This window comes from Tiliqua scincoides, chromosome 2 (assembly GCF_035046505.1).
Source record: "Tiliqua scincoides isolate rTilSci1 chromosome 2, rTilSci1.hap2, whole genome shotgun sequence".
NCBI classification, from domain to species: domain Eukaryota; kingdom Metazoa; phylum Chordata; class Lepidosauria; order Squamata; family Scincidae; genus Tiliqua; species Tiliqua scincoides.
This window is the reverse complement of record NC_089822.1, coordinates 6,376,770-6,448,536: the sequence shown is the minus strand read 5'-3', so window position 1 is coordinate 6,448,536 and position 71,767 is coordinate 6,376,770. Positions and strand designations below refer to the sequence as shown.

At 48.1% G+C, this 71,767-nt stretch overlaps 1 protein-coding gene across 1 annotated transcript; it reads left to right on the top strand.

Annotated features, from left to right (window-relative positions):
• Window positions 1–28,530: 28,530 nt before the first annotated feature.
• SKOR2 (SKI family transcriptional corepressor 2) lies at window positions 28,531–61,033 on the top strand. Its single transcript, XM_066617864.1, has 7 exons — window positions 28,531–30,741; window positions 35,586–35,646; window positions 36,761–36,835; window positions 50,003–50,068; window positions 50,547–50,645; window positions 56,829–56,896; window positions 60,971–61,033. Exons 1-7 carry the CDS (start codon window positions 28,531–28,533, stop codon window positions 61,031–61,033), a joined length of 2,643 nt encoding a protein of 880 aa, XP_066473961.1.
• Window positions 61,034–71,767: the final 10,734 nt, after the last annotated feature.

Sequence of the window (71,767 nt, the reverse complement as noted above, 5' to 3'; positions counted from 1 at the left end):
GCCTGTCACAGCATGAGGAAGAAACAAGAAGTGCTGGTGGTTTTTAATACCCCTCATTTTTCCTCATATGCAGATTCAATCCACTAATTAAGAGCTCAGGGCAACAAAAATGGACCACCAGATCCCTTTCATGAAACTTCAGTCTTAATGAAGCGGGGAGGTTTCAACAAATCCATTGAATCCCAATTCCTTGTGGAAACATAACTTGGTAGCAGTGGCGTAGCTAAGGGGGGTTGCAAAGCACTAAGTTTTGCAGGTGCCTGAACACACTGTGCCAGAGGCCCCCTCCCCTTTGGAGCAATTCTGGGAGCATACGTCTCTATTTTGCTTCATATATATATAAAAATAGATACAATGCATGCATGCTTGGGTTCTCTCTCTCTCTCCTTCCTCCCAAGCATACATTCATATATCTATATATACCTCTCTATATATTTGGTTCCACCACGTACAATTAGCCAAATTGACCCTCAGCAGAGGGGTGCAGTCCATGCCTGTTTACTCAGAAGCAAGTCCTACTGCAGTGGGGTGAATGCGAAGCTATGGTGCAGAGAGTGTCGCCTGGATCTCTTCTGCACCCTTTCAGCTGACCCTGTGCTCCTTCGGAGAAGTGGACCTTGAAACTGGGGTAGTGATTGTAGGTTGTTGGGAGCCCCTCCGGCATGGTGTTATTGCGGGGGAGTACCCTGAACCCAATTTCTTGGACGTGCCTCCCAGTTCTTTCCATGAGATACTGAATGGTTTCTGCTGGAGGTGTAGAGGTCAAAGAGTAGGGACAGCACCGCCCTCTCTCACACTTGTGGCCTGTAAGCATCTCAGGGCTGAGCTCCATCCTATTCATTTGTTTACACAGTAAAGGTAGAAAGAAAAGCGTTTATGTTTTAATTGACTTCGGTAAGGCTTGGGAACCCTTAGGCTGCAATCCTATCCAGCCTTACTTGGGAGTCAGTCCCATTGGACTCAATGCCTCTGAGTAGACATGCATGGGCTTGTGTTCTGTCAGATTCCAAGGTCAAACACTACCTAGAGAATTATGCCCACTTGAAGCAAATTAGCTGCCCTTCTTTCCCCAACAAATGACCCTGGTTCTGCCCTGCAGTCCTGCTGGACCCCACCTCCAGGGTAGCTCCCCTGCTCAACCTGCAGAGGTCCTCTGTCCTACCACTACAGCAGACCCTTGGTCCTCAGCAGGTCTTGGGCACAGCAGCCACACACCAAACTCCAGTGTCTCCAGCAGTCCCTTAGTCACAAAGTCAGTCAGAGTACCCAGGGCAAAGCCCAAAATCAGTAAGCCAAGTCACAATCCAAGGTCAGACTCCTCTCCAACCTGCAGTCCTTCTACAACCCACACCACTTCCTGCCTCAGGTGCTCCTTATGTCCTGGGAGCTCTAGTGGCTGCAGCTGTGCAGCACACCCTCTGCAGAAAGGCCAGGTCTTAACAATTAAAGGGCCCACTGCAGACACCACATTCTACCTCCTCCCAGATCTTCCGGGAATCCACTACAGGTTGCTCTGTCAGAAAGGTGTGGTATAAATATCTTGATTTAGCCCTGTGTACATTGATAGTACTGTGAAGTCAGAAGAATACTACTGGTAGTACTGAAATGAAATACCTTTTAATTTTTCCTCATGGAATTGCTACCTGTTTGTTTACCTGGTTAGGTAGAGTTCTGTGATCTGGAACAGACTGTGCCTGTTGGCCATGAGACAGACAAGGTTCAGCTGCTGGTTCCCAGGGTTCTGTACCTTCTGGTGTGACCTGGAAACTTGTGCTGGAGGACACTAGATGTTCAAAGGCTGAAGACTTGAGAGGCCGTCCTTTGCTATCTTCCCACAGATATGAAGGACAGTCCAATCTTATTCATACTTTCTTGGGGGTAAGCCCCATTGATACTAATGGGACTTACATCTGAGTAGACATGTATAGGATTGGGCTGTGAGGCTGCAATTCTATTCACACTTTCCTGGGAGTAAGTTCCATTGACTATAATGGGACTTCTGAGTAGACATGCATAGGCGTGGGCTCTTCGTCTCTCTGGCAGTGGCGTAGCCAAAGGGGGTGCCAAGCACTAAGTTTTGCAGGCGTCTGAATGCACAGTGCCAGCTGAGCTGCCTCCCACTTCGGAGCCATTCTGGGCAGTGGGAGCAAAACGGAGGCGTATACCAGAATGGGAGAGGGGAGGGGCCGCTGGCCCTGCGCGTTCAGGCGCCTGTAAAATTTAGTGCTTGGCACCCCCTTTGGCTACGCCACTGCTCTCTGGTCACTCTGATGAGGCAAATGCCCATCAGAGCATGGGAAGAAGGTCTGCATCTTCAAGGCTGCAATGGGGTTAAGGCGCCAGACCTCTCCGCCCCCCCCCATACCCCTAGCCAGCCCCCACCGTTCAGAGTCTGGCTGCAATATTGTCTCTCTGTTGTCTCCCTTCCCTCTCCGAGTCATGTGCGACTCCAGTACCAATGGCCTGGAGAGGAAATTTCTCCCTGCTAATAGATCATGCGCGGGGGGGGGGGGGCGGCACACACGACTTTAACCAATGAAGCCATTTAAATCAATTAGCGGGAGGAGGAGATCTGGAGTGTGCGATTCATGTTCGCCCGGCTAGGAGCATTGATTAAAATGCCACCGATGCAGAGGCGGGCCGGGGAGGCTTTGCTCACAGGAGAACAGCGGCTCTGTGACGGGGGGGGATGGGATGGGAACGAGCTCTGGGGCTGGGAAGGAGGAGAGGCGAGAGGGGGAAGCGCTGGTACCTGCGGCAGTGGGGAAGCGGTTGCCTTTCAGAAGAGGGACCGGGAGAAGGCAGGCGCAGGGCGCTCCACAACCCGACCAGGATCAACCCAGTTTGCCCTTCCTTTCGCAGTCCCCCTTTCAGAGGAATTAATGGAGCAGACTCCCAAAGCAAGCTTTGACCGTGTTTACTCGGAAGTAAGACCTGTCGTTAGTCACGGGATTTCCCAGTGGCGTAGCTAGAGGTGGGTGCAAAGCGCTGAGTTTTGCAGGGAGCCTCACCGCAGAGTGCAAGCTTCCCCTCCGTAGCCATTCTGGGCGGTGGGAGCAAAACGGTGAGGCTGGGTTTTCCTTGTCAAGTAGCTACAGTTCAGGATCGCAGCCAGCCCCCCCTTCATCTGGTCTAATAGGACCAAATTCTTTAAGCCCAAACAAACAATGGAAGTTACTTCGGAGTAAATAGGGCTTGACACTGTAAATAGGAGTAAATAGGGCAGGCTCCTGATGGCGTTGATTGGAACATAAGTAAGGGGAGGTATTTCTGGAGACGTGTGCAGGGCAGGCACCCTCCGGATAATTTAATGCTGGTTAATAATCCCCGATCAAGCTCAATGCAAAGCATCGTGGAGTAAATCCGGCTACATTCAAAGGATTCAGGACTGCAGCCTCCGCGAGGTGATGCAGCGCCTGTGTTGGGGAGGGGGTTGGAAATCTCCCCCTTGAACGCCCAGCAATGCACCTGCAAGGATCTCAAGCTGAGTGAAAGGAGAAAGTAACTGCGGCAGTTACTCCAGAATAACTAACACGCAGGGCAAAGGGTGAGATTTTAGGAAGGCTGGGCGGATGCCAAGGTGGGGTCTCCAAAGCAGGCAGCCCCATTTCTTGGTTGCTCATCTAACAAGGTGACGACCGGATGCCATAACAAGATGTTGGAGTTGGTACAACTCCGTCTGCTTCCACAGGTGGCAGGATACTGTCCATTGAAAGGGTTAAGCCATAGCCCAGTGACCCTACCTGTCCCCGTTGGATGACCTATGTGGGGGCATGGCCCCAGACACTATTTAACCTTCCCTTCGCTCCCAGCACGCCCTCTTGCTCTCTTCTTCACTGACCACTGAGCAGACAAGATGGCACGCAGCAGGGCTCTGCTGGTGACGCCATCTTGACCACATGGCACGCAGGACGAGGCAGCCTCAGGGCCTTGTTATCTTTTAAGTTAGTGTACCTCTGATCTCAATAAGATGCTGTAACCTTACTTCCAATGAATCGTGAGTAAATGAATCTCCTTTGAAACTTCAACCAGTCAATGTTGTTTGTGTTTCTTGATTAGCAGTCAGCTGGGTGTGGGAGGCTCCCTGGGTTGATTCCCAGCAAGAGGGAGGGGGGGTCTGCTGCTGAAGCTACTCTGCTTCCCCCCTAAAGGAGGAAACCAGTTTTAAGAAATTCCTCCAACACAAGTCACAGCAAAATGTAAGACATTCAAGAAAAACGTAGGACCAAAAATTGTTACTCCTCCTTTCCATAAATGCTCAAGGTGGCTGGCAACATTCAAAGAGAATACAAATCAATGATGATGATTCCCACTGAAGGGCGTCCATCCTTCTATACCAGTGGCTCCCAGCCTTTGGTCCATGGACCATAGGTGGTCCGCAAAGCCCTGCAAAGCGGTCCGCAGAGATCTCAGAAAAAAAGAATACAGTCAGGTTTGATCACTTCCAATGTCTTGTCAGAGTGAGCACTCCCTGTGGACCACCAGAGGGCAGAGAATAGACTGCCCACAGCTGCTGCTGCTGCTGGCACTCCCAGCAATTTGCCAAGGGCTCCCCCGTGGACTACCAAGTTTAATTGTATTTTTTGTGCGCTGGGAGTGGGTTGCATGTGGTCCACGATTATTCCAGTTTTTGCCCCAATGGTCCGTGGGCTCCTGAAGGTTCTGACCCTTTTGCGCCTGCCAACGCATTCCGGGCAGCAAGACTCATTTCAAGAATCCGTACTGCGGAGGAGTCGCGATTCCCCCCTTTCTGGCCCAACCGCGGAGTTCCCGGCTCAGCATCCGCGGATATTGACGCACGCTGGTTTCCAAACTAGGACGGCTTCCTCCCCTCACAAAACAGACTTTAAAAAGAAAGATCTTCGCCTTTCCTGCGTTTCTCCTCTTCCACCCTGGGGGTGTTTACTGTGAGCCCTTGAAGTGGACGATAGGCAGCCACGTTGACAATTTTAAGCAGAAATTGTGCCTGATAGAGAGGGATACTAGTCACCCCCTCCCCCCGCCAGTCATGGTCAAATAAATACCAGGATACAGTAAGCACAACCCAACAGTGAGTTGAAATTACATTTTTTCCCAGTCCACAGTTGTACACATTTGGTCCCTGTTGCGTATATGCAACGTTGGACAGAAATGGCTTAAAGTGTTAAAGGCTTGCGCTCTTTCTTGGATACAAGCGGTTCCTAGAGCCCAATCCTATGCATGTCTACTCAGAAGTAAGTCCCATCAAAGTAAAGGGGGCTTACTCCCAAGTAAGTGTGGATAAAATTGCAGCCTTATAGCCCAATCCTATCCACACTTTCCTGGGAGTCAGCCCCATTGACTCTAATGGGACTTACTTCTGAGTAGACATGCATAGGAGTGGGCTGCTAGCCTAAAGTTCAAGATGCTTTGAACCTGTAGCTGTGGCAGGGCTGTGGGGTGCAGTGGATAAATTGTTCCTAGGTCCAGGGCTTGAAAGGGGTCCCAGGAAGCCAAAGGAGGGGGCCTGGAATTTTCCTGGGATTTTACATTTTCCAATTTCGCCAGGGCCCAGGGGAAAGGGGTGCAAGGGGTGCATCATACCTGGGTCCCGGGTCAAAAAGGGGCCTGGAAACCAATGGGGGGGGGGAAGATATGAATTTCCTGGGATCCCAGAAAATGCTTGCATATATTGTGGGAAGACGGGCATGCACATTTTGGGTAAGCCTGCATGGTTTCCTATACCGTAATTTGTAGGAATATCCAACGATCGCATAAAACTATAATCCAGTGGAGAAGGGAAGGGCCCCAAAGAAACTTTGTTCCCCCTGATAAAATTCCTCCCAGACAGAGGCCCTGGCAGCGCGACCCCCACCATCCCTGCGAAGCTAAAGAACTGCTGGGTTCATTTGAGCAAGCACCTCTGAAACAGGCTGCAAGCCTATGCACACTCCTAGGAAAGTGTGGATATGCACCCCTGGGAGTAAGTCTCATTTAACACCATGGGGCTTACTTCTGAGTAGACCTGCCTAGGCTTCTGCTGTCAGCCTCTTACGTGGGAGAAAAGACGCGTTGATCCCGGCGTGGCGCTGACTTCCATTGAACCTATGGCGTTCGGTTGAACATCAGTGCTCCTCCCGAGGAGGTTGGGGATCGGAGGGGAAACGACCGTATCCTTGAAATGCTGTGGCTTCATTCAGCAGCACTTTGAATGAATCTGATCAAGATGGAGTGTTGCCCTTGACTTCTGCAGGAAGGTAGCTGAGCATGGAGCGTGAGTCCCACTAGGCGCAATGCTGCACTCTTCCGAACCAAGGCCCAAAGACCTGTGTCTTCTCAGCTTACAGCCCAATCCTATCAGAAGTGAGTCCCATTAGAGTCAATGGGTCTTGCTCCCAGGAAACTGTGGGTAGGATTGGGCTGTCAGGCTGCAATCCTACACTGGACACACTTTCATGGGAGTAAGGGCACAATCCTATTCATGTCTACTCAGAAGTAAGTCCCATTGAGTTCTATAGGGCTTATGCCAGGAAAGTGTGTATAGGATCGCAGTCTTAGGGCCCAATCCTATCCAAATTTCCAGCACCGGTGCGGCTGCAATGCAGCCCAGAGGTAAGGGAACAAATGTTTCCTTACCTTGAGGCGGTCTCTGACTGCCTCCCCACCACAGGATTGGCATGGCTGAACTGGCACTGGAAAATTGGATAAGAATGGGCCCTAGGTCCCTCTGAACTCAATGGGGCTTATTTCTGAGTAGCCACACCTAGGATTGTGCTGTCCATTCCTATACTTGGAATGGAGTCCCATTTGTTTTAAGTGTCGCTTACTTCTGAGTAAGTGCTACAAGATGAGGTGCTTAGGATGGCAGTGACAGTCCAAAGGAAAAACTAAAGGGGGGGGGGGTTGAAGAAGGTGGAAAATGGACAGAACTTTTCCCAGATGAACTGGAACTTGGTCACATCTCTCTCATTCTGTTCCCAAGTGGACACCTGAAAATATTATTACAAACTATTCACAAACCACGAAGACTGTCGATTGGTATAAAAGATCATCCGCCTTTAAAAAAAAAAAAACCCTCTTGGTCACTTCCTTTCGAAATACTGGCTTCCACCGGAAAGCCCCTGGGTTTGTGATCTGACTCCATCAGAATGAATGGGAGCTCCGCTATCGACTTGAATGAGGCCGCAGCCAGCTTCCTTGAGGCCTCGAAAATGTTCGCCAGCTTCTCTAGTTTTTCTCCATTCTTCCTCTAAAGATTTATAATTATTGCCCCTCCTCATTTTGACACGTGTGCAGTGGGGTCACTAGGGTTTGCGTCATCCAGTGCGGGATGCCAGCACATCACCCCCCCATGCAGTGGGCGGGGCAATACCCCAGGTGGTGGGCGTGGTGATGTACCATCACTCCGCCCTCACTGGTTTTTTGGCTGTACCTTTTGAAGAACAAAGATAGGACACATTCTGCATGAAATTACACATTGATTGATATATAACATGATGGTATTACTCCTCCAAACTGTGATTTCAGTGATTTTGGTCACTAGTGGTGTCACACACACACACCCCAAGGGTGTCAACTTACTAACACTTTATTGCAGCAATTCTCAAACATTTAGCACTGGGACCCACTTTTTAGAATGACAATCTGCAAGACCCACCAGAAGTGATGTTATGGTGGAAGTGACATCATCAGGTAAATTAAAATAAATAAGTATAAATAATTAAAGTAAAACAAATAATTAAATAAGCAGAAGCCAGGCCTGGTCCACCAAGTGAATTTCCTCTATAGCCTGCCTGCAATAATACCCCCCCCCCCCAAATCAGTACCTACCCAGTGCCCAGTTCAATTCAAGAACTTCTGTTTAAACCAGATCACTGTCAGGATCCACCTGGCTTTGTAAGTCTCAAAAAAGTTCACCTTATCAGCTGAAGCCTCTGTTTTTATCCTTTTTAGTGGGGGGGGGGAGTCGGCCTTCTGGAGCACTTGTTTAGCTTCAGGTGCATAGGATCAGGACCATTCTGGTAGCCTTGCACTCTCCTTCACCTGATCTTCCACACCAGCCAAGGCATGTTTGCTTACTCATGAGTAAACACGACCGTGAGGTTTAGTTTCACTTTCCATAGGGCTCAATATATTCATCTGCTTGGAGGGAGGGGCATACTTCTCAGGTGTTTTGGGGGGCTGCATTCATTGGATCAGGACCATTCTGGTGTCGTTGGATTCCTCTCAGCCTGCCTTTCCGATGGACTAAGGCTAGTTCGCCTACTCGCTAGTAAACGCGCGATAAGGCTCACTTTCACTTTCCATAGGGATCCATGCATTTTTTGTTCTCCGGTTTTTGGGCCATAACGTTTGATAGAAAGGATATATTTCACTCTGGGTTTTTGCATTGCATTCCGTTCGAAATTCTGCATCCAACGGTATATAATATGATGGGCTTACTCCTAACCACCGTGATTTTAGCGCGTCACCCCCCCCCAGTGCGCGTCACCCGCCCTGCGCGTCACCCGGTGCGGCCCGCACCCCCCGCACCCCCGCCACTGCACGCGTGTTTTCTTTTTTGAGCGATGAATTGTGTGTGAATGTAGTTACGTTTGTAGAAGCGCGCGTACCTACCTGCATAAAATGTGATTCGTTTTGGAGATAAAGGTTTGGGGGGAGAGATAACACTGTCACGTTTGCCCCCAGTGGCGTAGCAAAGCACTAAGTTTGCAGGGAGCCTCACCACAGCGTGCAAAGGAGGGCTGCATATGAAAAGAGGCTTATAAAAGTATGCATGCTGGGGGGGGGGGAGCGACGTTTTTCTTCCCTTCTCACAGTACTTGAGGTGGGGAGGGTCGATCTATGCAACTGATGGGCGGGCGACTAGAAGAGTGGAGTTTGTTGCCGCAAAGTGTGGCCACCCCCAGCTTGGATGGTTTCAAGAGGGGACGAGAGACAGTCACGGGACAGGCCAGATCTAGGAAGGGCTATGCAGTCAGGCCAGGTGGCCTAGGGCGGCGAACCCCTGAAGACTAGTTGCAGGAGAGCAATGGAGAAAGAGATGTAGGGCGCGCCTCTCTCCCCTGCTTTGGGGCTCCCCAGAGGTGGGTCACTTTGGTGGAAAACAAGGTGCTGGCGGAGATGGGTCTCTGGTCTGGCCTTCTCCTTATTACGTTCTTACGAACTCCACTGCACCCTTTCGGTCCCAGTTCTGTGTCTCCGGAGACTGAAAGCTCGCACACACAATTATACACAGTGGACCCGGAGAGGCTAAGACCCTCTGCGGTAGTGGCGTAGCTTGGAGGGGTGCAAAGCGCTCAGCTTTGCAGGTGCCTCACCGCAGCGTGTAAGAAGAGCCTCCCCTTCGGAGTCATTGGAGCGGGGAGCACAACAGAGGCCCACGCTTGGTTACAAAGGCGAGGGGATCCCTTGTTCGCTGCGGTGAGGCTCCCTGCAAAGCTGAGCGCTTCCCCCCCTCTAGCTACGCCACTGGGTAGTGGCTCTTCTTGCACACGTCCAAAAATATACTGTATTAATACTGAGTAACGGATAAGAGGTAATTTTGCTGGTAGAAAAGGAATGGCAACATGGGAGGGGGGGAGAAGAGGGGTGTGTTCTCCTCCTAAACGTCATTCTCGCCTATCAGGACGAAATAGGAGGACAGTAGGAGAAGCGGGGCAGGGCTGGTGGGTAGATTTTAACAGAGCAGATGATTGTGTTGTGACATTCCAGTTACTTCCATCATTCATACATGGGGGGGGGCGGAGAATGTGCTGATCTGGCGAGGCTTGCGGAGTGAGGGGTGGGGGAGATGCCCCTCCCTTCCACTTCACCTGAACAAGGAGCACAGACGCACACCTGGGGTTGATGGCCCTGATGTGAAACCCCCCCCATTCTAACGAGACATCCAGTGCAATCCTCAGCAGGTCTACTCAGAAGTAGGTCCCATCTTGTTCAATGAGGCTTACTCCCAGGAAAGCGCGCCTAGGATTACACCCAAGCACCTGGGACTGAGAGTCCAATCCTATGCATGTCTATTGGCTTTACTCCCAGGTAAGCCTGAGGCTACAATCCTATCCACGCTTACCTGGGAGTAAGTCCATTAAACTCAGTGGGGCTTACTTCCGATTAGACAGGCATAGGATTGTGCTGGGAGCCCGCTTGGCTGAGAGCTTGAATCTCTGCCCCGGAACCAAGGATTCCGCTCGAGTTCGAGGGGCTACAGCGGGTGGCCGATCGCCGCTTAAGTCTCGATCCCGGCGGCAGCGGCAGCCACCTCCTCTCGCGGAGGTTTCCCCCCTTGGTGTGGAAGAGTGTGCAGCTGCCGGTGACGTCACTGGGTGTCGTCCTTGCGGTCCGCCCGAGAGTTCAGAGGCAGAGCGAGACAGACGCGCCAAAGCGAGAGGGAGGACGCTGGAGCAGGCTGGGGGTCTGCGAGGGCTCCCGTCCCCCAGCTGGAGAAGGGCGTGGAAGCCCTGGCGAGGCCGGTACTTGGAGCTGCCTGCGAGTGCTCCGCCTGGGTGGCAGGCGTCGCCCGGTGGAGTCTCCCTGGGATGCAGGCGTGAGGAGGAGCGGCTGGATTTCGGAGGTGAGCCGGAGGAAGGGAGAAGGGCCCCGGCTGGGTGTGAGTGAGCAACCCGCGGCCAACGGAAGGGGGGTCCTGCGTGCAACTTGCCATTAGCAAACAGAGCAGCCCCGACCCCCGATGGTTTTAACCAAGTATCCGATGACCAAATAGAGCCTCCAGGTGGCGAGGCAGTCTACCTTGGAGCAGAAGGTGCTTGGGATGAACCCTGGGGGGAGGGGAACCTCCACCTCTATGCCCTGTTTTAGGACTCCTCGGAGGTCTGACCTGGGGAAGCTGGCTGTTTCCGACTTCGGTTCTGCCCGTTCATCTGAATGGAGGAAAATCTATTTTTCTTTCCCTTTGATCCTTTCCAAGAATCCATGTTTACTTAAGGGATGGGGGGGTTGACGAGAGAGAGTAGGGAAGGGATCCTGTGACCCCTCCAGAGCGATCCTTTGTGCACTTACTCAGAAATAGACGGAGGGTAACCCATTTCTGCCCAACCCACACATTTTACCCCTGTTGCGTGTACGCAACGTTGGGCAGAAATTGGTGATTCAGGTTTCCTCCTGTGCGTCTGATGGTTTGCGGCCTTCGAAGGATTCCTGGAGAGGTAGGGCCTCACCAGTACTTCTGAGTACACTGACTCAGAAGTAACTCCCATCAATTTCAGCGGGACTTCTAGGGTTGCAGTCCTGCCCCCCTGGCCTCGGAAGGAAGCGTCTCCCAGTTCGTGGCCCGGGGTTCCTCCTTGCGCAACCGAGAGCTTGGGAATGGGCTTCGATGCATCAAGACCTAAAGACTGCGGTGGAAAGGAGCGTGGTGCGCCTTGAGAGAAGAGCTGGGCTGCGACACCCGAGCCTGGTCTGGTCCTCTCCTCCTTGTGTCCTCGGTGGATCAGGGTCTTGTTTGAGAGTCAAGATGGGGCAGGGAAAGGGGGAGCGGAGCGGGGGATCCCGGAGTGGTCTTAGGCTGCAACCCTATCCACACTTTCCTGGGAGAAAGCCCCATTGACTGTAGAGGGACTTACTTGTGAGTCGACATTCATAGGATTGGGCTCTCAGATGTGGAGGGGCGGCGAGAGGCGGCCAGGCTCAGTGGCAATCCGAAAGAAGCTCCTTCTGGGCGTTGGCGCGATGGGTGATGCTTACTCCGGAGTGACACCTTTCCTTGAAATCGGTCTGGGATTGAGTGCGGCAGGTGGATCACCGAGGGAGTGTCCTGTTCACCCCACTTCTGCGCCTGACCGTCACATTTTCCTGGGCAGGAGGATGCCAGCGGTGGAGAAGGCTGCTCCGGGGTACCGCAGCGCTCAACCAGCCATCCTCGTCGCGGTTTTGAAGGACCGCCGCCAGGCGCTCTGTCTGTAGCGTTAATCCGGCTGCATAGTAGAGGAACTTCCCTTTGGCCTCAATGGGACCCTTCTGGAGTAAACACATCTTGGCAGGTAGAAAGTGCGCATTAAAGACAAAAAGCGACAAACGGGCAATCCCCTAACAAAACTGTTAGGCCGGAGAGATTCTACAGCTAGTGGGACTAAGCCCAAATGCACCTCGAATAGCCTCCTCCAGTGGCGTAGCAAGAGGGGGGTGCGAAGCACTCAGTGTTGCAGGGAGCCTCACTGCTTGCACGCTGCGGTGAGGCTCCCTGCAAAAGAGTGCCTTGCACCCCCTCTAGCTACGCCACTGGCGAGCAGCGAAGGCTTCTGTAGTGTTTTGCTTCATGTTTCTCCCGCCTGTTCCACAAGAGGAATAAAAGTAGCGGGACCCAATGAAAGCAACGCATTGTGATGGGCTGGTGTGTCATCGTGGACGAAGCCATCGCAAACTTTCCCCTTTTGTCGGGCTGTTCTCCAAGGCGGAAGGTCCCAGAAACCGAGGGAGTTGAATTCTTATAAATCCAGGCAGGCACCAAAAATTATACCTGGAACAATTAAAACAATTAGACAGGCATTTCGAATGGAGATGCTCCTCTTCCAGAGGCATAAAACAGCTCTGCGGTGGAGCTTGTCTGTGGTGAACCTCTCCAATCTGTACGTCCTTTTCTGCTCCTGAGACAAAAGAAACACGGAAGTTCTCTTAAGTGTCCTTCAGCTTCAGGGGAATCAACTAGGGCTGCAGTCGTATCCTGGGAATAAGCCCCATTGACTATAATGGGAATTACTACTGAGTAGACGTGCTCTGGGCTCTAAGACAGTTCAGTCTAAGTGAGAAAACTTCTGTCTTTTGACACCTTCTGAACCTTGCTGAACCCGGTATTGTCCCTAACAATCTCCCAACTGTATCAATCAATATGCTGGCAGATCTGGGAATTCGAGGTTCGTTCACACGTGACAGTAAGCACGAGACTTCTTTCCTTGAATTTGCATCCGGAACGTCCGTGAACACAGCATCCGAAAGTGACATTGCCGATTGCACAACTCTCTTGTTTCACATGCCCTTAAAAGCCATTTCTGCCCAACGTTGCATATACGCAACAGGGATCAAATGTGTACACATTTGCTTGCGCATGTGGCTGGCTAGAAATGGGTTAAATGCAGCGTTGAACGGAAGAGATGGTTTAGCTGCCAGTCATCAAAGGGCTCAATAACGAAACGGAGAGAGAACAAGCGAGGTACGTGCGTGTGTGAACCAAGCCTTCCTGGCTCGCCACTGGATGTGTGGCCTTTGTTATTAATAGAAGGAAGATCGCTCTGAAGGCATGTGAAGTTATATGGAAGGTCCTTCCCGTGGAGGTAGATCGGTGATGGCCCACGACACAACTCGTCACTTGATAGTGCAGCGATGAAGTGGAGAACGTACAGTACACGTGCGAATGCATCGTGCTTCTGAAAAAGTAGTGCAACCCAATGGCGTAAGGAGAGGGGATGCAAAGCACGAAGGCTGCAATCCTATCCACACTTATCCTGGACGTAAGCCCCATTGAACATAAGAACAGTCCCACTGGATCAGGCCATAGGCCCATCTAGTCCAGCTTCCTGTATCTCACAGCGGCCCACCAAATGCCCCAGGGAGCACACCAGATAACAAGAGACCTCATCCTGGTGCCCTCCCTTGCATCTGGCATTCTGACATAGCCCTTTTCTAAAATCAGGAGGTTGCGCATACACATCATGGCTTGTAACCCGAAATGGATTTTTCCTCCAGAAACTTGTCCAATCCCCTTTTAAAGGCATCCAGGCCAGATGCCATCACCACATCCTGCGGCAAGGAGTTCCACAGACCAACCACACGCTGAGTAAATAAATTTTCTTTTGTCTGTCCTAACCCTCACAACACTCAGTTTTAGTGGATGTCCCCTGGTTCTGGTGTTATGTGAGAGTGTAAAGAGCATCTCTCTATCCACTTTATCCTTCCCATGTATAATTTTGTATGTCTCCATCATGTCCCCCCTCAGGCGTCTCTTTTCTAGGCTGAAGAGGCCCAAACGCTGTAGCCTTTTCTCATAAGGAAGGTGCCCCATCCCAGTAATCATCTTAGTCGCTCTCTTTTGCACTTTTTCCATTTCCACTATGTCCTTTTTGAGTTGTGGCGACCAGAACTGGACGCAATACTCCAGGTGTTGCCTTACTATCGATTTGTTATTATAATATTAGCAGTTTTATTCTCAATACCTTTTCTAATGATCCCAAGCGTAGAATTGATCCGGCTTACTTCTGAGTAGACATGCATAAGATTGGGCTGTAAGTCTTGCAGGGAGTATGCCTGTGTTTTGCTCCGAAGAGGAGGGCGTGCTCAGGTGCCTGCAAAACTTAGTGCTTTGCACCCCCTCTAGCTACGCCACTGGTGCAATGGTTCGTTTCTACAATTAGACTTGAGAGGCTTAACCATCTATCTGCCTAGTTGCGAATGTTCAGCAGACGCGGAAAGCCTTCTCCTCTCCCACCCCACCCTCTCCCTCCAGGACCCCTGCAACTACATTCCTGGTGTAAGGCGAGAAGCTGTTCACGCTCCTGAGCTGGTGTCCATCCAGAGACCCAGGCTGGAGGTTCCTTCCCTGAGCGACGCCAACGCTCGCAACGGACGAGAATCGTGCTGTCTACGGGCAGCTCAACCAGCTCCAGAGGCAGGAACTGCTGAGCTCGCCTGCGAAAGCCGAAGCGGTCAATGATGGCAGGGAATGCGATGCACCTTCGGAGGGGGTCTTTCTCCGTCTCTTCCTAAGAAGCTCTCCAGCGGAGGCCAGGAGCGCTTGGGAAGCGGGTCCCAAGGTTTCCGAGAGGAGTCCTTCCCAGGCAAGGAATTAGATATGGCAATCCCATATGATGCCCTGAGGGCATCATGTTCAATGTATCTTGAGTACCTTCTACTACTCTAAGACACGCACACCGCATTTTCTGCTCTATTCTCGTAGTCGTCGGTGTTGTTGTTGGTGAAGATTTGAAACGGGTCTGCTCGACGACTCCTCCGTGGACGTCCTCGACACGCGCCATCATCTTCTGAAGACCATTCTTGGATTATAAAAAGGGGGTGGGGGAGAAGTAAAGAGGCACTGAAATCCTGATCAAGAACGCGTGGCCAACCTTCACCCCTACCGCCAAATTTTCAGTGGAGAGTCGATCTCTGACGGACCTCACTATGTAAAACAAGGTGGTCGCATTCTGGAGTGTGCTATTTCGGACTGAAGGGAGAAGGGAAACTCCTTTGTAAAATAATCCTTCTTTTTTTGGGGGGGGGGGGGGGAATCTCCATGTATTTAGTTAGTCCATGCATATCTACTCAGAAGTAACTCACATTAGAGTCAATTGGGCTTACTCCCCGGTAAGTGTGAGCACACTTTTCTGGGAGCAAGCCCCATTGAACACAATGGGACTTGCTTCTGAGTAGACCTGCACGGGATTGGGCTGTCAGACGGCAGGGAGGAGGCCTCTGTTTCTCTTTGATGATCTATTTTCCTGCGAGGAGGGATTGATTGTGACGGTGGCTGCTTCAGAACGGTGAACACTCAGAAATGCAAACCCCTCTTCTGTCACCTCGAACTTGCAGTGCATTAACAGAGCAGTCATAAATTTGTTTACTCAAAAGTAAGCCCCACTAAATTCAATATCTTCCCAAGTAAGCGTAGCTAAGATTCCTGCCTTACATAACAATCCTATCCATATCTACTCGGAAGTAATTCTCATTGAATGGGACTTACTCCCAGGTAAGTGTGTATAGAATTGCAGCGTATTTCGTGTTTGTCATATGTGATTCTAGTTCACATATGCACATCCAGCACATGAAACTCTCAGGTCACAGGTCCAGTCCAGTTAGGTCGCAGACTGGGAAGGACCCCTGCCTGACACGAATGTAGATAGCCCTGAACTGCATAGAATACTGCTGAAAGCAGTGACGTAGCTAGAGGGGGCGCAAAGCACTAAGTTTTGCAGGAAGCCTCACCCTGGTGTGCAAGTGGCCCCTCCCCCTCCACTTCAGAGCCATTCCAGGCGGTGGGAGCAAAAATGGAGGCCTCCGAAGGGGATGAGGAAGGGCTGCTTGCACACCAAGGCTCCCTGCAAAACTTAGTGCTTTGCACCCACTATAGCTATGCCACTGATTGTGCTGAAAGTGAGCTGTGGCCTGCCTCGGTATTTAATGACAAAAGTCGTGTAGGACCAGGTCTCAAGGATCATGTGTGCTTCCATGTGCAGCTTGGCAGTTAAGGTTAAAAGCAATGGGGGGGGGGGAAATAAAAATTCTGCCCCCATGTAATTCAAAGTCTGTGCAAGGAAAAATGGGTGCCTATGAGTTATATAGTTACATAATGCCACTACAATGTACATAAACTTGCTTGATTTGACTTGTGCCAATTCCACAGGAAATGGGGAGGAGCTGTAGGACACTGATGCCTGGTCACCTCTGGCCAATAAAAATATCTTCCTCTCAGGGCTGGCATATCCAGAGGCCAACTGAAGCAGTTGCCTCAGGTAGCTGGTTGGGGAGTGACCATCCCTGCCCACTGTCCCTCCTCTTCCTTCTCCTCCCTGGATTGTGACAAAAGAGGGGACAGAGAAGAAGAGGAAATGTGAAGGAGCATATTGGAGAGTGGGAGGAGCTGAGAGGCTGGTAAGGGGCGACAGCATTTGGACTGCTACCTCAGGCATTGGGAGGTCTTGGACTCAGCCTGACTTCCTCTGGCATTCATGACAGGAACTTCCAACAAGCGATGCATGCATATCTTAGGAGCTAGAAATTTACGGGGGGGGGGGGAGTGTAGGTAGTTCTTCTTGGGATGCTGAATGTACAGTAGATACCCAGTCCTCAAAGCTGAGCTCTTCCTGAACATGCATGCAATGTTAAATTACCAAGAACCCTGAACAGGGAAATTGTTCTGAATGTGTATAGCAACATATGATGAAGTAATTGCAGGTTTTTTTGGAGGGGGAGGGTTGGTGTTTTTTCTGTGTGCAAGAGGTGTGTGTGCGCGTGAGTGCGTGTGTGTGAGTGGCATAGCTAGAGGGGGTGCAAAGTGCTAAGTTTTGTAGGGAGCCACATCTCTGCATGCAAGCGACCCTTGCCCTTTGGAACCAATTTGGGTGGTGGGAGCCACCTGGAATGGATGTGAGGGGGAGGGGCCATTTGCGCACTATGGTGAGGCTCGCACGCACTGGTGTGTCTGTGTGTGGCTTAGAGGAAATAGGGATCCTATAGTGGCAACTCCAAACAATGATTTTCTACCATTGAATTCACAACCAATTTTGAATTAAACTCGTTTCTGAGCCTTCATCTCTTTTTCATTTGGTGATAATTACATGGGCAAGTGTGTGAACTGTCTGTCTACGAAGCTGAATTGGAGTTAACACTGGATAGGAAAGTTATGTCTATGGGTAGTAATCTCTGATGGATGATTCACACATCCAAGTGAACAGTGAGTGTGACACCTAGCAATACACAATGCACAAGCAATGAGCATGTGTATGAACGGGAATATAACTGTTTTGTTGGCTGGGCCAGTTGGCCTGTCCACATGTACATCACTAGATTTTCAACTCAGCTACACACATTTAACTGACTGCTGATGTGTCTACAATGGTATGATTTTTTTTCCTATATGGAGTTTGAGGGTCTTCTCTGCTTGGTGTTGCAAACATCATATAATGAGAATGTGCACCCGTAAACTGGCAGGAAGGCCAGGTCTGCACTGGAACCTGTTGTGGGATAGAGACCCCAAGCTCTTTTATGTCTTACTATTGATGATCTTCTAACTTTCCATGCCTGAATCGGGATGAAGTTGAATTCTGGTCTACAGTTGCTGCAGAATGAAATGATAGATGGTGGTGGTAAAGTGGTTTGCCTGATGGGGATGTCACTTTTGAATGCTCCAAGGCAAGTAAAAAGCTACAGTAGCACAAGGTGAAAGGTTCTATCTCACCGACTCTCTGCAGTGTCCTTTTTCTCCTAGCAGAGAGATTTTTCCATTGAGGAATATTCAACAATGGGATCTCCCACCTGCAGTTTGTAATTAGACAGTCCATTCTGCCACTTCATTACCACCATTCTCCTGCATGTGTGGACAAAGGGCCCAATCCTATCCAACTTTCCAACTCCGGTGTAGCCGCAATGCAGCCCCGTGGTAAGGGAACACAGGTTCCCTTATCTTAAGAAGGCCCTAGCGACTGCCTCTCCACCACAGGATGCAGCACACACTCCACTGGCACAGCTACACCGGCGCTGGAAAATCAGATAGGATTGGACCCTAAGCCTTAGTTAACCTATATGCCTGTAGCTGGCAGGTATCCATCACAAAGCAAGCATGAGGGTGAACTAGTACCAACCCTGTAATATAACCCTGATAGACATGAACACCAGAGATGGTGGTGGGATGTGTCTCACCTAGATTTCCTTCACCAAATTACCATGAATCTAATATACCTTGAACAGGCATGCACTTTCTGCTTAATGATGGACAGCATATACAAGTGCTCAAACCACAACAAAGAGTCTCTTAATGAGGCAGTCTGCTCTCCCATAGCCTGCAGCAGAGTGTCTGTTTACCCAACAAAGAGGCTCTTAATGCAAAGAAGAGGTAATAGATCTCCAGTAGCCTGTACAGCCAGCTAGTGTCTGGCAGGGAGTATCTGTTTACGTCACAAAGGCACTAGATTGGGCTGAGTGTTTGCTTAATGACCTAATCACCTAACAACCAGGATCAGAGAACTTATCCCCATCATTAAGTTACATGCACCTGTATATAAAAAGGCTATTGAGCCTTAAGGGGGTCTAAATCCAGGCCCATCTTGACCAAACAAACCTATGTAATTCACTTGGAATTCCTCTGCTAGGAGTACAAATGAAAGCAGTGTGTGATTATAAGAGATGTGACCCAGAATCCCTTGATGTGTCCTTGAGGATGCTGGAACATATTTATTTTTACTCCTTGCCTTTTTGTACTGCCCTTGCTTCAAGGAGCTCAAAGTGGTGTACATGGTTCTCCTCTCCTTTTGACTTCACAACAACTCTGTGATGTAGGTGAGACCGAGAGATAGTGACTGGCTGTAGGTCACCAAGGAACCTTCATTCCTGAATGGGGATTTGAACCTAGGTCTTCCAGATCTTAGGCCAACTCCCGAACCACTACACCATCTTGGCTCTCTTGGATTGTCTTGGAGCAGTTCTTGGAGAATACTTCTTGAATTGTCTGGAGCAATTATTTAGAGCAGTGGTACTCAAACCCTGGCTTGGGGGCCATTCACAGCCCTTGGGGACTCCCAATCAGGCCCACAGAGAGCCCCCAGTCTCCAGTGAGCCCTCTGGCCCTCTGGAGGCTTGCTGGAGCCTATGCTGGCCCAATGCAACTGCTCTCAATGTGAGGGTGACTGTTCAACCTCTCGTGTGAGCTACGAGATGAGGGTTCCCTTCACTGCTTGTTGTATCACATTTGTGATGCAGCAGCAGCAAAGGAAAGGCCAACCTTACTTTCTGCAAGGCCTTTTATAGGCCCTGAGCTATTGCAAGACCTTCATAAGTTCCATCTCTAATATGTTCATTTAAGTAAATTTATTCAAATTTTTAAAATAAATTCTTCTTTCTCAGCTCCCGACACAGTATAAGAGAGATGATGTGGCCCTCCTGCCAAAAAGTTTGTATACCCCTGGTTTAGAGTAATCCACACTTGACATGTTGGTTGCTTCCATGAGGAACAGAGCTTGAGATACCATGGTTCGAGATACTATTCATATATACCATGTGTAGTATTCGGACTCGAAATCAACAAAGGAGGGTTATTTCCTTCATGTCTTGTCAGTTTTCCAAGATGTCTGACAGGTCATTGTTTGAAATGGATTGCTGGATTGGCTGGTTTGATCTTGCAGAAAGGAAGTGATGGATGACCTGCTCAAGGTCACACACCTAGAAGAGACAGGAACAGAACCAGGATTTCCCAAATGAGAATGGGTTATAGCTCAGTGATACAGAATGTGTTTTGTATGCTGAGGGACTTGCAGTTAATCCTAGCATCTCCATTTAAAACAGGGCTCTCCAAACAGTGACCCTTGAGCTACATCCGGTCCACTGGTACATTTTAACTGGCCTGCTATACATAGCAGCATTATAAATATGTTTGGCCTTCCCACTCCTCCTTCTGCCTGCCCCAATCTCCTCCTCCTTCTTGCTGAATAAAGAGTCTGCAGTGCTGATTTTTCTTGCAAAAAACACAGCAGAGAGACACCCAGTGGCCCGAGAGCTGCAAATATTTTTTTTTCTTTTGAAATTACTTAGGGCCCAATCCTATCCAATTTTCCAGCCCCAGTGCAGCCACAATGCAACCCCAGGGTAAGGGAACAAATGTTCCCATACCTTAAGGAGGCCTCTGTGACTGCTGCCCAGCACAAGATGCAGTACATGCCCGGCTGGTACGGCTGCACCGGCCCTTGAAAACTGGATAGGATTGGGCCCTTGGTTAGGTAAAAAATGCAGATCTTATTTTCTATCATTAGCCTGCTCAAGCTCCCCATAAGAGCCAGGCTGAGTGATGTGGCTCTGAAAGATTTGGGCATTCCCTAATTTAGAAGGATCTCAAGTAGTGAAACTAGAACCAGCCCTCCAAACTCTCCCAGAACCTTGGACAGCTGCCACTAGCCAGACAGGACAATCCTGATGGGCAAACGCTATACGGGCAAAAAAAAGTAGCTTCACATGTTCCTTCAGCATCCTGTTCTTTCCTCCGAAAGCAACCTGATCTGACCTCCAGTGGCTGTACCCACTTTTAATCACAGTACGATTAAAACTTTGTTCACAGGTTAACTGGGAGGGGGAGAGAGCAATTAATTAATTGCACATTCACTTCCCACCCAATCAGTCCGTGATCTCAAATTGAAAATTGCAATGGAGATGAGATATAGGAGATAGCAATGGAATATTGCTAGATATAGGAGATGCAATGGAGATAATAGGAGTAGTACTGGATAGAGCACGGCTATTTCAGGAGTGATCCTGGGCTTTGGAATAAACTCCCCAAAGGGATACAGCAATGTTATTTAGTGCTGAACGTAACACTTAACTGTCCTTGCTGGCATTTTGGGAGCTGAAATCATTGGGTGGCACCATTATTAATGACAACAGTTTTGTATTTATTTCTAAAACGTTTACATCCTGCCTTGCCCATGTGCCAAAAAAAGCAACAATACCTTAATGATTTAAACCATAACATCCTCATAACATTAAGGCTGCAAATCTTGGTGTGCTTGCCTAGGAATAAGGTGCATTGACACAGTGGGACTGGCTTCTGAATGAGCATACATAGGATTGCAGGATGTGAAATGCTAAAACCCACCAAAATGCTAAAAGGAGGCTGATGGCCGGCTGATTAATGGACTGACTGGTTGACTAAGTGACTAATGGGCAAACTGATGGATTGCTGGAACAGGGACAGCTGGGGACTGTTGAGTGGTGAAGAGCTGAAGAGGTGCTGCTGGACCTAGAAGAGCTGCTGCTTTGAGAACTGGGAAGAGGGACCTGCAGCCCCATAAGCAAGCTACCTATTGGTTACCTTCCTGCTGGTGCTGGGGTTCAGCAGTAGTTTTGTATGCCACTAGAGCTAGCTGAGTATGAGCCAGGAAGACTAATTGGCTTAAAGTGGGCATAAGTTCTCTAGAGCAAGGTTGGAAAGGGAATTTGGCAAAACACTCTCCCACCTTCCACTTTGCAAGGCTCCTTTCAATGAAGGTGGGGACTGTCCATGTGGTTATTCTTTATGCCTGCAAAATCCTTATTCAGAGGAATTCTATATTAAAGATTGGAGCCTAGTGGTCTATTGAAGGATTGTCCAGGCTCCCAGACTATGGTTCTGAAACTCTGGAATTAAAAAATGAATTCCTCAACTCAGCGATTCCCAAACTTTTTTGACTGGCAGCTCTCTTGACCTACTGGGCCATTGGCCACAGCTTCCCATTAGGGCTATATCGGATACATTGTATAGGGTGGTGGGTTATTTGCAAGGACTCTGTGACTCCCCTGGTTGGTTTCCACAGCTCTCCAGGGAGCCACAGCTCGGGAACCACTGCCTTAATTGATCATGCCAAATCAAATCAACTTTTATTCTGTAGCCAAAATACTGCTTTGGAAGACTATACCGTAGGTTGCCAAACAAAATAATGGGAAAATATGCATTCATTTTGTATATTAAACTATTCTATCAGCTATATTCATCACTGCTTCCAACTCATTGTTCAACTCAGGGTTTGTAAATGAACTGATAATATCCATTAATTCACAAGATATTGTCTGCTCCATTTTGATCAAACTGATATTACCATGTTGGTCTTGTCATCTCACATCTGGTTTTAATCTGATATGATACCCTATATGTGTTTTCTGTAGAGCGAATAACAGCATTGGGGAGAGGGTGATTGTCTGAATCAGGGGAAAGGTTAAAACACCCTTTCTTCCACAGTTGTCCCAGCTGAATTTGGGGATCCCTGCACCTGGTCTTTTACAAATGGAATATAAGAGATCAACTCGTGGATCTCCTAACCTTGCAACCAGTTTGGCCCTCACAATGGGATAATGTGGTTTTAATGGCCTTACAATATGCACCCCATTACTGTTCTTGAGACATACTGGAAAGATATATCTCTATCTCACTCCTTCGCATCAGTGGCTGATAGTGATTCTCATTTCACCGACTCAGCTATGAGTACAGAGCAAGAGTTGCAGTTCTTCTATTCCAGATACAGCAATCTGTGCCAAAAAGTGTGGTCTCAGATAATATGCACCTATTTCTGAAACCAACTGAACAGATAAAAAATCCCCCCCCCCAGTGGCATAGCTAGAGCAGGTACAAAGCACTAAGAATGCAATCCTAACCCAATTTCTAGCATTGACTTAAGGGCAATGCAGCTCTGAGGTAAGGGAACAAACAATCCCTTACTTTGAGGAGGTCTCTGTGAGTGCCACCCAACTGCAAGATGAAGCACATGTTCCACTGACACAATTATGCCAGTGCTGGAGAGTTGGTTAGGATTTGGAACTGTTTTGCAGGCACCTGAAGTGCCATGCAAGTGGTCTCTTCAGAAACATTCTGGGTAGTGGGAGCAAAATGGAGGCATTCACAGTTGGCACAGGACATTCAGGCACCTGCAAAACTTAGTGCTTTGCACCCCCTCTAGCTACACCACTGGCTGGCCCTTTGTGAGGAACAGTCTTCCAGGGGACATGCTTTTGTGCATTCCTTTGGCCTTTAGGAAGAAACAAATTCAGACAAATGAAAACTCAGGGGGGAAAGGGGAGTATTGGACTGGGGGGGGGGGTGTATCCTCCAAGCTCATCAGATAGATGGACCTACACAAATGCACCACAGTCTTAATGACAAAGAGCACAATCCTATGCATATCTAACCAGAAGTCCCACTGCGTTCCTGGAGCCTACTTCCAGGAAAGTGTTGCCGGAGTGCTACATCCCAATTTAACACTCTGAGGGAAGGTATAGCAGAAAACAGCTTGTTTAGTGCTGGTACCAAAGCAAGGCAGCAAGGAGGCCAGTTGCCTCAGATCATGCGCAAGTGTAGCTAGATGAAGCTAGCTTTTTATACTCAGTTCAAGCAATACATTCAGCAGGCCAAAAGTCCAGTAAATTTCCATCCCTGCTGAACTCAAACACCCCCCTATTAGTTGTTGCTTTGGCAAGATAACACAGACCAGTTCTATCTGGTCTTCAAGAACTGGGGCACTAGACAGCCAGGCACTGGGTCAGGGGTGGCTCACAGCTTCTTACTAACAATCATTTTAGGACCAGAATCAGAACTGATGTTAAAATGGTGTTCCTTTGGCTAGAGTTTAGTGAGAGCTCTTGGCTCACAACATCAAAAGTGTGTATAGGCTTGCAGCCAAAGGGGCAGTCCCCACCTCCACTGGAAGAAGCCTTGCAAGGAATGTGCACTGTGGCCACTGCCACATTTCCTACTCCTGTCTGTTAGACCTTTGGTGGCTAATGCTTAACTAGGTTATTGGTTTGTTGCAGATTGTGATGAAATTGTTAACAGCTGTATTTCTTTGTGGGGGATTTTCCCTCCAATTCTGGGGGGCCTCCTTTTCCCCTCCATTTCTGAGGTGGGGGGAACTTCATTTTTCCTTCCATTTCTGAGGTGGGGGAAACTTCATTTTCCCCTCCATTTCTGAGGTGGGGGAAACTTCATGTTTCCCTCCATTTCTGAGGTGGGGGGAACTTCATTTTCCCCTCCATTTCTGAGGTGGGGGAAACTTCATGTTTCCCTCCATTTCTGAGGTGGGGGGAACTTCATTTTTCCCTCCATTTCTGAGGTGGGGGAACTTCATTTTTCCCTCCATTTTTGAGGTGGGGGAACTTCATTTTTCCCTCCATTTCTGAGGTGGGGGGAACTTCATTTTCCCCTCCATTTCTGAGGTGGGGGGAACTTCATTTTCCCCTCCATTTCTGAGGTGGGGGGAACTTCATTTTTCCCTCCATTTCTGAGGTGGGGGGAACTTCATTTTTCCCTCCATTTCTGAGGTGGGGGAACTTCATTTTTCCCTCCATTTCTGAGGTGGGGGGAACTTCATTTTTCCCTCCATTTCTGAGGTGGGGGGAACTTCATTTTTCCCTCCATTTCTGGGGGGTCTTGGGTTCCAGGGGGAGCCAGCCAATCAGAGAGCCAGGGAGGCAGGGCCACAGGAAAGATAAGCAGATCTTTCTTTCTCTCTTCTGTGTGCTTCTGACAGGGCAAGCCAGGGAGAGCCAGTCTCTGGGGTCAGAGTGGAGGGCTGCTGGGGAGAGCCTAAGGATATAGTCAGGGACCAAGTATCAGCCAGGACAGAGCATCAGGTTCTGTTTGTGTCCGTCTGTCCTCCCCTCCAGATGTTGGGAGTTCTTGTCCCCTCAGCTCAGGCCAGGTTGAGTGGGATCCAGGCTCTCGGCCTAGTCCAGCAGGGCCTACATGTGTGAGGCTTATGTGGGTCTGTCCCCCCTCCAGGTATTGGGAGCTCTTGGGCCCCTCAGCCCCAGCCAGGCCGAGTGAGATCCAGGCTCTTGGCCTGGCCTAGTCCAGCAGGGCCTGCTCATGTCTGCTCATCTATCGCTGTACTTTTCAATACACAAACCGCTGTGCAATACATTTCCTATTAAATGTATGCCCCCCTTATACTTAAACAGTGGTGTAAGTGTCAGTGGTGTCACTAGGGTTTGCATTAACCAGTATGGGAGAGCAGCAGGTCGCTGCCCACGACGTACCCGCTCCCATGCAGTGGGTGGGGCAACACCCAGATGATGGGCATGGTGGTGTACCATTCCCCCCCACCTGGATTTTTGGCTATAACTTTTGATAGAATAGAGATTTCCATGCAGTTTGTTTCATTACAATCTGCATGAAATTACACATTGATTGATATATGACATGATGGTATTATTTGATAATACCTAGATTTTAAACATTTTGGCAGTCACCCCCCCCCCACCATGCGTGTCACCTGGTGCGACACCACTGGTATGAGTTCAAATTCCAGTGTCTGCCTTGGGCCCCCCAAGTCACTCCAAGTTCCTTGTAGGTCCTTTGGTTTTCCCGTCTGTCAATCTCTGAGGCCTCTCAGGTTGGGTCCCCCTTCTGGGCAAATGTGGTCCTTCAAAGTCTCAGAAACCACCTTAGGGGAGAGGCCTGCACTCCACCCCTTCATGCTCCTCCTGTTACTGGGCTGGCTCCAGAAGCCTCCCAAAGTTCAGTGGTCTGGCTGCCCTCTAGTTGGAAACTGCTCTCCACATTGGCCACACCCAGGTGGTTATATCCCCTGGAGTTAATGGCAATTCCAACCTCTTCCTACCCTGTTTCTCTTCTTAACAGCCCTTCCTCTGTAGGAGGTGGTTGTGCTGGCTTCAACCTGGTAAGCTTACCCCTGCACAATCAATTACTTTTTCAATGGCTGCTTGTGTATGGTGTGGCGGTTGTGTTACATAAGAACATAAGAACAGCCCCACTGGATCAGGCCATAGGCCCATCTAGTCCAGCTTCCTGTATCTCACAGCAGCCCACCAAATGCCCCAGGGAGCACACCAGATAAGAAGAGACCTCATCCTGGTGCCCTCCCTTGCATCTGGCATTCTGACATAACCCATTTCTAAAATCAGGAGGTTGCGCATACATATCATGGCTTGTACCCCATAATGGATTCTTCCTCCAGAAACTTGTCCAATCCCCTTTTAAAGGCGTCTAGGCTAGACGCCAGCACCACATCCTGTGGCAAGGAGTTCCACAGACCGACCACACGCTGAGTAAAGAAATATTTTCTTTTGTCTGTCCTAACCCGCCCAACACTCAATTTTAGTTGATGTCCCCTGGTTCTGGTATTATGTGAGAGTGTAAAGAGCATCTCCCTATCCACTCTGTCCATTCCCTGCATAATTTTGTATGTCTCAATCATGTCCCCCCTCAGGCGTCTCTTTTCTAGGCTGAAGAGGCCCAAACGCTGTAGCCTTTCCTCGTAAGGAAGGTGCCCCAGCCCCGTAATCATCTTAGTCACTCTCTTTTGCACCTTTTCCATTTCCACTATGTCTTTTTGGAGATGCGGCGACCAGAACTGGACACAATACTCCAGGTGTGGCCTTACCATAGATTTGTACAACGGCATTATAATACTAGCCGTTTTGTTCTCAATACCCTTCCTAATGATACCAAGCATAGAATTGACCTTCTTCACTGCCGCCGCACTTTGGGTCGACACTTTCATCGACCTGTCCACCACCACCCCAAGATCTCTCTCCTGATCTGCACAGACAGCTCAGAACCCATCAGCCTATATCGAAAGTTTTGATTTTTTGCCCCAATGTGCATGACTTTACACTTACTGACATTGAAGCGCATCTGCCATTTTGCTGCCCATTCTGCCAGTCTGGAGAGATCCTTCTGGAGTTCCTCACAATCACTTCTGGTCTTCACCACTCGGAAAAGTTTGGTGTCGTCTGCAAACGTAGCCACTTCACTGCTCAACCCTGTCTCCAGGTCATTTATGAAGAGGTTGAAAAGCACCGGTCCCAGGACAGATCCTTGGGGCACACCGCTTTTCACCTCTCTCCATTGTGAAAATTGCCCATTGACACCCACTCTCTGCTTCCTGGCCTCCAACCAGTTCTCAATCTATGAGAGGACCTGTCCTCTAATTCCCTGACTGTGGAGTTTTTTCAGTAGCCTTTGGTGAGGGACCATTACGAGAGAAACTTTTCAATTTAATACTGCCTTTCAATATATATTTCCAAGATGGCAGGCAGCCAAAACTGAGAATAACCAGATCAACATAAACAATATCTGTTAAACTGAGACAATGTAAAAACAGAACTCATAAACAAGCATTAAAGAATGGGGGAAAATCACTTTAAAACTCAACTTTGTGCACAACAAATGAGCAAGTTCTTATCTTAGCCTGCATCTGGAACAGCAGTGCAGTTAGAGGGGGTGCAAAGCACTAAGTTTTGCAGGGAGCCTCACCACAGCATGCAAGGGTCTCCAGGGGAATCCTTTGGACTCATTCCAGGAAGTGGGAACAAAACAGAGATGCACTCCTGATTCCAAAGGGGAGGGACTGCTTGCACGCCATGGTGAGGCTCCCTGCAAACCTGAGTGCTTTGCACCCTCTCTAGCTACACCACTGCTTCAAAGTTGTCCCCTTTGTATGCAAGAGTGATGAGGATGGGGCCATCTGAGCAGGGCACATCTATTCCCTTTGGAGTCTGGAGAGAAAATAGAAAGTGTGAAAAGGAGAAAGGAGGGAGCTAGTGTTAAGGAACTAGTTCGCCTACAAGGACCACAGAGAGGACAGGTAGATGGTCACAGGTGACTGGACAGTACACTGCCCCCTAGAGTCATGCAGTTGGGTTGCCTCCTGATTCCAACAGCCTATACATCTTTACTCAAATGCAAACTCTACTGTTCTCAATGAAACTTATTCCTAGGAATGTATGCTCCTAAAACTACTCTGAAATTTAATTAGTTTACACATAGGACAAGAACTAAGAATGTTAGTTTATTTTTTGTTTGTTTTTTGAAGCTGTTTTGCTGTTAGAGGGTGTTACTGTATTAGCAGCTTACGTAGGTGAAAAGAACAGCTCAAAGATGGGGGAGGTGGTTCTTTATTAAATTGTAGGGTAATTTGCACTTCCTTCAATATTTTTCAAAAATTTTGATGATATGGCCAGTGGCGTAGCTAGAGGGGGTGCAAAGCACTCGGTTTTGCAGGGAGCCTCACTGCAGTGGGCAGGGGTCCCTCCCCCTCACAGCCATTCCAGGCTGGGGGGGGGGACAAAACGGAGGCCTACGCCTGGCTCAGAGGGGTCCTGCAGTGAGGCTCCCTGCAAAACTTAGTGCTTTCCACCCCCTCTCACCACGCCACTGCATATGGACATGAATTAAATCTACATTGTTAATGAATTAAGCGTCTTGGAGCCGACTCCTATGCATGTCTGCTCAGAAGTCAGTCCCATTCTAGTCAGTGGGGCTTACTCTCGGGAAAGTATCGCTAGGACACGTTCTTCAGGGCGCTAGTCCTCACGGCGCGCTCTCTCTCTCTCTGCTTCTCCCGCAGCTTGCCAAGGAGCCTGCCAGGGCCGGGGACGATGGCCAGCAGCCCCCTGCAGGGCGCCCCGGACCTCCTGCTGGCGGCGCCGTCCAGCGCCTTCCCGACGGACTCGCTCAGCCCGGCGCCGCCGCCGCCGCCGCCGCGGGGCCCGCCGCCGCAGGCGGGCGGCATGAAGCCGAACCAGGTGGGGCAGGTGGTGCTGTACGGCGTGCCGATCGTGTCGCTGGTGATCGACGGGCAGGAGCGGCTGTGCCTGGCGCAGATCTCGAACACGCTGCTGAAGAGCTTCAGCTACAACGAGATCCACAACCGGCGCGTGGCGCTGGGCATCACCTGCGTGCAGTGCACGCCGGTGCAGCTGGAGATCCTGCGGCGCGCGGGCGCCATGCCCATCTCGTCGCGGCGCTGCGGCATGATCACCAAGCGCGAGGCGGAGCGGCTGTGCAAGTCCTTCCTGGGCGAGAACCGGCCGCCCAAGCTGCCCGACAACTTCGCCTTCGACGTGGCGCACGAGTGCGCCTGGGGCTGCCGCGGGAGCTTCATCCCGGCGCGCTACAACAGCTCGCGCGCCAAGTGCATCAAGTGCGCCTTCTGCGGGCTCTACTTCTCGCCCAACAAGTTCATCTTCCACTCGCACCGCGCGCCCGACGCCAAGTACACGCAGCCCGACGCCGCCAACTTCAACTCCTGGCGCCGCCACCTGCGCCTCTCGGAGCGCGCGCCGCCCGACGAGCTGGTCTTCGCCTGGGAGGACGTCAAGGCCATGTTCAACGGCGGCAGCCGCAAGCGCGCCCTCCCGCCGCCGCCGCAGCCCCCGCCGCCGCCCGGCGCGCCCCACTGCCACCCGCTGGGCGCCGCCGCCGTCAAGGTGGGCGTGGGCGCCGGCCTGCTGGGCCCGCACCTGCTGCCCCCCGCGCCCACGCCGGACCTGCACCAGAAGCGCGCCCGCTTCGACGACGACGAGCTGCAGGAGGCGGCGGCGGCGGCGCCCGGGCCGGGCAAGGCGGCGCGCAGCTACCCGCTCATCCCCGTGCCCAGCAAGGGCTCCTCCTTCCTGCAGAAGCTGCCCGGCTGCGGCGGGCTCTTCCCGCACCCCTACGGCTTCCCCGCCGCCGCCGCCGCCTTCGGCCTCTGCCACAAGAAGGAGGACGCCGACGGGCCGGCGCAGGGCGCGCCCAAGGCGGCCGCGCTCTCCGGACTCTTCTGGCCCGGCTCCCGCAAGGAGGCCGCCGCCGCCGCCGCCGCCTTCTACCCGCCCTTCTGCATGTTCTGGCCGCCCCGCGCCCCCGGCGCGCTCCCCGGGCTGCCCCCCTACCTGCAGCCGCCCCCGCAGCCGCCCGCCCTGGACAGCCCCGGCCTGCTGCGCCAGGCCTTCCTGGACCTCGCCGAGCTCGGCGGCGGCGAAGGGGGCGCCGCGGGGCTGGGCACCCCTCCGGCCGCCGCCGCCCCCCAGCCCGGCGGCGGCAGGGACCCCCCGCGGCCCTTCGACGGCCCCGACGCCGCCTGCTCTCCGGCCGCGCCGGAGGGAGGGGGCCCCCGCGGCGCGGCCGCCCCGCAGCCCCACCTGCTGGAAGGGCAGGCCCGCGGCAAGGGCGCCCCCTCCTCCTACCACCACTCCAGCGCCTTCCGCCCCGTGGGGGGCAAGGAGGACTCGGAGAGCCTGGCCAAGCTGCACCACCACCACCAGCCGCGCTCCTCCGCCTCCCCGCCGCCGCTGCTGCTGCTGCCCCCGGAGGCGGAGCGCGGCGGCTGCGGCGATCGGCCCCCCGGGCCCCGCCTGCTCTCCCCGGGGGGCACCAGCTGCAGCTACCCCAGCGAGAGCAGCAGCGAGGAGGAGGAGGAGGAAGAGGAGCCGGAGGTGGACGTCGAGAGCCACAAGCAGCCCGAGGAGGATGAGGACGAAGAGGAGGAGGAGGAGGAAGAGGCGGCCGGGCGCGGCCTGGTCGATGCCGTCGGGGGCGCCGGCCGCTACCTGCAGAGCCGCGGGCTGACGGACAAGGGGGCGGCCCGAGACCGAGCCGGTGCGCCCGCCGCCGCCCCGGCCGGGCCTTTCCTGGTGGGCTCCTGCAGGCCGCCCCTGGAGGAGGAGAAAGCGGGGCCGCCCGGGCCGGAGCAGCTGCTGCCCCTGCCGCCCCCTCCCGCTGCTCTGCCCACCTGCCCCCCGAAAGGAGCCGGCGGCAGCAGCGGCGGCAGCAGCCCGGCGCACCATCCATCAGCCGACGAGCCTCTGCAGCCCCCCTACAAAGATGTAAATACCCCTCCGGGCTCCTCAGCCCATTATTTCTATTGAGAGGCGCCTCTAGGCGGAGTCGCTTCCAGATGCGGGCGGAGGAAGATGGATCGGGGGAGGGTCTCCCCCCGCGCCCCCCCCCCGCATCCAGGGGGATGGAAGCCACAAGGCTTGCTCAGTGGGCGGAAAGCGGAGCAAGGGGCCCAGCCCAGCTCCTGTCACTATCAGTCCGTCAGTTCCACCAGCTGGGTGGCCAGGCTCGTTCCTGTCCCTCGAGACGCCCACCTTTTCTGGAGTGGTGGGGAGGTGGGAGATGGAGGAAAGAGGGGCCACGATCCAACCCAAATGAAGCCCTTTTAAAGGCCCCCTGCTTTCAAGGAAAGAGGTTTCCAGGACAGGAGGGTGACCAGCTGTTACAACCCCGAAAGAGGACCAGGCACCCCAGAATGTAGGACGTCCCAGAAAAATGTAGGACGTGGCAAAAGAAAAACTAAAAACATATTGATTCATGTGATGAAAAACGTCACATATTGATTTCATGCGGTTAATTTAAACACTTATTATTAAATTTAAAACTATATTCCATATCATTTATGATTACATGTAATTTATTAAGTACAAGAAGGTTCTGCGCTGCCTGCTCACAGGGAAAAGGAGGACATTTACGTTCTCTAGGCTAAAAAAGAGGACGCCTGGTTCCCCGGAGTACAGGGCTCCTGCGTTCCTCTTCCTCGCTCCTATTGAAATCATTGGGGTTTGATTTTAATTTTCTAAGCGCTAAACTTCAGCTGGGGAAAGAGAGAGAGAGAGAGAGTTTCCCAGGTCCATTTCCAGGCTCTCCCTGCCACCCCCCACACCCCCTGAGCCCCATCCAGCCTTTTCCAAGTTCCACTGATTTCAATGGACGAGCATTGCGCTTCGTTTAACGTCTCCCGTCCAAGGCGGTGGGATTTGAGAGTTCAGATCAATCCTGTGCCTGCCTACTCAGAAGTAAGCCCCATTATAGTCAACGGGACTTACTCTCTGGTAAGTGTGGCTAGAACTGCAGCCTCAAAGTATGGACATGTGCCCCGGTCACCGTGCCCATCTGTTTGCCAATAAGCTTCGCTGAAGTCAAAAGCTTTACTTCCTATTCGACCCGGTCAGTAATAGTGGGGCGCTTCGGAAGATCCACAAGCCACTTAAGGCGGGCGATCTGGACTGAAGCGGATTAACTGGCTTGATCCACAATGCCCGGGTTCCATCCAGGTTCCAATACCGGGTTCCATCCAGCTTTTCTCCCATCTGCTTCAGCCCACCTAGGCTGCAATTCTATCCATACTTACCTGGGAGTAAGCCCCATTGACTATAATGTGACTTACTTCTGAGTAGACACGCTCACGATGGGGCTGCTATACTGGCTGGTTTAGCAGTCCCATTATGCTCAATGGGGCTTGCTCGCAGGAGAATGTGCATAGGATTGTAGCCTTGATTCAGGATTCCGGAGTCAATGGTTTGCCCTCCATGATCTTCAAGGAGCCAGGCACATAATGCTGGTCTGAAGCCACTCCTCGGAGCGTGTGAACGAAAGTTGCGCGCTGCCAAGGAAAGAGACCCTCTCTTTGGTTCAGGCTTCACAGCCTGCAAAATCCGACCATACAGACCTCTCTCCATCTCAACTGCCCTCTGATATACCTCCCAAGCCCCACTGAGAGCAGGTGGGGCAGCAAACCTGCTGTACCACTTCCATTTACAGATTGGGGGTCACATGACTGAATGTTCCTCCCCCCTCCCCTCCTCCCCAAACAAGCCCCACACATAGAAAACTAGCATGGCAGGGAGGATGCTAAGTTGGAATCCTTCTCCCTAAAATCCTGCTTTCTCATGGGAGGGAGGGAACATGAAGAAGCCTTCTGGTATGGGGTCACACCTGCAAACTGGAGCAGAAGAACCTGGAGACAGATTTTAGGGTGACATTTGCTCTTGGTGACAATGAGACTCTGGGGCTAATCCTAGTCAGCTTTCCAGCTCTGATGCAGCAGTGCAGCTGCAGGAGACCTCCTCAAAGTAAGGGAGTGTTTGCTCCCATACCTGGGGGCTGCACTGGGCCCTCTAAGTTCCATGACAGTAGAATCCAAGCCCATCCACTTGTGACTGCACAGGCCTGATAGCCACCTTCCTAAATTTCTCCAGTTGGAAATGAAGTAGATGGCAGCCTGATGCCATGTGTCTTTACCTGGGAGTAAATTCCCCTGTGTTCCAAGTAAGTGTGCATAGGAATGTGGTCCTAAACAGTGGTGTAGCTAGAGGGGGTGCAAAGCACTAAGTTTTGCAGGGAGCCTCATTGTGGCGTGCAAGCGGCCCCTCCTTCAGAGCCAATCCAGGCATACACCTCCGTTTTTCTCCCCCCCCCAAATGGCTTCGAAGGGGAGCCGTGGTGAGACTCCCTGCAAAACTTAGTGCTTTGCACCCCCTCTAGCTATGCCACTGCGCATGTTAGTCTAAGCTCTTTCAATGGGTCCTCCTTTTTACTTCTTGCTGGTATGAACTACCTTGAGTTGTTCTCATATTATGCAGAATCAGAAGCCAGGCCCCTGCCCCCCTCAAATAGATAGAGTGGAGCTCTCTTCATTCCAGTGGGACTACTTCTGAGTAATCTACCAAAGGAATACAGCCTTGGGACCATACGACACACCACCACCATATGACAATCCACCCAAAGGTCATGCCCACGTAGACATTTCCCAGAAGCCCAAAAGCACAGAACTGACTGTAACAGTCTCTCCCCCTCTTTTATTTGCCCCTCGAATCAGAGATCTAGACAGGTATACTCTGCCTGTACACAGAGGTTCCCACTTAGGTCTCCTGGTGAATAGACTGTCAGGTATACCTCTCATAGCCTGAAGACCAAACTGAAGACTAGATCAGCCCCACTGATTTCATCTGATATCTAGGAAATCTCTGCCATGGGGGGGAGTGAATGGGACTTTACAGTGCTTGATTTTGGGTTGGATCGTGCCTAGGGCAAAGATTCCATAGTTAGGATCCGTGTAGCCTGAACTGGTGCATGTCTGGTCTACTCAGAGGCAAGTCCACTGGGGCTCAGGGGGAGTTCCTAATAAGGAGGTGTGAGTAAGGCTGCACTCCTAAGCGTCTCTATGGTGTGGGAAGATCCCCACTGCAACCAACGGGACTCACCATAGATACTCGTCTATAAGTCGACCCCACAGATAAGTCAAGGGCAGGCTTTGAGCCAACAATCATGGAATTTTCTATAACCCTCAGGGGTTAAGGCAGGGGTTAAACTTAGGGGGGTGTCTGACTATAGTTGTGTCTGATTTTACCCGAGGCCAGATCCTGAAAAATAACCTACCACTAATTGTTACTTAAGAACTGTAGTCTCTAATTTATTAAAAACATAGTAAAAGATCATAAGATACATTTCTATTCTTTTTAAATTCTGGTCTTCACCACCTTTTTGTGAACACTATCAGAGCAAGTGCACTGTAAACAACATACCAGCAAAATAGTGGTTCCCCAACCTGGTATTCATGTACTCCCAGAGACACTCAACAGGACCTTTAGGGGTACTTGAAAAAGAATGGCATAATGGCAGAAAAAGGCAGGTCATGCTCCAGCATGCTTTGCAGGGCCTGCAAGGCAGGAAGGAAGGTACCTAGTTGACTATGAAAGCCCCACCAACAGCTAGTTTTTGGTCATCAATTCATGTATGAAGCAGTGATTGAAAACTAGCACAGTAAAAAAGCTGAAACATAATATGGAAAGTGATCAATCACCCAGAATTTCTCAGCACACTTCTGGTGCAAAACAGTGCAAAGGCAGAGTCTTCTGTTCTTCAAACAGATAAAAAGAGAAAACACTGTAATAAATACATGAAGTCTGGCCTTTCATATAGAGGAGATGAGAGCTTGTACTATTAATTACAAACATTTTGCTAATAGGAAGGGTACAATTTATGGAAATAGGCTGCCAAGGGATATGCAAGTGAAAAAGGTTGAACCATGAAACAAATCCACCTTTAAGTGTATGGTGTGTTAAGCCAGAAGCTCTACATACAACATACAATGTATAACACTTAACTGGGAGTGTGTAATTCAGTTCACAGCAGAGAGATGCAGCTGCTTATATTTTCAACCCTTTTTACTCAGAAGTAGATCCACTGCTTTCCATGGGTGTTATTCTGAAGTAATGGTACACTGAATCGTAGCCTGGGAAGGAGGGTCCCATCCCGGTGTTTCAAAAAACAGACCTGCTTTGCAAGCATTTGCAAAGCAGAATCAGGCTGCAGCAGAAGGAAGGAGAATACAAATTGCTTCTAAGGAGCTGCGCTTGCTTGCCTGCTGCTTGAGAAACTTGGTACCTGTCTGCCCTTGAGAAGTGAAACTGTTCAGAGTTGAAAGGCTCTGCCCTCTGATTGACCCGGAGATAAGAGGAAGTGATAACTGGAGCTTGATTACTTGGCAAAAATTTCAGGTACTAGTGAGTATCTGGTATTTCAGCCAGAGTTAGGTAACTCCTGCAAAATGCACCAAATATAGCAAAGAACTTGGTCGGTGCTGCCAGTCTGACCCTCCTATAGTAGCAACTCTATCCCAGCGAAACATCTAGGGATCCGACAGCAATGGCGTAGCTAGAGGGGGGCAAAGAGCTAAGTTTTGCAGGGAGCCCGGCGGGGCTCCCTGCAAAACTTAGTGCTTCACCCCCCCTAGTTACGCCGCTCCATGCTTGGTGTTGGCCTTTTCTCCTGTTCTCTTAGTGTCTGTTGAATGTTTGCCTCACTTTCTTGTAATTGTTCATTGACTGCATGGGGGGAGGTAGTTTTTGTTTGTTTTTTAATGCCTTGTTTGTTTTTGTACTGATAGATTCAGAAAAACAAGGAAGGGAGTCAAGTTGTTGTATCTGGCAAGGAAGACAACTTCTCAGGCAAGCAACAAAGGCACTTGGGTTTTCTCTCCAGGGTAGATCCCAGACTGTGGGTGGGACTCGTTTGTTCTTGATGCCTGGATCCAGTTTTGTCCTCCAATCTTGGGGGATCGACGGATCTGTGTGTCAGTCTATTCGGCCTATGTCGACATCCGTGACTATAAACGGATATATCGTGTGTATACATGAATGTAGCTTACATCCAAGTTCTTTCTCTCTGATGCACTGTTTCTCAAACTGTGGGTTGGGACCCACTAGATGAGTCACGAGCCAATTTCGGATGGGTCCTCATTCATCTCAATATTTTATTTTTAGTATATTAGACTTGATGCCAACATGGTATGTGACTGCATTTGGGGAGATCTGTACTTTTAACAGGCTACAGTGTGTATGCTTTTAAGAATGATAGTCAATGGGGCTTACTCCTGGGTAAGTGTGGATCAGATTGCAGCCTAAGAGTGTGTGTGTGTTTGTCTCTAAAAAGAGATAGCTCGTAGATTTTTTTACTGCTTAATGATGTCACTTCCGGCCATCACATCACTTCCGGTGGTTCCTGACAGATTATCGTTCTAAAATGTGGGTCCTAGTCTAAAAAGTTTGAGAACCACTGCTCTAATGCATTTCTCGAAAGAGAGACTACATATAATGAGTGTGTGTGTGTTTGTCTCTAAAAAGAGATAGCTCATAGATAATTAATGTAGATTCCAACTGTATACTTATTTATATATGTTTGGTTGATAGATACATTAGCTATACCGATACAATTGTGGTAAGCCGCCCTGAACCATGAGATATGTCATGTTCAACACTCATATCCCGGCACAAGCCTTTGCATGCCTACTCATGCCTACCCATTGAGTTAAATGGGATCCACTCCTAGGTGTAAGTGCATAGGATTGCAGCCTATGTTGTAATGTTGTGCAAGAATGGATGCATGCAGAACCTGAGGCTGCAACCCTAACTATACTTTCTTGGGAGTAAGATCCATTAACTGCAATGGGATTTACTTCTGAGTAGACAGGCATAGGATTGGGCTCCTAATACCCCCTTGGGAAGGGTGTGATTTCTTGGAGTTTTGCAATGTTGCCATATCTGTTGTTGTTTTGCTTTTCAGATAAAAACAAGGACCACAATTTTTTCATCACAGACTCCGAACATCCAGGCGGAGACTTCTGGAGGAATATAACAGGTAGGCCTAGAAAGAGGGTAGAGAGAGAGAATGCATCAATACTTCCGCAGCCCAATCCAATGCATGTCTCCTCAACCTACTAGGCTCAGTGGGGCTTCCTCTAGAGTGGGGCTCTCAGTGGGGCTTCCTTTCTTATGTTCCTGCCATGGCAACCTGGAAAGTCTTACAGCCCAAGCCTATGCCTACCTACTTAGAAGTAAGTCCCGTTAGAGTCAATGGGGCTTACTCCCAGGTAAGTGGGGATAGGATTGGGCTGTCAATCAGGTGACTGAGTATCTTTGCAGAAGGGTTCAAGAGAATCCCCTGATTCCAAATGGAAGTAATAACTAAGGGAAAATACAAACAGGGAGGAGCAGAGCTGCCTTAATAGCAGCAAGATTATTAATTGCTGGGCATATTTCAGCAAGAAATTTCGGAAAGATCTGGGGTTACACAATGGAGCAGGCTCATGGAGGAAAAAAAAGCATAAAATGACAATAATTGAAATGTTCTCTTTGAAACCTTCCATTAAAAAGGATCACAGCTTATTGCTTTTAATATCTGTCAGAGAGACATTAAAGGTGTTTTATGAGATCTATGGCAACATTTATATTATCTCCGTGATAATGATCTCTACACAAAATGTATAATACATTGACAAAAATTACATTATACAAATTAAATGGAACCACCTTTTACTGATTGCTAAATGTCTCCAAGGGGTTTGGAGGGGGAGAGAGGGAAAGACGTGATTAGAAGTTTTGATACTAAGTTGTCTATTGCCAGGGAGGCTGGGAAGGAGGAAAGGGGCTTTTTGTTTCTTGGGAGGGAGAGAGAAAAAAGGGAATCTAATTTTCCATTTATGTAATGCAAACGGTCTTGGCTTTGACTATTCACGGTTAATTGACTGTCAAACGAGGTTGTTATCCTGAGGCTATGTCTGCAAATTTGCCTGTCAAATGAGACAGAGAGTGCAAGCCGGGGAGAGACAGAGAGAGAGAGATGCAAGTGGAGTGGAAGCTGGTGATGGAAATGAGATCCTAAAGAAATCTTGTATAAAAAGCAACCCGCACAATTTGGAAACATTTTTTTTAAAATAACACAATCCAGGCTTATTCGTTGTCCCATCGCAAAAGGCTACTTACTCCCTTCCAAAGATGCAGTTCAAATAGTGTCCAGTTTGGGAGGGGGGAGGAAAAAAGGGAAAACAATAGCCTTTAAAAAAAAAAAAGGTGAATGTATGATTTGGAAGAGGGGAGGGGTTGATATCAGAGAGGGGCAAGGGATAATCTGGCTTGATTATTTCAAACCATGAAATGGCTCATCAGGGAGGCAAATATCATTCTGGGGTGAATTGCTCAGGACCCTTCCCATGTTTCTTGACTCCTTGCCTGTAGCACCTTTTGAAAAACTGAGGCAGGTATATAGAGGGATAAGCTGCTGCACATCCCTACTTCCTATATTGCATTCTTATATGTCAGAGAGAAAGAGAGAGAGAGTTCTGTGTGTAAAAGCACATCTTTCCTTATTTGTTATGTTCAAGATCCAAGTTGCTACAAAGAATGGCTTGTTAGCTATGGCAGCTAAGTGGATCTTCCATATCTAGGAGCACTACACCTCCGAATCCCAGGTCCTAGAGACATATTATGGGATATGCTGCCTTCATGCTCTGCTTGTAGGATTCCCAGAAACAGGCCTGATCCAGCTGGGCTCCTGTCATGTTCATATTTTAGGGTAACACAAGGGCTTGGCGAGCCCAGTAAAATCAGTAATTTGTTGTTTGCCACAACTCAGCCCACCCTCACCTCTATCCAGGACTCTGCCACCAATTCCATTCACCTCTTGGATCACTCTGATCATGTGACACCCCCCCCCCCCGTAAATCCTGGATCTAGCTTCCCATCTGCTCCTGGATTCCAAACAAATTCCTTGTCCTTACCCTTAGCCAACTCTTCCCTTGCTGCCCCATATGACCAGATTTACCGCCCAGGACTCTTGCGCAATGTCACTTCCTTGTTTCTTCCCAATCCCTCCTCAAAACTAACCCTCTATATCAGGGGTGTCCAAACATTTTGGCAGGAGGGCCACACCATCTCTCTGACACTGTGTCAGGGGCCAGGAAAAAAAGGATTAATTTACATTTAAAATTTGAATAAATTTACATAAATGAATTTATTAGAGGTGGAACTTATATGAATGAATGAGGGTCTTGCAGTAGCTCAAGGCCTATAAAAGGCCTTGCACAAAGTAAGGCCAACCTTTCCTATGCTGCCACTGCTGCATCACAGAGGTGAAACAGCAAGTAGTAGAAGGAGCCCTTGTCCCACAGCTCAGGTAAGAGGTCAAACAGTCGTCCTCATGCTGAGAGCAATTGCATCAGGCTAGCATGGGCTCCAGCAAGTTTCTGAAGGGCCAGAGGCTCATTAGAGATTGGGGACTCCCCGAGGGCCGCATTGGGAGCCCCTGAGGGCCGCAAGTGGCCCCCGGGCCAGGGTTTGGGCACCCCTGCTCTATATGATGCTTTTGGTACACAGTAATTTAGAACCCATTCTCTTTCTCTGTGCTCTTCCCTGTTCAGATTGTAAGATCCTTGGGTCGTGGGCTATCCTTTCATATTTCATAAAGCATGCAAATAATTTTATTACAAATATTGGTGATCCTATATAAATTTGTGTGAACCAACTTCAACTTCTATCACCTGCTTTTTGAGACATGTCTTAGTCTGATGTAGTTTGCCATATAACATGGGGAAGGGTGTTCTATGTGAGTAACACAGTAACCCCAAACCCTTTGGCTACAAGGAAGTAGCCGCACAGTTCTTGGCATCCTAGCTTTACTTATCTGCTCATACATCCAAGGGCCTATAATCTACATTCTAGAGTAGCAAATCATCCTAGACCAGAGGATAATACTGGGTGCATCAGTGACATCATGATGTCACCTGATATCATGTCATGTTACCTCACTTCTGGGTTCTTCCCAGAGGAGGGGTGCATGATGCAGCAGCTTTGTGCCGCCCACTTCTCTTGTTCCTTCTCTTATGAGAAGAACAGGGGAACCTCCACTGGAGAAGGAATGGGGGACACAAAGTCACCCATGCCTCCTCTTAATTAGAGTGGAGCCTGAGATGCCACTTTCATGACTTTGAACCTCACTCTACCTGCCTGGATAATTAATCCTTCCCACTTAAGGTGATAAATCTGTACTTACTTATGCCATGTATAAGAAAATTTGTTTCCTCTATGAAGCAAACAAGCAAACTTTCAACTTTAGGGAACCTGAACCTTTAACAATTGTGTAGCAGTGGGAATTTCAGCAGGAGCAGCTTGTCATCTAACAGTTGAAAGTCTTGTTGAAAATTTGCCCACCCCTGCTCTAAACTCACATAATGTAAAACATTTTTTTAAATACCTGGAACATTTGAAGCCTTGCAAATTTGGCACCCCAAGTGGTTGCCTGAATTACCTGTTCCTGTCCTGCCCTGCTGGCTACTCTGACTAGCAGTAGCTCTCTAAAGCCTCAGGCAAAGGATCTTACCCAATCCCATCACCTGGGAATCTTTCGGTTTGATAGGCGTGTGCATGTCAAAGGTGTAACCCCTTCTACCTGAAAAAAGAAAAAGTGATTGTGCATGTCAAATGTGTAACCCCTTCTACCTGGAAAAAAAACAAACCAAAAAAGTGACTGACTTGTGTTGAGAAAATTGCTATAGTTGTTATGCGGCATGAACTAGGCCGAATAAATACTTGTATCAATGTAGTTGTTTGCAGTTTAATCATGCAATTTAATCATGAACCGAGAGAAGATTTTTAGAGTCGTACTGAGAATCTTACCTCAAGGAAATCTGAAATGGTGTCACTGGTGGGATTGAGCACAATCCACAAGTTGAAATAGAATATCCATGGCAAGAGATTCTAGTAGGAAACACAAAAGCCTGATAACCTCAGTAAATGGGAGACTCATACATGATGAGGGGATCCCTTATGTCATTCCAACCAACCAAGTAAATCCTGTACAACATAACATGTTCAAATCAGTGGAATATTATCCTATTTGACTGAGCTGGATTTAGATTATATACGAGTATCGATTTGTGTAGTGTGCAGTATTTCTTCATCTCTCCTAGAATAAGGCGTTTTCTTCATATTGTTGTAATTGTGGCAGGGATCATTGTGTAGTTCTTTCAGACTGGGTGGACAGGTTCTATTTCAGAGATCCACAGAACAGCTGGTGCTGCTGTGGAATTTCCCTACACTATGTGATGGATCTGTCTAATGAGGCACTCTACAAGCTACAGAAAAGATAACTCAAGGATGTCTTTTTCTAATCACTTCCACATGGTGAGCATAATGTGTTAGATCAGCCTTCAAATGCGCAGAAAGTTAGTTCAACGTCTCTTATACACACTTTAGGTATAGCTGTCAACCAGTTAAAGACTGTTTAGTTGATAGACCATCCTCCTCTTCATTAATCAACTGATAAATCAGTTATATTAAAATACATTTCACCAACATTTTGCTGTAAGTGCCTTTTTGATTATTGAAGTGTGGGAAATACAAAATAATCTAAAATTTAACAAACAAATGCTGTTTTAATTTATTTTATTTTATTTACAAATTTATAGCCCCGACAAAAACCGGAAGAGGGTTGCAATTGCTTTATGGAGCTGATCTGAGGTGCAGGAGGCTGCAGGCAGTGGCGATCTTGGCCCGGTGCTGCCTGCGGCAACAACCGCAAGCTGCCACTACCCCCTCACCACTCCCGCCCCTGCCTCCCTTCTGGATGGGGATGCTCTTTACATAAATTATGCAGGGGATGGACAGAGTGGATAGGGAGATGCTCTTTACACTCTCACATAATACCAGAACCAGGGGACATCCACTAAAATTGAGTGTTGGGCGGGTTAGGACAGACAAAAGAAAATATTTCTTTACTCAGCGTGTGGTCGGTCTGTGGAACTCCTTGCCACAGGATGTGGTGATGGCGTCTAGCCTAGACGCCTTTAAAAGGGGATTGGACAAGTTTCTGGAGGAAGAATCCATTATGGGGTACAAGCCATGATGTGTATGCACAACCTCCTGATTTTAGAAATGGGTTATGTCAGAATGCCAGATGCAAGGGAGGGCACCAGGATGAGGTCTCTTGTTATCTGGTGTGCTCCCTGGGGCATTTGGTGGGCCGCTGTGAGATACAGGAAGCTGGACTAGATGGGCCTATGGCCTGATCCAGTGGAGCTGTTCTTATGAGGCCCTGGGAAGCCACATGCAGCTTCCACGATCTTCCAAAGGCCTTGTAAAGCTCTCTTAGGACCAAAAATATCACTGTAAAACATTTCGTGGAGGAAACCGGAAGTGAAGTTTTGTGGATCAGTGGTATCACTCGTTTTGACCACGTCCGCAACTCTGACATCTGGCAGTGGTGTGACATCGCTTTAATCGCAGACAAATTGAGAGAAGCCCGGCTTCAATGGTACAGCCACATTCTGCACACCAACAGCGATACGCTGGCGCAGAAGGGACTTCAGTTGGAGGCCAATGCCAAAGAACCCAAGGGCTAACTGGAGCAGCACTGGCTTGACATGCTATGCAGATTGACATGCTGCATAGCAACATAAAAATCACCCACCTACACCCAAACCAAGCATGCAACTGAGAGAAATGGCGACTCTGATCCAAAATAGCAGACCCCGCCACCACGCAGGACAAACGCTGAAGAAGAAGAACAACAACTGGAAGTGATGCCCTAAGGCAATGGTACTGAAACTTTTAGCACCACAATCCACTTTTTACAATAACAATCTGTCTGGGACCCTCCAGACAGGGCCTAGGAGAGGGAGGTAAAGGGGGTAATTTATACCCAGGCCCAGGGACAGAAAGGGGGCCCAGGAGTCGAAGGAGGGGGCCCAGAAATTTCCTGGGATCTTACATTTTCCTATCAGACTTGTTGCCCACACAGGTTGCTGGGGACACTACCACAAGTGTGCGGCTGCAGCTACTGGCAAGCCATATATGCTGGGCTGAGGAACGCATGTTAGACACTGGGAAGCCCAGTAGATCTGAACTCCAAAGACTATTCCAGCTTTTGGGAAGGGGCCCAAAAGAAACTTTGTACCCCCTGATAAAATTCCTCTCAGAGACCCTACCTCCAGAAGTGATATCATCAACCCAGAAGTGATGTTGGGAGTGACATCCTCAATGCAAACACATTTAGCTCTTCTTTTTCCCTGCCTCCCTCTCTCGCTTTTTCTTCCCTTGCCAAAAGAATCAAGTCTCCGGCTCCAGGCTCCTAGCCTTCTTCCCACCCTGAACTGAGCCTCTCTCATTAACTGGAACTGCTGCAGCTCGGGCAAGGCCAGGAAGAAAAACAGCAAACAGAGCAAGTGAAAGAGAGGCTCAGATTGGTTATTTTCAAGGGGGATGCTCGGACAGCATGTCTCTCTCCTGTACTTCTCGTATTATGCCAGACTGGTCACCCTCCCACATCCTCTCAGTTGTCGGGCATTGGGCTGGCTGATCCAGGATCCCAGGCTTACCTTTTGGCTCTGGCGTGGCCCGTCCCCTTCTGAGCATCAAGCGTACTCCCTTCTGCTGTGCAGGGGCTAACTATCTCTTGTGGGCTTGTCCCAGTCATAGCACTGCACCCGGGAGCCTTGCCAGCGAATCCCTCCTCCAGCTGGAAGACACATTTGAAGCTCAGCTCCATCCTCTTGCTCGTGGCTCGAGCGAGGGCCAAGGTGATCTTGATGGCCCACCCTCCTTCAAGCTGGGGACACACTCCAGGAGCCCCACTGGTGAGCCCCCTCTTTAGTTGGCAGCCTGGGCCCATTTAAAACTCAGCTCTGGCCGTGCAGGCCCCAACTCTACTGGCCATCCTCTCGCTCCTGGTTCGAGTGAGGGTCAGAGTAATCTTGGTGGGCTGTCCCCCTTCAAGCCTGGTGCACTCCAGGATTTGAAGTTCTGCACCAGCTGCTCAGGTCCTGTGTCTCCTGGCCATCACTCCTGGGTCTCACAAGAGAGGCTTACGGCAATCTTGACTCACCCTGCTGCAGAGCAGTGCAAGGTCCCAGCCACCATGCGCGCCTGGCCCTGCTGTCAGGAGTTGGAGCGAGCGCCCACCCATGGGTGGAGCCAGGAGTGGGATAACCGCTACCGACTTAAACTGGACTCAGGACCCACCTAGTGAGTCACAACCTACAGTCTGAGAAATGCTGTTCTAAGGTCATCAAAATATCACTTCCGGTTTCCTATGTGAAACCAGAAGTGATGTTTTTCGGCCCTAGGAGGGCTTTACAAGGCCTTCAAAGGGTCAGGGAAGCTGCATGTGGCTTCCCCAGCCCTCAGAATGCCCCTGGGGAAAGATCCTCAAGGGGCAACCTTCAGATTGGCATGCTTGCTGAGTACTGTGAGAGGGCACCTCGGGGATGGATGGCGACACTGTGGCATTTGTCCCCCTTGCCCCCCTCAGTTACACCACAAGCCAAGGGCTCCCCAAACCCTCCAGAGGGCCATAGCAACCCCCAGTAAGTCGGAAACTCCCTTTTTTGCAGCATTGCGATCCTGGAAGTGCCCTTACCATCACTGCTGACCGCCACTCCCCTTAAGGGAACATTTAGTGGTTGTGCTTGCCCTGGGAGTCATGACCCCCAGGTTGGGAACCTCTGCTCTAGCACCTGCATAGAGTATTTTCTTTTTCATTCCCTTTATAGTAACACACTGGAATCAAATAGTCTCTAAAAATAAACCAGTGTGCTCTTAACTCACAGGCCCAGTAACTAAAATTGGCTGTCACCAATTAATCAGCTCAAGCTGTCTATCAATTAAAATGACTAAAAATTCCAGGGCTAATACTGGTATATAGTCAGAGATTTAGGGGTGCACTCCACATCTACTAGAGTTAGTGGGAAATCTGCTGATCAGCTTGTAGGTGTGTGGAAAAATACTGAGATAATGTACGAGGAAACAAACTTTGATGTAATTGCTCAGTAATAGTATAACAAAACCAAAATGATAGCCAGAAGCCTATCATGGTGGAAGGGTCTATTGTGAACCTGGAGTGTTGTCAAAAAAATGGGGACAGTGGCTAATTTTTCAAGAAGGGAGGTGCTAGACCTCAAGCTTAAGTCTAAGTAAGTGTATTTTAATTATGTCATTAGGGCCAGCCCATCATAGAGGCAAACTGAAGTGGCAGCTGGTTGGTATGGGGGGGCATTTCTTTCCAACCACTTTTCTCCTCCTCCTTCCATACCCTGGATTGGAAGAGCAGGACAGAGAGGAAGAGGAAACGTGGAGGGCAGTTCTGAGCTTGAACATTGGAGGGTGGAAGGGGCAAAGGCTGGAACATCACTGCATACAAGGAGCAGAGTTTGGTCCACCACTTCAGGCATTGGGAGGTCTTAGGATGGCCCTGGGTCATCCAATAAAACCGATTGATGGGAGACTGAGAAAAGACAAACATGTTAGTGCTTCACACGGTGCACCTTTCACCTATGGAATTTGCAGTTGCATGATAGAGGGATGGCCACTGTATGGATGACTTTAAAAGAGATTTAGGGTGCAATCCTAACTAACTTTCCAGCACTGACCTAGCAGCAATGCAGCCCCAAGGTAAGGTAACAAACCTGTCCTTACCTTGAGGAGACCCCCTTGACTGCCTCCCCACTACAGGATGCAGTGTGCACCACATTGGCACATCTAGGTCAGTGCTGTTATTTAGGATTGCACCCTTAGGCAAATTCATGGAGAAGTCTATCATTGAGACCTAGTAATTATGGTACTATGTTAGCTCTAGGCTTAGAGGCTGAGTGGATGCAGTGGTAGGAGAGGGATAGGCCCTCATCTCTGGTTTGTGGACTGGAACCAGGATGCTGGATTTGGACCTGATGCAGCCAGGTTCATCTTATATAACAGAAATAACCACATAGCTTTCTTTAAGGATGGGCCGCGACTTGGATAACTCGGACTCGAGTGATGAAAACACATGATTTTTCACCATTCATATGGACTCAAGTCACACATGTCAAAAACTTGGTCACTGACTTGGGACTCAGGGTTTTTCCCATGAAAATGAAAAGAATAGAAGGGGAGAACACTTCAGAGGTACACTAAAGGCCATTTATAACTGCCCAGTTCATTCTGAGTATTCGGACACTTCCTTCAGGACGACCCTGACTCAGTTCCTTCAAAGAGATTTTCCTCCTCTTATTTTGAGGTGGTGCAGAAGACTGTTTTGGTTCCTTCTAGAATGAACTGCATCTTAGGATCCAGCAAAGGGAGAGGACAGGACTTAGTGGTAGAGCATCTGATTTGCATGCAGATTGTCCCAGGCTCTGTCCCTGGCAGCATCTCCAGGCAGGGCAGAGAGCGATCCCTTCTGAGAACCCCTGCCAGTCAACACTGAGCCAGACAGGCCAGTGGTCTGACTTAGTAGAGGACAGCTTTCTGTGTAGTAACATGCTGGCACCCCCTGCCCCAGTGACTCCATAATTTTCTTCCTGTAAAAACAACAGTGAGGTGGAGTTCAGTTTGGATTACAACTATGGTGTAGGGCAGCAGTTCTCAAAATTTCCAGTCTCCAGAGCCTTTTACACTCCTAAAAATAGTCTCAGGGAGCCCTGCCAGCATATGCAGTTTTGAGGAGTCCCAGAGTGCCAGCACAAACTGGACCATCCCCTGTTGCTGTCACTGCCCTGTTCCACCCTCCCTGTCCCTCTGTTATTCCGCCCTCCCCCACTCCCATTCCGCCCTCCTCCCATCCAGTGGTGTAACTAGAGGGGGTGCAAAGCACAAAGTTTTGCAGGCACCTGAATGCGCCATGCCAGTGGCCTCTCCCCTTCAGAGCCATTCTGGACAGTGGAAGCAAAATGGAGGCATATGCCTCTGCTTTGATCCTACAGCCCAGAATGGCTCCGAGGGGGAAGGCACAGCCAATGGCGTACTAATGATCATGGTGCCAAGCTCAAAATGATGCCCCGGAAGTGTTGTCACAACTGGAAGTGACATCATGCCCGGGCTTCTTAAAAGGTGCAAATTGGGGGAAAACCTGCTTCCTCAGAACAATTAGTCTCATATGTCAGTTTTGAGTTAAGAAAATCCACTCATATATCATAAACCTTTATTGGCATTAAACAATAAATATATAGCAATAACAAAAACCAGCGCAGTGGCTATGTTGCCGAGAAAAAAAGTCTTCTGTTGCCAAGAAGAAGGGGGGAAAACAAGGGAGAGTATAGAATCAGGGTGGGGGTTTTAGCTTGGAAACAGTGGAAAGAAATTCTGCTACTGCATTGGTAATGACCACAGAGTTGTCACTCAGGAGGACAAATAAGGGATCAGTGGAAGTACCAGAAAGAGAAGACAGCAAGGGTTTCAAGTGTGTATTTCGAAGAGATTGGTGGGCCGGGCAACAAAGTAATATATGGTCCACTGTGTCCGGTTCTAAGGAACAAAAAAGACATAATCTGCGAAGAAAATCCACTCTTTGTTCCATGAGGCAGTTGTGTTTTCATTTTCTAGTTAATTGGCTATAACTTTTGATAGAATACAGATATTCCAATGCTGTTTGTTTCATTGCATTCTGCATTAAATTACCTTTCCAATGTAATTACCTTTCCAATTACATTTACCATTTAAATTACCTTTCCAATACAACTTGATTGTATTATTCATACATAACAAGATTTTCACTTTTTTGGTCACAAGTGCCAATTTCAGCTTGTTGCTCCCACTCTCACATAACACCAGAACCAGGGGACATCCACTAAAATTGAGTATTGGGCGGGTTAGGACAGACAAAAGAAAATATTTCTTTACTCAGCGTGTGGTCGGTCTGTGGAACTCCTTGCCACAGGATGTGGTGATGGTGTCTGGCCTGGACGCCTTTAAAAGGGGATTGGACAAGTTTCTGGAGGAAAAATCCATCATGGGTTACAAGCCATGATGTGTTTGTACAACCTCCTGATTTTAGAAATGGGCTATGTCAGAATGCCAGATGCAAGGGAGGGCACCAGGATGCAGGTCTCTTGTTATCTGGTGTGCTCCCTGGGGCATTTGGTGGGCCACTGTGAGATACAGGAAGCTGGACTAGATGGGCCTATGGCCTGATCCAGTGGGGCTGTTCTTATGATGCCCCATGCAACTGCTCCCCCCTGCTCCCCCTTAGCTACGCCACTGGGCACAGTGCATTCAGGTACCTGCAAAACTTTGTGCTTTGCATCCTCTCTAGCTATGCCACTGCTCCCACTTGTCCCACCTCCCAATGCCACCTTTGGTGGCGGGCAGCTTCAAATCCACTGGCGCTAGCGGGTAGGCCCCGGCCATCCCACCAATGATCCTGGCAGCACGATACTAAGTGGGCTGCCAGAGCACCTTTTACAGCTGGCACTGACCATATTACAACTGACGCTGAGTACCTGTGGAAGAGGTGCACTGACATTATCCAACCCAGATAGGATTGGGCCATTGCACTTACAGCACAATCGTATTCAAGCTACTCAAAAATTGTGCTGCTCATGGTATTCAGTGGGGGCTTTCTCCTGGGACTGCAACCTTAGGAGAATAAATTGTCTTCTGTGCACCTTTTGAGGTCTCCTTCACTTTCTTCCTCCATTTGATGCCTTCCTTTCCTTCAGGGGGAAAGGGGGGGGAATCTATAAATTTTATTCACCTCTCACCCAAAAAATCATGAGAATCAGTCAGTCAAATCTGATTGATTGTATAAGAATTTGTTTTCCAGGCTACTGGTACAACTTAAAAATGGTGTGTGTTTGTGGGCATGTGCATGTGTTTTGAATTATTAAACCATCTCTCTGGACAGTGACCTTGCACACACAACATCCTGGAACGAATGTCTGCAGCCATGTTTCTGAATGTAATGGAAATGCTGGCACTGCTTTAGCTACATCTCATTATACAAGCACAATTGCTTTAATACAATAAATATAGAGAAGAGAGTGCAAATGCTAAAATGTCACTATTGAATATGCTTCATATGCAATAATATGATTTCTGTAGAAACTGGATGTAAGTGTGTATCGATTTGGGGCAGCTGGGAATAAATACTGAACTGTAAATATTCAGAAAATCTACAAAAGTTCAAGTCTGTAACAATATTTCATCAGGATAAAATATTCTCATTTCTAGTAGGACATTCTGCTTACTTATATCTCACTTATTCAGAGAACTTAGAAAGGTCTTGCTGTTTTATCCTGTGGCTAGCCTGAAAGTTAGTGCTAGCCCATAGCTACTAAAGGATTTGAACCAAGGGCAGTGGCATAGCTAGAGCGGGTGCAAAGCACTAAGTTTTGCAGGGAGCCTCACAACAGCATGCAAGCATTCCCTCCCCTGTGGAGCCATTTGGCTTTGCTCCTACCACCCATTTTGCTGCTTCCCCCACCCAGTATGGCTCCAAAGGGGAGGGGGGATGCTTGCATGCTGCAGTGAGACCCCCTGCAAAATTTAGTGCTTTGCACCCCCTCTAGCTATGCCACTGACCAAGGGTCTTCCTCATCTAAGCACAAAACTCTAATCTCTGCATTTAGCAACAAATACAGTCTGTTTCAAGTGGTGTAACTGTGCCAGAGGTTGTAATTCCTATGCGCAGCGGCCTGAGATTCAGCCCCACTGAATACTGTGAATAAATTGATGTTCAGTGGTGGCAACTGGTTCTTGCTGCTTCTAAAGCAACATTTGGCATCCTGGTTCTCCTTAAGCTATGATTTGCAGCCATGTTTTTCAGATTTGAGAATTGTTGTGCAAAAACTATAGACTACTCTCGTTTTCTTACCCTTCCACTAAGTTGGATAAAACAGCCCTTCTGTGTACAGAAGAGGCTTTTCATTTTGGATCCAAGTCAAAATGGATTTACAGGTATTTCCAAATAACTGCATTCAAGTTTGAGATTTGAGGATAGGTCAACTTTTTGTCTCCTTGAGCTCTGGGTTCCTGTACTGTGTGCCTTTAAAAAGGAGGAGAGATGATGATCTAGCTAGGTAGCATTTCTGTTCCAGCCAAGAACTCCTCTTTCCTCAGTCAGACAAAGGCAGGCAAGCTGGGTTCTTGCTGTTGCAGTAAAGCCATTTTCACAACATTTCCCCCTCCCAGTGCTTTAATGAGGATGCAAAATGAAACCTGATCCTTGATAAGAAGCAGCATATGTGTAAATCAATAACTTTGTATTTCTTTCCTCCTTAAGGCGAACCCATACAGGAAACCAATTCACCTCATTCACTGAAAAAGGATGTAGAAAACATGGGGAAAGGTAAGGAGGGGGAATATATATATGTGTATATATATATATATATATATATAGAGAGAGAGAGAGAGAGAGAGAGAGAGAGAGAGCTAAATAGATCTATTATAACTTGTCCCTTTGTTTTAGCAGAACATAAAGACAATCAAGGGTAATACATATATTTTTATTCCCCACCATATTTTAAGCTTGACAAGTAACATATGAATAATATATGGACCTTTTGTGTGGCTATAATTGAGATTAATGCATACATATCAATCAATACATGACACTCTGCTATAATACTTTAAAATAATATATTGCATTGATTTATATTCATGGATTTCTGCACAAAATCTATCCTAGGCCTAGGCAAGACATTCTACCACTACCCTTAACTGGCTAAAAATATTTTGTCTTTGCAATAATGAATTGCAAGGATAAGCGCACACTCAAGATTTATTTCAGCTGATTAGTTGAACGGCTCTTCTGTCCCTTGCTCCAGAAGAACTTCAGAAGGTCTTGTTTGAACAGATTGACTTGCGGAGGAGGCTGGAGCAGGAGTTCCAAGTCCTCAAAGGAACGGCTTCCTTCCCAGTATTCAGTAAGTGCAACATTTTTGTGGTGGTGATGATGATGGTGATTTCTCTCATAATACGCTGCATTCCAAATTGATTGCCTAAATATGTGGATTAGGGTCAGGTGTGTTTGTCTGTAAAAGATTGCCGCAGATCTCATGAATCAAAGAAATATCAATCAGAAATGTAGGTGGATTCTAACAACACATGAGAAAAGAAAGATGTACCCAGGATGCCTCCACTCCACAGGTTTAGCGGCTATGAGGAACTGAGATCACAACCCCTGATGTCAGTGCACCTGACAGCTCCCTGTTGGGGCACTGCACTGTGGCTTCAGCATGAAATCTTCCACGCTGAGACATTGTGAGGAGAGCATGATGAGCAGAGGATTGCCACTGGCAAACTCAAGAAAGAGTTGAGAGCAATGCAGGTAGGGGCAGGTAGGGAATACTGCCTGATGTTGGCTCAGGTCTGCCACCTTTGCGCTACAGAAAACACACCAAAACCCTTCCTGTGTTCCTCGCGTGCTGCTGTGAAACGAGGAAGTCCTGCATTTCTGGGCTTCACAGCAGTGTGCTATAAACACAGTAAGGAGGAGAAAGATTTGCTTCTTGCTTGAGCAAGCAGGAAGCAGATCATTGCAGTGGTGGCAGGTTGAAGGGAAGAGAAGCAGCAGACTCAGTGAAAGGTACCCTGTAGCCACCACCCCACTTGGACCCCCCAGAACCAGCTGCAACCCACATCAGCTAGCCTCCTGGATGGGCTGGCACTGCCCGCCTCATGCCACGATCTCTTCCGTGGCCTGCTTTCATCTTGCTGTGCCAAGCACTTGGCATTCTCTTTTGCTTCTGCTGTTGCTGACGTTGCTTTTACATTTGCAGTATTGCTGCATTATTTATTGTTTATGTATTGTTGTGTTTTAAATTTTGTGTGTAAACTGCTGTGAAGGTCCTGCTTTGTGGGAGAGAAAGGCAAGGTGGAAAGAGCTGAATAAATCACTGAAATGGCAGTTGTGCTTGCCTGAAGCTGGTTTCCATTGGTAGCTATTGGTTGGCCTGTAATCCCTGCTGCCTTGCCCTGCCTGGAACACTGACGGGCCATGTCTCTCCCCCCCCCCAGTGGCATAGCTAGAGAGGGTGCAAAGCACTAAGTTTTGCAGGGAGCCTCACTGCAGTGTACAAGCGGCCCCTCCCTCTCCCTTCAGAGCCATTCTGGGCAGGAGGAGCAAAAGGCGAATGTCCTCTGTCTACGCCACTAGCTCCCCTCACCCCATTTCTAAGGGCCTACACAATCTTATTAGTCTTAATCTTCCCATGAATCCTATCACCACACACATTTCTTCCTAACTATCAGGGCCCCTGACAGCTGCCTGCAGGTCACGGAGAGGTAAACACTTCATTTGTGCCATCTGTATTCAGTGAAAATAAGAGATTGATCCATCCCAAAATGTGACCCTGGGGACAAGAAAAACACATGGGATACCAGGAAGCCATGAGTTGCTGGAACTCAAGTTTTGACCCAAAGTTTCAAACTTTTAGCCTTTTGCAGAGTCTCCGACAAAAATAATTAAATCTCAGCAGTAGCATAGCTATTGAGGGCGCAGTAAGTATTGCGAGCCCTGCAACGTGCTATGTAAGCCGCCCCTTCCACTTGCTGTCAGCAGCAACTGCATTGCTATAGCTGTCCAACAACAAGTGAGGGGGCCGCTTACATTATGCTTTGCAGCACCTGCAATAGTTACTGTGCAGCCCCCCCCCCCCGCAGCTATGATACTGTCTCAGGGTGAGGACTGGAACCTGAAGCAAAGGAGGAAGCAGTTTTCAAAGGGCTCATCTACTGCCCTCTCCCCATTCAAAGTCTGGAATAGCTTTTTTTTTCCCAGCATGACCTGCCCATTTTTGTACTTTTTCTCTATTTCTTTAGGAAACAGCATTGAGGGATGGGCACAAATACAGGCCCACCCTGGAAAAGAGGCAAGGATTCTGCAGAGAACAGCTAGAAGGCAAAGCTTAGGGCTCTTTTTATTAAAAAAAGAAATAAAGTAACCAAAAGCCTCTAAGTTTTGACTATTGCTTTTACAGCCACTAGACCAAAGTACTGGGGGGCAGGGATGGGAAATGGGTACACTGACCCAGGAGTCCATGGAGGTCTGGCCAGCTGGCAAGCACATTCCCATGACAAAACATTGAGGCAGAATTCAAGGTTATGCCTAAGGCAGTGACAGGACCATTGCATCCTGGACAGTTGTATCCCAATCAAATGTGTCTCAGTATTGGACTTTTGTGTCCCAGACATTTATGTCCCAGTATGTGTTATTTATATTAGATGTGCTCTTTTATTTTTAAAATACAAAAGTAAGGTTAGGGCTGGGATAGGATACTTAACATGGGGTTAATTGCCCACTTGTAGTTTGTTTTCTGGTTATAGTGAGACGCAAATGACTGGGACTGGAAAAAACCCAGATATGAATGCCCAGGGACGCCAATGACCGGAGCGCATTTAACCAGGGCACAATTGTCCAGCACGCAACTATTGTAGTACTGCTCAAGGCTGTTAATGTGAACTTATTTCACTGTTAACAGACCACAAAGGTCTTGTAAGATCTCATGAGATCTGCTGGAGCCAATCACAAGCAATGTTAGAACAAAACAGTGACATTTTGAAGAGCTACCTGGTTGCCATCTGATAGAGCAATCCCATGTGCTCTAGGACTCAGAAGTCCTATGGAGTTAAATGATACTTACTCCTAGGTAAGTGCATATAACAGGGCTTTCCAAACCCCTGCCCAGGGGCTGGCTGTGGGGTTTGGGGAAAGCCCTCCACTCCGTGAACGGAGCTTACTGTTCCGCCTCAGCATGGCATTCATTCCCAGTAGATCTAAGCACCAGGACACTCTGGGCAGTAGTGTCTGCCTGAACGTCCTGTTGTACAGCATTCTGGGATGCTGGGCATCAAACACAACAGCCCAGAGTATCCTGGTGCCCAGATCTACAGGGAATGAATGCAGTACGGAGGCAGAATGGTAAGCTCTGGTCCAGAAGATACTTCTTTTTTGAAGGACAGCAGTTGTGAGTTTAGCAATCACTGACATATAGGATTGCGTCCTAACTCAGCTGCAATTGCATGATTTTCCCTCTTGAGCCTTGGCTCTTCAGATAAATGTACTTCTGATAGCAGGTTTCAAGAGCGCCTTGATTAAAATATACACAGGCTTAGAGACAGTCACTGCAGTGCTGTTGATAATGCTCTGGTCTTCTGTTGACTTCTGTTGATCCATATCGTGGAGTTATATTTCCAGGGTTTTGTAGTGTCAGGAAAATCATTGCTGCAGTTCCTCCTGTGAGAAGAGAGACTTGATCAGAAGTACCTCTCAGAAACCTCTGGGAGGCCTTCTGAGACACTTCAGAACACCTCTGGATGCAACCAGGAACGGATTCCCTGCAGATACTAAGGGCAGAACTGTAGTTTGTTCCAATAACAGTTGGATGTAATAGAAAACTGCAGTTTGTAACAACACAAGCAGAAACTTCCAGTCTCCTCCCTTCATGCACAAAGTACTCATAATAGGGAAGATGAAGGAGTACAAAGACCAACGCTTTTTGTTTTTGCTACACCAAACCATGGTGTCACATTGGAAATGGAGGGGGGAATAAAAAGAGAGATAGACCACACTTATTTGTATAAGACACTCTCGAATTTGTAGATTCAAAGACTACCAGCCCAGTCCTAACAGGGCCTTACAGTGCTGCAACTGGCATTCTGCCAACTTAAGGTCCTTTACAGCTGTTGCAAAGTGCGATGCACCATTTTGCACAGCTGGGCCAACACCATGGAAGTGCGCCAGCAGGACTTCCGCATCTCCCAGCACTATTATATCAACACGGGGCGGGGCGGGGGAGACAGAGGCAGGGTGAGTGGGGTGGGGAGAACTAGGGAAGAAATTAGGGCAGGGAAGAGGGCAGATTGAGGCCAGGAAGGAGGCAGTATCAATGACAGCTGTGCCACCAATATCCTATCCTCCTTCATGGTCTCGATAGACCTTTCTGGGTCCACTCAAATTTGTACCAGTTAAATTGCTGCACACGTCCAGGTAGACCCAGGCAGGTGGTGGAGGCTTACCCCCTGGTAAGGGAACAAACGTTTCCTTACTAGAGGAAACTTCCTAGACTGCCCCCCCCCCCAGGATGCTGCACACACTTGGGTGGCATGGCTACATCAACAGGAGAGATTTAGTTAGGATTGGGCTACCTGAAATGTGAGCCTCCTTGTGTGATGTACTTCCTCAGTAACTAAAATCCCAGTGTTCTTTAGTTTTTCCTGGAACTTCCCACACACATGCATGAGGAACCAAGAGGATCAGGTAGCAGGAGAGATGGGACAAGCAATAATCAGAGACAGTGTGAACCAGGGCTGCTGATAGGATTTTAAAGTTCCAGAACTTACGTGAGCAAATAGGTTAGGTCTCCCTTCAGAGTACATAAAAGAATTGACACTAGATCCCAGAGATGGGGAGTAGCATCTAACGGATGTCCCTTCAGGACACTTGTGTGTAATTAATATGTGTACATGCCATATGGTCATGTCTGGCAATAAATATAAGAAATGAAAGGAGCTGAAACAAAAGAAAGAAAAAGAAGCTAAAGGAAAGGACACCAATCAATGCAATCTCACAGGTCCTCCCCCAAATAAAACAGACAAGGTCTTTTTTGTCATTCATTCAAAACTGAACAAGGATTGTGGGTTGGGGGTGGGGCAGAGGCATTTTACAAATTTGTAACCAATGGAGAACAATGATGATGATGGGGACTGATGGGGCACCACTTTAGAGCTCTAGGCTTCACCCTGTGAAAACTGCCTATTCCTTCACTGCCTATTGTGAGTGCTGGCCCTTCCACGAGGCAAGGTGAGGTGGTCAGCCTCAGGCAACAGATTTCTTTTGGTGGGGTACCATTCATAGCAGCAAATTGTGGTTTATTATTATATTTATATCCGCAAATTTATATCCGCAAATTGCCAATTAGTTTACTATTACATTTATATCACAATAGAGGGTGTGTGTGTACGTGTGTGATGCACCTTTGAGATTTCTGCTTGAGGGGAAAGAAAGATGTCTGAGTGGCAAAATATCCTTAGAAAAGCCCTTACTTCAAATAGCAAGGAGATTTGAATTGAAACTGAGCTCTCAAATTGTATAGGGCATACTGTGTTCTGAAATCAAGACAATCTTCAAGGAAATCCTCTTCTTGCTTGGAAATGAGGTTGGTTTCCAAGCACCGCTGCGCATTCGTTACCTGCCAGGTAATGTCAGTATGGCGGCTTGAAATCATGCCAGTTCCCGTTTCCCAATGGATCTTTTTGCACCACAGTAAAATTTAAGACTTGCCTCCCTGTCATGTAAATAAAGCTCGCAATGAAACCACACAAAATACGATTCAAAGGCAATGAGTAGTCATCTGCTGCTGCTGACCAAGGAAGTGGTGGCAAGCACATTCGCCAGCTTGAAGAATGTGTGGTCTTGATACACCACAAAGAGGTGGTCAATGTTGCTCCAGATTAAAATAGAAAACAAATACCAGACTACAAACATTGTGAGAAGTGCCCTTTATGATAGCTACATAATTGCATAGCCCAATCCTAGCAGGGTTTACTCAGCAGCAAGTTGCAGCTGAGTGGGGCTTAGTCCCAGGTAAGAATGCATAAGATCAGTAGTGTAGCTAGAGGGGGTGCAAAGCACCAAGTTTTTCAGGGAGCCTCACCACAGCATGCAAGCAGCCTCTCCCCCTTCCCTTTGGAGCCATTCTGGGCCACAAGAGCAAAACAGTTTGCCTCCGTTTTGCTCTAGCGCCCAGAATGGCTCCAAAGGGGAGGGGCCGCTTGCACAGCACCGTGAGGTTCTCTGCAAAACTTATGACTTTGCACCCCCTCTAGCTACACTACTGCATGAGATTGCAGCTGTGCAGGAAGAAACCTATGTTGGGAGTTCCAGAATAACATGTACTTGCATTGCTTTGCTGTGCTGAATAACAAATTCCCTCTATCGATGTAAAATTCCCATATATGAGTTTTTTGTGTTTTTTTTTACAGATCCATTTCAGAAGAAAGAGCTGCATAATTTTTAAAGCTGAATTTCTGTTTGTTTGGTTTGGTTTTATATTGATTTTAAACAATGATTCTGAGTGGATTTTCCTTTCTTTCTTCTTTCCACATAGGTAATTTTCAAGATCAGATGAAGCGGGAATTGGCCTATAGGGAAGAGATGGTTCAACAATTACAAATTGTAAGAGATTCTCATTTACTAAACATACTAATTTTTTTAAAAAAACAATTTAATTTTCGATAAGATTTCTGAAACAAGCTGGTGAAAACTAATAGACTAATAAGTTGGTGAAAACAGACTAACAATGAACTGAACAGTATTGCATCATCAACAGTATTGCAGGCACCCTAATGTGGCATTTAAGCGGCCCCTCCCACTCACCATCAGAGCCATTCTGGGCAGTGACGCAAGTGGGAGGGGCCACTTACATGGCACATTGTGGCACCTGCAATACTTACCTTGCCACCTCCCTTGTAGTTACTGCTCACCCATCTGTGAGGTTGACTGAGGCAGTTGTCCCAAATGGAAAACTGGAAGGGATTGCCCATTTCCATCCACCCACATGCCTCCATTGCTTCTCCTTCTCATCCTGCTCCCCGGATTGAAAGAAGAAGAGGGGTGGAGCAGATGAAGACATGTGGAAGAGAGAAGAGTGTGGGCAAAAACATCGGACCGCTCTCCTCTTCTCCACATGTCCTCTTCCATTCCATTAGCCTCTTTCTTTTCCATTCCAGGAAGTGGGAAGAACAGATGTTGGTGCATTACAAGGTCAGGGAGGCAACATTGGACACACTTCCTCAGGTACCAGGAGGTCTTGTGCTGGCTCTGACTGAACATATGAACCTGGAACTTTCAGCATTTGCATCTATCCCTGGCTACATCAGTGTGTGCACTGGTAGAAGGTGTCAGCATCTTATTGTCTTTTGGGTATAGAACCACGTGTCATACTGGTGTGTTTGGTGTCAATGCAGAGCTTTGAATGAAAGAAGAGTCCTGCTTGATCAACCCAAGACCCTCAGTGGCCAGCCAGACACCTTCAGGAAACTCACAAACCTATCCCACTCCCACTGTTGCTCTCCAACAGCAGCTGATATTCAGAGGCATGCCTCTGAACCTGGAGCATGTAGCTGTCAATTGACATGGTCTTCCTGAATCTGTCTCAGCTCTTTTTATAAAACCACTGGAGCAAGTGGACATCACTAAATCTGATAAGGCACACAATATTGCTGATCCCCAGTGTAGTGAAAAGCTTCCGCTGGAGGGGGTACAAAGCACTAAATTTTGCAGGGAACCTCTGTTTAGCTCCCCCAGCCTGGAATGGCTCCAAAGGGGAGGGGAAGGGGCCACTTGCATACTGTGGTGAGGCTCCTTGCAAAACTTAGTGCTTTGCACCTCCTCTAGCTATGCCACTGCTTCCCCCCCCCCCCCATTGCTCCTCATCAAGCTACTGCTGAAGGCACAGGAGCAGGTTGGCTTTCTTCCTGATCAGTTGTCAGCCATAACAAGGTCCAGGCTGGCATCAAATTTGTGCACCAATACGGGAGATCTTATTAAGTCTTGCCTAGTAAGCCTAATAAGCTTGCCTAGTAATTCTTGGTATTCTATGAATACTGATGGATTTCTAAAAGGCAAGCTAGAATACTCAGTCTCAAAGTGCCCTCTTCTGTCTCCACGCTATTATTACACCCTGCAGCAGTCCACGAAAGGAAGTTTAGCACTTGCAATTTAAAAAAAAGAAAAAAAGAATGTTCAATCAATAGGTTTCATTTCCATTGTTCATCATGGACTTGTAAAGATTCTTTGTACCATTTCCTGTGTGAGTGACTTCCTTGGCTTTCTCAATAACTGGGAAGCAAGTGAGACAACCTTTCCCACTTCATTGCCATAGGAAATAAGGCAGCTCCTGGGAGGCAGGGCTATGGAGAACCGAGGCAGGAACTGCTGGCTGAAGAACGCACTGATCTCTCTCTTGGGTTGTTTGGCTGTACACAGTGCTTTTGTTTCTGTTCTCTTTTTGATATGAAGGAAGGGGGTGGATAGAGGGATGTTCTTTTCCCTCTCACGAAACACCAGAACCAGGGACATCCACTAAAACTGAGTATCAGGAGAGTTAGAACAGACAAAAGAAAACATTTCTTTATCCAGCATGTGATTGGTGTTGGAGGAATCTTAAAATTGGTTTCCTCTTTAGGGGGGAAGCAGAGTAGCTTCAGCAGCAGACCCCCCCTCTTGCTGGGAATCAACCCCAGGGAAGCTCCCACACCCGGCTGACTACTAATTAAGAAAGACAAACTACAATGGCTGGTTGAAGTTGCAAAAGAAGTCATTTACTCACAGTTCCATAGAAGCATATGTTATAGCATCTGATTATGATCAGAGGTTACACTAAACTTGAGATAACAAGGCCCTGGAGCTGCCTCATCCTGCGTGTGCCATGTGGTCAAGATGGCGTCACAGCAGAGCCCTGCTGTGACCCATCTTGTCAGGTCAGTGTTCTGTGAAGAAGAGGAGGGCATGCTCAGAGAGAAGGGAAGGATGCAGGGTCACTGGGCCATGGCTTAACCCTTTCAGGACAGTATCCTGCCACCTCTGGACTGCAGACGGAGTTGCACCAAACTCCAACAATTGGTGTGTGGCACTCCTTGCCACAGGATTTGATGTTGGTACCAGGGCTAGATACCTTTAAAAGGAGATTGACAGATTTATGGAGTAAGAGTCCAACATAGGTTAGAAGCTATGATGTGTTTGTGTAACCTCCTGGTTTTAGGAGTAGGATACCTGAGAATGCCAGATGTAAGAGAGGGCATAAAGATGCAATTGTCTTGCTGTCTTGTGTGCTCCCAGAGGTATCCTGTGTACCACTGTGAGATACAGGAAGCTGGACTAGATGGGTCCTGGGCCTGCTTCATCTGGGCTTTTTTTATTTCCTTAAGACTGCAATCCTATCCATACTTATCTGGGAGTAAGCCCCATTGACTCAAATGGGGCTTACTTCTGAGTAGACATGCATAGGATTGGGCTGCAAGTGACCTGGCAGCTCAATGAAAAGTTGTTTGGGCAGGGGGAAAACTTGGAGCATGCATAGTAATGACTAGCCTTCCCCACCTCCCCAAGTTGGGGGTGAAGATTTAAGAGAGCCCTTCATCTCCAACTGCCTGCATGTGCCAGAGACCAGACCCAATTGTGGTACATGTTCTTAGTTATCATTGTCCCAAAGTTAGCCTGTTGGAGGATATTTAATTCAAATATCTCTGTGGGTTGCTAGAGTTGTCAATCTTCAGAGTGCAGGTTCTCTCTCCCCCACTCAGGAGTTTTGGCACTTAAATCTCTGGGTGGTGTGTGCAGGCACGTGTGTGAATATGCTCATGCTGCATCTGAACTGTAATGCACAGCCTGCCATCTCACACTCTGCAGCTGCTGAGGTCTATTTTGAACTGTTGATGACATAACACAGAGCAGTTATGATTCTCCAAGAGATCTAGCACCTCTCCCCTTGGCTTTCAAATTGGTACAGGATAGGCAGTGGTGGGGCAAATGAATACAGCAATACAGAGCTGGAGTGGAGGCGTCAGAAATTTGTCATAGTGAGAAGGGAAATCTGAACAACCATCCCTGGTAAAAGCATGCCCCGCGTTTACCTGTGATTGGAAAATTTGGTACTTGAAACAGCTTGGAACTACTGCCAGCAATGTGGAGCACCACTGCGGGATTCTGGAATTCAGCACAACCCTGAATTCTCACAAGAACCCATGGGGAAGAGTTGAGGCAGGCAGGTCCAAAGTGCAGTAATCTGCTTTACAAAAGACAAGGAACTCCACAGATCTCATGGGGAAAGGAGATCCACAGCCTAGGAACAGCAGCAAAAAAAGCCTTGCGAGTCCTCACCAACTGCACCTCAGATTGAAGGGCAGGCTCACATGGACGAAGAATGCCCTTTCGTTTTGCTGATCAGAATACAGGAAGACTTTGGGGGGAGAAAGTAACAAAATCCTAATTTTGTTGCTTAGGGCAGCAAAAAACTTTGTGCTGCCCCAGGAATCACCCCCAGCAAAGTCATATTGAAGACTTGAATAGTTATGGAACTGCCCCATTCAGAATCAGTAAGACCTTGTAGGTGAACCATGGTCACCTGCTGCATTATTACAGCATAGAACAGGAGTCATCCACTTGGTCCATCCTTTCTCCAAGGTTTTACTTTCGATACCCTTGTCTCAAAAGTCTTTTCATTATGTCTTTTTTTCTGTTTCTTGGCAGATCCCCTATGCAGCAAGCTTGATCAGGAAAGAAAAACTTGGCACACATCTCAGCAAAAGCTAAAAGGTGAGCTAACAGGAGTGGAGAATAGAGCCAGCAGTCATCATTTGACTGCCTATATAAGAATGCATGATACACTGCAATCAACACCTGGGTCCCTTCACAGATGACGTGTAATCTGTTTTTAAAGCCAAGTTCTGAAGCCAAAACATAAAATTCACTTTGAATACAAGAACTGCTTGGATAGCTCCAGCAACCACAAATGTGGCATTGGTTGCAAATAGTTTGGGTGTGTGGGTGGGTAGGTGGGAGTGCTTTTAAAATTAAGATGAAGAAGATAAATTTATTGATGGCTGCTAGCTCTGATAGTTAACTGGAAACACCTATGTTAGAGGTGATATACCTCTCATTGTAGGTGCTGGAGAGAACGAACAAGGATATGGTAATCACCTTAATGCCAGAGGCATCTGGCTGGAATCTGACCATGGTAGTTTGCAATGAACCTTTTGGTTGGTTCGAGCAGGACTCTTCTTATATTCTTCTATGACAGAACTGCCCAGCTTCCATAAGCCAAAAGTCACACCACAAGAATCATTGCGCTTAAGTATTCAGGATGTGTGAATGCAGCACAGATACATTTCTTATGCTGTGTCTGTTGTCATTGACATGCCTTCCCTGCAGACAATGGGGATTTCTTTTTTAAAGCAAACTGCAGCACTTTTGGAAGATTAATGTTCACTTAAATGCTAAACTAAACCACCCAAGTAAAGCACCATGGTGCTATTGTTAGAAGTTGTTTCTGATTCACTGTAAGTTCCAGCCAAACAAACAGTTGCTTGGAAGGCCTGCGTGGCAATATATTCCAGTTATGACCCATACACCAGTAAGCAGGGAATTATTAGATTTAAGTAGATTGTGTGTAGTAGCATGGATCAGTGCTGAAAGAGGTCCAGTGATTGTTTTAGACCAGGGGTCTCCAAACCCCAGCCTGGGGGCCAGATGCGGCTCGCAGCCAGCCTTTTTCTGGCCCGCGGTCAACCTCTTGTCTCCTGAAAGCCTCTGGCCCACTCAGCTGAACATGACCAGAACTGTGCTCTGATTGTGTCTGGAGGGTGTTCTGAGGGCCAGAGAGGTTGAATGAATGAGCCCATTCAGTCTTCTAAGTTCCATCTCTGATTTATTTATTTGAATTTTATATTTAAATTTTTTTTCCGGCCCTCCACACCACGGCAGATATTTGATGCGGCCCTCTAGCCAAAAAGTTTGGAGACCCTTGCTTTAGACCAGGGCCATGCAACTGGTGACATAATTGGTAACTACAAATGCAGTCTTGTACAGTACTGTGCCATTTGGCCCCAGTGGGAAGCAGGATGCTCAACTAGATGGACCTTTTGATCTATGGAAAAACATATAAAATTGCCTTCTACAGAGTCAGACCCTTGATCTATCCAGTTCAGTACTATCTACACTGACTGGCAGCAACTTTCCATGGTTCCAAGTAGGGGGCTTTTCAACCCTCTCTGGCTAGAGACTGACCCTGGAACCTTCTGCATGCAAAACATGCACTTTACCACTGAGCTCTGAATGTTCCCCTACCCAGGAACTTGACACCCTTCCTATTTTTGCAGCCCCAAGTGGTCAGCAAAAGCAAGGCATATCAGCAGCCTTTGCTAGGCCACCCTGCATGATTAGAGAACCATGTCTAGTTTGGTGAGTCACAAGGCTTGCTTTAAAATATACTAAAAGTGAATGGAAAGAGAATGAATTCCCATGCAGATTCTCCTACCGTGAATGTGCACATTAGCTCATTGATATCAGTGTCAGACTGCGGCTAGAATATTTTCAATTAAAATATATTTAATTAAATGAATAAATATTATTAGATCCACAGTCTAGTCTAACTTGCCGGCTTGGTGTTGTCTAAAGTTACCTTTTCTTTCTTCTTCTAGCAGGAGCACAGGACCTTCTTGTAAGATAGCATTCATCATTCTGAATTCAGATTTATCTAAAGACTGAAAAATGGAAGGGCTTTGGGTATTAAAACAAATAAGGAAGAAAAAAAAGCAGGTTCCATTGAACCCAAGGACAAGTGACCTCAAAGCTTCATGGACAACCATGTAAATTATAATGTAGCAGCCATTGATTAATTTTAAAAGGGACGGAAAGAAATGGAACAATTCAAGATGGCCTGGCTTGGATCTTTCTGGTGGACTCCTGAACTTGATAGAAGCTTTGAAAAAGCTTTGACCCAGTCATGTGGATGAACCCATGCAAAGATCTGCCTGGCACTTCGCATGCCACAAAAGCACCTGAGGATTCAACTGTGTTTTTGCTTTTGAAGACTGGTTCTTTTGCAGAAAGGAGCACAATTCAGAAAAGAAAAAAGAAAAAAAACACAGGCCATCATGATGCATTGATGGGAGAGCAGTAGCCATACACCTTAGTGCTTTCTAAAAGCAGACTGGAAATGTCAAGGATCCTGGTATCCTTCTCCACTTCCCAGACTCTCTCCATTTCTCTCCTGGTATTTTGCCTGCTGTATGAATGAAGATTGTACTCTTCTGGAAATATTTTACAATTTATTATTGAGTGTAATTAAAAATATAACCACTGAGATTTAAAAAAAAAAAAAGGTATTTAACTCTGTTGTAGTTTCTTTAACATTCATGTGGATAAAAAGTCTATAATAAAAGCAGAAAACTTATATGATGTAATAGTTGATGCTTTCTGCCACTCAGCATTACATGTATTAGCTCAGAACATAAGAACATAAGAACAGCCCCACTGGATCAGGCCATAGGCCCATCTAGTCCAGATTCCTTTATCTCACAGCGGCCCACCAAATGCCCCAGGGAGCACACCACATAACAAGAGACCTCATCCTGGTGCCCTCCCTTGCATCTGGCATTCTGACATAACCCATTTCAGCCTCTCTCCTTGTCTATTGTCATTTGAGGTTAGTGATGGTTTGGGTAGCCCCCTCTTCCTTTCAATCTCTCAACTGTGCTACCACATGAGCCTTTTGTTCCTTCCTTCTCCCACCGCTCCCCCAAGAATATTCTCCATGCAGTGTCTCTTTACAAATCATCTACAATTCCAGGTATCATCAGATTAATCATCTGTAACTACACTGTACATACACCTCCACATGCCCACCTGTTTGCCTGCTTCTCTTGAAGTACTGCACCCTCTCAAAGCTGGGGGGCAGTGACATAGCTAGAGAGGGTGCAAAGCACTAAGTTTTGCAGGGAGCCTGCATATATATGATATATATGAAGGGTGATATATATGAAGGGTCCTTTATATATTTAGAGCCTGAAGTGTTGAAGGCTTTATAGGTTATCACCAGCACTTCGGAGTGTGCTCCGAAATGTATCAACAGCCAATAAAAATGATAGAATAGGGGTATGACATTGTCACAATCCCTGGTTCCAATCAACACCCTGGAGGTTGCATCCTGTACCAACTGCAGTTGGTGCAGTCTTCATAGGCAGCTCCACACTGGGTGCATTTACAATGTCCAATCTTGATGTCACCAGTGCGTGGATAACCATAGCCAAGTCTCACTGTTCCAAGAAAGGATGAGCTGCTGCAGGTTCGAAGCTGGCTAAGGGTACTCCAAGCCACAGTTGACATCTGCCCATCCAAGTTCAAAGTGGAGCACCCCCAAACTGTGAACCTGATGATTCAAGGGGAATGCAAGTTGACCAAGTTGTCCACCTCGGACAAGCTGACCGTCCCATTTCTGCGTCACAGATCTCACTATCAGCACTTCTGTCTTGTCCTCCATCCCCCCCCCCAATGCTGCAGAAGGGAAGGGTCCTGCTTTAGGGAGTTTACTGATTGTTGCAGTGTCCTATCAAGCTCAGGACATCAGCAAAGCTAGAGTCTGAAGATGAGCACCTGAAAATTTTGTTTTGTTTGGGGCTTTCTTTGAGCTTGATAGTTGGAAGAACTCAGCCTTTGTTAGGCGGAAAGTTGGTGGATCTCGGCTTTTATTTACTTTATTTTGGAAAATGTATGCCCTGCCTACCTCTCCAAAGAGACTTGAGATAGCTTCTGATGAAGGAAAGAAAAGACACAAACAGCCCAATCTTAACAAGCACTAGTGTGGCGGGGCCACTTGATCCATTCTGCATCCAGGGCTGGGAAGCAGCAGGGATATGTTTCTCCTTGCCCCATGTAAGGCCCCAACATGCTCAATGGGGTTATTTGGATCCACACCTGCCAAATAGCTGGCACAAGCCCAGAAGCCCCATGTTGGGCATTCAAGCTCAAGGGGGGAACAGGCTTCTGTATGTGCCATTGCGCTCATCCTGCCTGATCTGCCCCTGTCTCTGCCCCATCCCCACCTTCCCCCAGCCCTCTGCCTCCAGGCTGGTGCTTACCTGCTCTGTTGAGTATGCAGTCTGGATTCAGTGCTGGTAGAATGGCGCAGGCCTTCCCGCTGGCGCTGCTTACTCTCTGGATATTGTAATATGCTTTATGGCATGTTTGCAACATCCTAGGCTGGCGCAGAGGTCACTGTGCCAGAATACACATTGTGCCAAAACAGACGTCCAGCACAACTCGCTTGGACTTCAGTTTGCCCTGTAGGCCAAAATAAGGACTGATAGAGTAGTGCCTTCCTCCCTGCTTGGCTGGAATTGTGGGTCATGGAATACAAGCCTGTTCCCTCCCCAGCAACACGCTACCTGGAAAGGCAAGAAAAACTTGGTTAAATCCTGGTACTGCCACTCACTTTCACCTGATGACTCTAACCCTTCCTGCCCATCGGGCCCTGGTTGCAACAACCCTGCTTCTTAAGGAGCTGTAGCGGTCAATGCCTCTCCTTTAGCAGGGACGTGCAGTGGGTGGGGAGGCAGGTGAGGCAGAGCCTCCCCACCGGAGTCCTTCGAAAAGTTCTGCTCACCTGCCTCCCCACCCACCACATGTCCCTGTCCTTTAGATGGACTCTTGCCATGGGGCTCAGGAAATGGTGAGGGCAATTTTGCTGTGGCCCCATCAACTGCTTCTCCAGAAGGGAAGGCTGCAGCCATGGGGCAGTGGCATTTTCCTGCTACACTGAGGTGCTGTTGCAAGTTCTGGCCCTTTGCTATCCTCGCACCTGATTGTGATATTTGTGACATCAAAGAAATGACTTGTATGTGTGAGCGAGCCATCACAAGTCTGACCCCTCAAGCAGAACTTTCATATATTCAGTTTTCACCGGCTAAGCAATGTGGCTTAGGAGGATGGCTGCATTAGCCTGTTGCAGCAAAAACACAGATCTGATCGTCTTAAGGTGTCACAAGACCCTTTGAACGGAATCAGTTCAGACAGTAACCTCACACTTTTCAAGAACTGATTAATCAAGTGATGCGTAGCTATGAGTCCACCCAAAAGACCTCACCTGCAGTGGCTGCACAGCTTTGCTCCTTCCAAACTGCCACGTACACAGGCATATATCTGTGCTAGCCACTGATTCCTGGATTATGTAGTTATTACATAGGAGCTTTCTGCCTTTGGTTTCATATTCTGAAATTCTTTAGGTGAAACCCACTGACTGAGTCATTCGCCATCTATGCAGAGTAACAATGTGATGGGGTTCACGTCGTCAGCCATGAAACTTAGTCACTATCAGTTATTTTATTATGATGACATAATTCTTATCTTATCTTTGTACGAAACTGTTTCACTCAGCAAAGAGGAGGCTGAAATCTTTGGGACTTTTTCACTAAACTTATTCAGTGGGAAGCGTGGGGTAGGGCCTATTTAATATCCTTTCTCTTCCCTCTTGCTCATGAGCTAAATGACAACTGGGCTTGTTGAGTAAATAACAGCCACCAAACTCTTTAAATAACAGCCACCAAACCAAACAGTCACCAAAGCAGCTGATCTTTCGATGAAGTTAATGCCAGCACTCTTCAATTTACTTGTTGGAAAAATCCCATTATTCTATGACAGTGTGGACGACAGAATGGTGGAAAGAGAAGAGAAAGAGCTCCTGAAGAGATGAAATTACCTCTCTCTGCATAAAGTACTATCTTTTGTGCTTCTTCATAATACCAATGCCAGCATACTTTAAAAAATCCACAAGCAGAATTAAGCCTGTAGCCTGGTTACTTGTACAAAACAACGTGAAAGAAATTACAAGACGGAGTGGTCCACCTCATTCTTTTTCTTATTGAACAATAAAAGGCTGAGGACATCTGAACTTCACATACAAAGACTGCAAGCGACAACCTGGAGACAACAAAATGAGAACTCAAAATGACTACATCATAGACCACAACCGCTTTCATTCCCAGACTCATCAAGAAAAGCCAACAGAAAGATCCTTTACCACTACAAGGTAATTAGACTACATTTCCTCTAATTCTGTCTGAATGTTTTTATTCTTTGCTCCCAATGTAATTCGTTGACATCAAAGCCTGTAGGCATTTTCATGCATTTCAAAATGTCCATCCTTCTGACTTAGATCCAATCCATGCAAACGTGATTGGTTACAACCCTTAGGACAGTGTAATGGGTCCTCTGATTAGTCATGACAATTAAATGTAGCCTCAATAATCAAAGGAATATAGTGTTACCGGATGCTACAGGCTAGGAATAGGGTGTTGGCCATTTGGCTCTACTAATGATTTTTTTAGGGAAACACAGTTGTCCACTGCAGGACCTGGGAGATGGGGGTAAAGGGGATAATATGTACCCAGGCCCAGGGTCTAAAGGGGGGCCCAGGAGCCAAAGGAGGGGGCCCAGAAATTTCCTGAGGTCTTACGTTTTTCTATCTACTCAGACTTGTTGCCTGTACGGGATGCTGGGGACACTACTGATGCCACATGAGTTGGTAGACCTGGGTTCCAAAGACTTTTCCAGCTGTCTCTACCCTCCTCCGTTCTGTTTCACCCCTCCCTGCCCCTATTCTGCTCACTATACACCTCCTTCCTCCATTCTGTTTCACCCCTCCCCCTTTGCAAAGGGGCCCAAAAGAAATTTTGTACCCCCTGATAAAATTCCTCTCAGAGGCCCTGGTCCACTGTTGAAAGCAACTGAACAAGATGGACCTTGATCTGAACCAGCATGGGCATTTTTTATGTTCTTGAAAGGCTCCAAGATGCATACTGCATCAGCCAGGGGCAATGTGGATCTTCAGTTATTAACACGATTATTGTTGATTACTTGAAGATTTTTTTGAAAATGTCAGTGCAAAATGAAGAGGAATTGCATGATGTACCTGTACGTCTGGATATGTACAAGTATGTCTGCCTTAAGTGTAAGGAATCACTTGTACCTACAAGATTTGGAAACCATGTGATTGACAGTTTCCTCTTCCTCCTGTCTCTCTCCACACTATACACATCACTCACAAGTATGGGTTTAGAGTTGCTCCTGTTCTTCCTCTACTCTGAACCAAAAGTGGTCTTGAAGATCTACTGTTCTACTCCAAGTGAGTTATCCCCTGAGGTTCCCCATAGTTTCCAATCCTATTTAACATCAGTAAATAGGTGATTGCTGGGAAAGATAATCTCCATAGCTGATGTGTGACCTCATCACAGTGCTGATGAAACATTATCCAGCTCTGTTTTCCAGTTTCATTCAGTCCCAGAATAGTTGCATCTGTCCATCCAAGGCTCTGGAAGTTGTGATGGATTGGACAAGAGTTAACAAGCAGAATCTAAACAAAACAGAAATTATGATGGTCATGTAATCTTGGGGAGTGGGGATATCTCCTATGGATAGGATTGCACTCTCCCTAAAAGAGCAGGCTTATATCTGAAACTTAACTAGCAACAGTGGCCAGGATGACATTTTTCAGTTCATTTGATCTATTAGCTGCACTTCTTCCATGAAGAAAGATAGGCTTATATTCTATTCTCAGTGCACTATGTCTCACCTGTCCTGTGTAAAATGCCCTAAGAGAAGTTCTACCAAGCACCAGACCAGGGAAGCTGCACACTGATGTAGTGTTCCCTGCACCTTAGGCACCTTAAGTGGACCAGACACCAACACTGCAGCCCACAAATCTCCCTGGAATCAGGTGATGCCCAAGAACTTGACTCTTGCCACACCGTCCTATAAAACGCTGAAATGTGCTGTGCCCTTTCAGTCTGGGCAGTATGTCTCTACCCTTCTTTGCTGATTGACTGCATCCTGGACAGTTGCCAGCATTTGGACCCAAGCATCTGACAAGTTCATTGCACTCACGTCTTCATGCGCTGGTTGATCTAGCACAGGGGTGTCCAGACTTTTTGGCAGGAGGGCCACATCATCTCTCTGACACTGTGTCAGGAGCCAGGGAAAAAAAGAATTCATTTACATTTAAAATTTGTATAAATTTACATAAATGAATAATTAGAGATGGAACTTATATGAATGAATGAAGGTCTTGCAATAGCTCAAGGCCTATAAAAGTCCCTGCACAAAGCAAGGTCAGCCTTTCCTTTGCTGCCACTGCTGCATCACAGATGTGAAACAGCAAGCAGTGGAGGGAGCCCTCGTCCCACAGCTCACGCAAGAGGTCAAACAGTTAGCCTTCATGCTGAGATCGGTTGCATCAGGCTAGCATGGGCTCCAGCAAGCCTCTGGAGGGCCACAGGCTCACTGGAGACTGGGGCCTCCCTGAGGACCGTATTGGGAGCCCCCGAGGGTCGCAAGTGGTCCCAGGGCCAGGGTTTGGGCACCCCTGATCTAGCACAAGCCATGCGCAGTACTGTTTTGTAGTGTGAGTAAGGCCCCTTTCGAGGCTTCAGAACTTCATTTCTGATCTTATGTAGGCACGAGAAGAACTCTCCTGCCCTCCCGGTGGAGTTTTTCTTTTCCCTTTTATTCTTGTGCTTCTTCATACATACAACTCACATGGCTAATGGATTCTTCCCCCCAATAAATCCGTTTTAACTTAAGATTGTCACTGCCAAGAGAATAGAATCTAAAGTGCCCCATACATAACGCGAGGCACAAACTCTCCGACACCCGAGGACATGCTGCAGACAGTTGATTAACATATTTATTAAAGGTAGGCTATCAGGATACACCTTCTGTAATTCCACACCTCATTTATAATCTGGAATAAGGGGCAGCCAGGGTCAGTGCATAAATGCCACAAGGAAGCCACTATATTAACGCACAAGTGACAAACGAAAATGCCTTGGGATGAATTTATGGGAAAGGAAGGCCTTTAAATCCCACGGCTTTAATGGGGGCTCAGAACTGAATCGGACTCTGAAATTATTTGCTATAATGTTTAACTGGAGTTTTGTTGTCACGTATATTATTTGTCCTGATAAGTAAAGACTTTAAAAAAAAATGTTGTGGGCTTTTTCTTTAAAAAAAGATTACAGCATCGTAAGTGAGGCTGTGGCTCCTTTGCTGTGATTTGATGCACCACTGTCAAAGTCTGGGATTCATGGGAATGGACACACAGGGGCTCCATAGGTGCAAAACAACGATCACACAGAGCAATTTGTGCATATTTGTCTGCAATAAAGGACCAATGATAGCACCAAGAAAATAAGTATGTATGTATGTATAAAGCAGCGGAGCAGTGAGCTTTGTCCTACATCAGGAGTCAGCAACCTTTTCAGCAAAGGGATCAGACATTTGGCAATGATGTCATCAAGTCAGTGCCTGAACTTCCCAGTTGCCAAGCTCTTGGAAGTGTCAGTGCAAAGCTTGGCTTGGGAGGTTTTGCCTCCAGTTGCATTTGCCACATGCCAGACAGGAACTCTTCGAGCCTGGCCAGGCAGCTCTGAACAGCCCCACTGGATCAGGTCATAGGCCCATCTAGTCCAGCTTCCTGTATCTCACAGCGGCCCACCAAATGCCCCAAGGAGCACACCAGATAACAAGAGACCTGCAGGGCTTCCTGGCAATTGTAGTTAAGAACATAAGAACAGCCCCACTGGATCAGGTCATAGGCCCATCTAGTCCAGCTTCCTGTATCTCACAGCGGCCCACCAAATGCCCCAAGGAGCACACCAGACAACAAGAGACCTGTCTGCTGCTGTTCCCTATTGTCTCTGTTGTCCCTATTGTCTCCCTGCTGTCTCTGCTGTTCCCTGTCCAATGCACAATGAATTTGGCAGGTAGCAAAAGCTCCAAAGTCAAGCTCCGCACAGGATGACCTTGGGTGGTGGGCTGGATCCAGTCCGCGGGCCTGGTTGCCAACCCTGTCCTACATGTTAGAGTTGGAAAGGGAACGAGTGGCACATTTTGTGTTAGTGCTTCCATCCAGAAAATATTTTCCCTGAAGCAAATCCTGTTCGTATCAATGAAACTACCTTTCAAACAAGCATGTCAAGCCTTGTTTTAATTTCCAGTTTATGATTCAGCAACAGATCCACAACAATGAGGGGGAAGGGGGGTCTACTTGTCAGGGGAGGTTGTCCCCCACATCCCCTCAGGTACCACCTGCACAATAGCCCCATCCAAGAAGGATCAAATAAAGGCCGTGATGTACATGCACCCACATAGATACCCATCCTGGCAAAACCTGCAGAAAGCTGCCTACATGTACATCTCTCTCTTGCTAGACCAGGGTGACTTGTTCAGAGACTAGCCATAGAGTTCAGTTAAGGTTCTGGAGAAGACAGGCAGAATTCTATGGAGTGTGTGTGTGGGGGGGGGGGGGAATACATGTATGTAGTCGAGTCAAGTGGCTGCTCAGGTTCCCAAAGGGTTGCAATCCAGGAGGAATGGGGTTGGAAAGAGGTAAGGCAGTCTGTCTGGCTACACATCAAGAGAGGATGCTCAGAGTGAGGAACCTGAAGTGGCAGTTATATAGGACCAACCAGGCCCTTATTGGTTATCCAGATCACC

Excerpts from the sequence above, each read along its gene's own strand:
- SKOR2 (XM_066617864.1), top strand. The coding sequence starts at position 28,531 with ATGGCCAGCAGCCCCCTGCAGGGCGCCCCGGACCTCCTGCTGGCGGCG. Across the intron at positions 36,836-50,002 it reads CTTCTGGAGGAATATAACAG|GCGAACCCATACAGGAAACC; the intron begins GTAGGCCTAGAA and ends TTCCTCCTTAAG. Across the intron at positions 50,646-56,828 it reads GGCTTCCTTCCCAGTATTCA|GTAATTTTCAAGATCAGATG; the intron begins GTAAGTGCAACA and ends CTTTCCACATAG.